This window comes from Carassius gibelio, chromosome B1 (genome assembly GCF_023724105.1).
Source record: "Carassius gibelio isolate Cgi1373 ecotype wild population from Czech Republic chromosome B1, carGib1.2-hapl.c, whole genome shotgun sequence".
NCBI lineage: Eukaryota > Metazoa > Chordata > Actinopteri > Cypriniformes > Cyprinidae > Carassius > Carassius gibelio.
In genome coordinates, this window is record NC_068396.1 from 13,578,771 (window position 1) to 13,641,164 (window position 62,394).

The following is a 62,394-nucleotide window of genomic DNA, read 5'->3' on the forward strand; positions in this document are numbered from 1 at the left end:
ATTTTCTAAATTAATTTTGTTATAATCTGTGAACAAGTAATCTGTGACTATGTTTCTTTTCTTTCTTTCTTTTTCTTTCCCTTTTTATTGAACCAGTAATGTTTAAATAAAATGTCATAATTGGACCGTCCGGTGAAAATGACAGACTTCTCTCAGGCATTGCATGCAGGACTTTATTCAGTCATTTGGTCCTTTTAAACCCCACCCCTTCAACCTTGTGTTCATCTGCCTGAGCAAAACCCACTTATTTAGGTGTCAGTGATAAATCCTCTGTCCCATAATAGTCAGTGCAACATTAAACAAATATTGACTGGTAGGCAGAGTTGATGCAAAGGCTGTTAAAATGTATTGGTACTCATGGAAGATAAGTGAAGTCTTATTAATAAAACATACATTCTCCAGTCATTTAGATGTCACTTTAATGGGGTGAATACTGCATTACAAAGCCATTTTTCATTACTATAACCATTCATTCTCTCGCTGGTCATTCTTTCAATCATGCATTCTTTTTTTTACATGCAGCCCACTATTTCCAAGGTATACAGTATGTCTATGGCTTATAGCATGCCTTATAGCAGGTGTGTCCAACCCTGTTCCTGGGGATCTACCTTCCTCCAGAGTTCAGTTCCAACCCTGACCAAACATGCCTGTCTGGAATTATCAAGTGTAGGTCCAGTTCCTTGGATCAGGGTTGGAGGCAAACTCTGCAGGAAGGTAGATCTCCAGGAACATGGATTGGGCACCCCTGCTTTATAGGAAGAGAGTGCATGGCAGCTTTTTGGTATTCAGACAGATGTACTGGTGGGTAAAGTACTTTGCATTTAATTTATCCATTTAATATTCTGTCACACTCAAATTTGTAATTTTCCACTTCTGTCAGTTTTCAAACATTTTCTAGAATAATTTGATCATTGTAAGGCCATGTACACACGTACACAGGTATTTTTACAAACTGAGTTTTTCCTTCTTCCATTTAAAAAAATCTCTGTCCATAAGAAAAACGGAAAATGCATGCTATGATGCACTGTCAAGAGCATTCCAAGCCAACATGTGGCAATATAATCGAAACCGTAAAGCAATGTTGGCCAATCAAAAGCCTGAAAAAGTTCCCAGTAGGCGGAGATAACAGCGCTGGCTCCGACGTCGCAAGCCAAAAAGGCTGGTTTGGGTGTCTACACAATAACAGTGCAACGGGAGTTTTTGAAAATCTTCACCCTGCAGGTGTTTTCAAAAATTTTCCATTTCAGTGAAGTGGTGCTCCGTTTGTGTGTGGACGAACACGTGGACAAAACACGTAAACAAAGCTACAGTTTTAAAAATAATTGTGTTCGTGTGGACAGGGCCTAAGATTATGTGAGTGCTGTTTTGGGAGAACTGGGGAGGGAGGAATGACTGAAAAGGAAAAACTTATCAGTGAGGAATAAAAAAAAAAAATGATTCTGTTTTTCCATAAAATAATCTAATGATCCAAATAAATCTCCCTTCTTGAAGTTATAACTGTAAAGCATGTGCAAAATTTAATATAAAGTATTGTGAATGAATCTACATTCACAGCAAAATCATTCATCTGTAGGCTTTGGTTTATTCTTCTAAAGGAACACATAGTAACATTACTGGCAACCCAAGTAAACTATTGCTTGTATTTAGTAAACATTATTAACTCAGGTGATTACTGCAGAAACTTTTATAACATTCTCTAATAGACACTAGGTATAGCAGAGAGAAGAGAATATACTGTACGTGCATAAAATTGGTGAGAACAGTAGTGAGAAAGCAAGCAAGAGGGAACGAATGAGAGCAGAGAATGTTGAAAAATACATTACGCAATATCCCTGTCTATGTTTTCCTCATGAAGCAGAATAAGTTACGGACAAACATAGTACAAAGTCAGTTATGGTTTAGATTTACATTCAATACTAAATACTTAAACCCAATAAGCAAATACTGTAAAACAAGCTGTTTAGTACCCTGTTTAGGAATTCTGTTCACAGTTCACTTGTCATCGTAGGTTAATCCATTCAAAACATTTAAATGGCAGGTTTTATGTTTCAGTGTCTGTATGTGTGTGAGTATGCCACTACCTTTGGACACTGCATCAGTGTTATTGTTATAGATCTCAACAGTTCTATTTGAAAAACATTTGAGTTAATTTGACTAGTTTCTTGCGGTTGGGAGGGAAAAAAAAACTACTCAGTGTAACTCTTCAAAGGTCAAAGGGCAGTGAGAGTGCGAAAGAGCTGGGTGAGGCAGAAGACTGAAGTTGTTAGTGCAGTGCATTGGTGAGCCAGGAGTTTAATACTGAGATCATGACAAGTTTTTCTTTCTGTAGCACTTCCCACTAGCTCTGCTGCCCGAGCAAAGTCCTGATAAGTTTTTGCAACACTTGCTAGTCCTGTAAGTGCTTGGGCATGGCGCTCCCTGCATCGCTGGCAGCTAGAGAAACATAAGCACACACTTGTCAGCTGAACCAGTGAGCGGAAGCTTTCAGACAATGACTTAAGTGTTTCCTCTGGCGTCTGCCCAACCCTGACCACGTGTTGGCATCCTGCTAAAAGCCCCCGAGCCTCTGCATGTAATCGCCTTTTGTTCTCTGAAAAGTGAGCCACACAGTTATCCCTGGGGTGCTCATGGATCCCATCTTGGTTCTTCATAGCACCAGCAAGAACACTTAAGAGGGTATCCACATCCCTTTGCAAAGAAAGGAATCCTGTTGGTGGAAGGGGATATCGACGAGTTAACAGTGAAGTGATAGTATCTTCATGAAGGTCTGAAAGGAAGCAGTCAGGGGCATCCAATGGAGACAGAAGGGGACTGAGCTCTGTAGATGAAGAAGCAGGCAGTATTAGATGAGGGAACAAGGGCAATGGAGAAGATGGAGAGAAAGATGCAGGGGATGCAGAGAGCGAGGAAGGAGGGACAGATATCAGAACAGCATCCCCTGTTTCACCCTGGCTCGTTCTGCGAGAAAACTCATACACGGTGAGTTCATCATCGAAACTGGCGCTGTCAAGAACTCCAGTGAAACAGTTGGTGTATACTGTATGGCAGGCCTCTAAAGGTGTTTGAGCACCCTCCATTACAGTGTCACACCCCATAGCCAGTACCGAGCTGCAGCTAAGGTCTGGTTTCTCATGTAGATTTGGGCTAGGCAAGGATTGCGGTTGGGTTATGGTAGGTTGGGACTTGCAGTTTGCAAAAACCCCACAACTAGAAGTGAAGTTATGGGCAGTTGTGCTTGAAGGAGGGTGGCTACATCCTTGTAACCCACTAGACGTTACCACCCCCCAGGGTCTGTTTAGGTTCTGTGTAGTAACCACTACAGATGATGGGCTGACTTGGAGAGAGTTGCCTGCTTTGGAGCACAAGGGGGATATGGCTTTTACAGAAAACTCTTTAGGGTCAGTTTTGGTTTTCTGCTGCCCACATGCTTTAGCACTAGAGTGGCTGACCTCTCTTAACTCCTCAATAACCTCAGTGACCTCTTCAGATACTATGGTAACCACTTTTACCTCTGTTACCTCAGGAGAACCTTCATTCAACGTTACATCCTCAGTTGCTTCTTCTGCTACTTCAACTTCATTTGTTTGTAGCTGTGTTTCTGAAAGTCTTCTAACAGGCTCATCACTGCCACTGCCGTTAGAATTGGGATTTAACATTTCCTGGGAACGTGATAAGTAGAGGGGAAGGTTCTGGATCTTTCCCCGCAATGTTGAGGCAGAGAGTCGCCCAAGGATGCCGGATGAACAGGGTGTCTGAAGGAATCTTTGGGCTGGTTCATAAGATGGTACACTAGAAGATTGGTGTGAAGGGTCACAAGTATCTTCAGTTTCATCAGATTCTGGCCCTTTGACTCGCTGGAAAAATAAGTGCCTTGATGGGCAATGCGGTGTGCCGTTACCAAAAGATGCAGACATACTTTGACTTCTGGTTCTCTCTATTGGCTCCACTGAGTGCTTTCCCATCCCAAATTGTAGATGCACAGTATTGTCATCTCTGGCTATATCAGGGCTTGTGGTGTAAGATATGCTTGGGACATGCAAGTAGGGTAAACTTGATGGGGATATCTGGCCTAGTCTTGGTAGAGAGCTGCTCTTTTGAGTCACTGAAGTGCCTTGGAAAAAATCTTCCATTTGTTTATTTACCTGATCATCTCTTTCATCAAATAAAACACTGCTATCACACTGTCCTCTAGACATATCAAAGAACAAGTGACCTCCAAACAGTCTCTCAACTAGACCTTCCACTGCACCTTCCTCTGGATCATCTCTATGGTTACTGGGGTTTTCTTCATCCTGTAAGTCTATTTGGGAGCGTACTGCTACTATAGTTGGTGATATAGTAGACATTAGTTCAGTGACTGATTTGAACTCCATGGAATCTGGTTCCATCTCTATAAGTTGCTGTTTCCGTTGATATGCTTTGTTTGAGTGTGTATCAGTAGGATTATGTAGTCCTGATCCATTGACTTTGGATGGGCTGATGGGTTTGGATTCCAGTGGCGCTGGCTCTCCTTCAGAATCAGTTAGGGATAAGACTGTAGGACATGGACCTTGATCTGAGCATCCACCATCAAAACATGCCATTCGGCCAGCACCTTGGTTCAATGACATAGATCCATATTTTGGGATGCTATTTCCATAGCTGTTACCTAAATTATCCTGTTCTGGGAATGATACCAGGGATGTGTAATTTGTTTCCATGAATGAGCGACGCTTTTTGGATCTTTTGTTGAAATATGATGATTCAACTTGAGTAACCATTTTTCCTTCTTCCTTTTCTTTCCTCTCTAGATCCACTGCCTCTTGTTCACTTGCAAAGATGCCAATCCCCCTCAGGTTTAGTGTCTGTAATATGGTGCTTGATTCTGCAGAATTTTCTATGAAGAGAAATATCAGCAAATACATATGGTAAGTATTTCTTAGCAAATCTACACAAAATTTTTTGTGATGGGAACAGAGAACAAAATTTCACCTACTTCTGTAACTTTTACAACATGTCATAGAAACATTTTGAGAACATTTGAAGAGTTTTGTTCCAAAACACAATAAAAAAATGGAGTTTCTGCCAAAATCAGTATTGTATCTGGTTGGTATTGAGAAATAAATGTTTAATTTCACGCAGTTATTAAGTCATCTTTTCTCCCTTTTTTTCCAAACTGCGGCAACGGCCAGTCTCCCTTTTTTTGCAGAATGCAATATATCCTCTCAACCAGTTACAGCGCACCATTCCATACACTGTAAACAGTAACAACCAATCACAGTGCACCATTCCACACAATCTAGACACTTTGAACACATTCTAGTCTTCCTCATATGTTTTGTACTTTGTGATCAACAAAAAAGGGCTGCACGATAAATCGTATGTGATTGCCATGTGCATCTCGTCAGTAAAGCCGATTCTGTGATCAATAGTACCAGTAAATCTCCATCACGTGCTTTCAGATGGAAATTATTCCGATGCATTTAATACACATTGCCATAGATCACTGACAAGCTACGTTATATCGTGTTCATTAGATGAATCGCATTTGATTATGAACGCGATATTGCGTAGCTTGTCAGTGTTAGTGTTTTTATTAATGTCATTTATGTTTTTGTTGATACAGCACATAGCACTAGTCAACTGAAAGAATGTAACATGGCAAAGATGAATGCACTTCTGGAAGTTGAATGTAAGGGAAATGTCATTTTGGGATTTCTGTGGTCTAATGTGATGTTGTTCGTGTTCTTGTTCATGATGAAATGTACTTTTATTGCTGTAATTAATTTATAGCATTAACAAGATGACCCGTTGAATTAAATTTGGAAGTGATGACTGATGAATGTATTTTTAGTCCAGTGCTTTTGTGTAAGATTAGTATTGACCAAGTTCAGAGCCTGTCATAAGTGGATCAACTTACTATGTTGTGTATTTTCATCTGTTTCAATATGAAAAATAACTTTCATAATGATTTAATTGATTATTGCATTTTGAGAAAACAAAGTGTCATGGATTTATTGCATTTAGATTTTTTTTTTATATAATAAATATAAAAAAAATCAAAACCTGGATTTGAAATTTTTATGTTATTATAACCTAAAGATGATATGTGAAAGATTGAAACAGAAAATAATGGTTGTCATCTTGACACATTCTAGGTAAAGAAAACACATTTTTACTCAAATTAATCAAAATGGATTTATTGCGTTTTGGAACCAAACTCTTAATTTCATGGTGAATCTCCCCAATGTCATACCTCTTGTCATGGCAGTTGAGGAGGGCTCTTCAGGAGACATGAATCTTTCCTGCGCATCAAAGAACTCATCCTCTGAACTGCTATCTCCAAACCCTGGTGGGGGTTGAAAGATTGGCACTGTTTCTGTCTGATTCACTTCCACTCTTTCCTGATCTGGTTGTGTTTCCACAGGACCTGGAGGAGAGAGAGGTCGTGGAAGGCTCCGGGCGCTGTCAGGGGTAACATTGGAGCAGATATTGTAATAATGTCTGGTGTCTCCTTGTTCAAATGTGAACACATAGTCTCCAGAAGGAGGTAGGCTGCTCCCAGGACATTTTGCAGGTGACCCCTTTTGATGTTTTTCATTCTCTGTTCCCAATTCCTCATAATCCTCCTCTTCACTGGCTGCAGGGGGACTAGGTAGACATTCAGCAATATTTGAGAGTGCAGGAAAGCAAAAGAATTGGTCAATATCAGGCTCACAATGGGAATCAGCAGAGCACATGTCACTTTGGGAATGAGAATCTTTGCTGTGTAGTTGCTGTGGTGATGGTGATGGTGAATAGCGATCTTCACAGCAGTAAGAGTCTTTCAGTGGTAAATGGCATGGGCGTCTGGTAGAAAAGTAGGTCATGAGGTCGTCATCCTCTAGGGCATCTATAGAGTCACTGGACATGCTGGTCATGAAATGTGACTCAGTTTGGTATAAATCAGATGATTCAGATGATGGGTCATCGACAATGATGACACACTGAGGTTGTTGAGGCTTTTTCTCTTGCTCTTTGTCTTCCTTCCTTTCTGTGCCCACTCTCTCCATGTCTCTTTCTACTGTTTTTCCATAATAACCATATATAGATTCATGGATGGTTTCTTTGTCCTCCTCCGTTTCCTTCTTCTCAACCACCTCCTCTTCTTTGCTTCCTTCCTTCTCTACCTCTTCATCTTTTTCCATGTAACTTTGCGCTTTTTCGGTTTCTCCTGGTAGCTTATCCCTGGGTTTAACCGCTGTGTTGTTGCTTTTGGCAGTGCTAGCAAAATGAGCAAGAAGAGCATCCACATCTGTGTCTGAGTCGTCAGAGTCACTGCCACAGTGTGACACATAACCTATACACAACGGCAGAAGCACAGATAAAATCACACTGTGAAAATTGTCACATTTTTCCACAAATCCTTAGATATAAAGTATATGGTGTATAGTATATAGTATAACTTTGCTAGACCAAAGAATTAAGCTAAACAGACAAATGGGTTGCATACCCTCCTCTGCTGATATGCGGTGGCTCTTTGTATTAGTTGACCAGGGGAACACACAGACCTGGGGGTCCACAAGCAGTTTGCAGTATCCAGCAACTAGACACGATAAATCTTTAGCTGCCACTGACTCCATAAGCAAGGTAATTGGCTGACAGGGAAAGTGTCAAAATAAAGACAGAGCATAGAGAACAATAAAAGTATTATACTGAGTGTACATATGTGACCCTGGAGCAAAAAAACAGTCTAATATCATCAAAAAGTTTATTTATTTCATTAATTCCATTCAAAAAGTCAAAATTGTATATTGTATCCATTCATTACACACAGACTGATATATTTCAAATGTTTATTTCTTTTAATTGTATGATTATAACTGACAACTAAGGAAAACCCCAAATTCATAAACTTTTGTGGTCCAGGATTACATATATGTAGATGAAAGTACAAGCGTGTATTGTATATTATATACCTTTATATCCTGCAGGTAGATCTTGACCAGACTAACTCTGTCAGACTCAGGTAATAGTTCCACTTTGGTAATGCAGCTGAATTCAGTTAGTGTGGTCATGATGCTCAGCTTGTGGTTGATCACCTGACTCACCCCATACTGAGCTCCCACCAACAAACTCACCGTTGACTCTCTGTCCTGCAGCTAGTAAATAGAGAGAGCGTGAGACAGAGAGTGAAAGAAGGGTGATACGCAAAGACTGTGATATGTGGAGTAATGGACAGCAGGGAAAAATGGATGGGTGGGGATAAACCAAAAGGATTTTCAGTACAGTACATCTTCAGTTCCTTGCTTTACCTAGACATGCAGTCTGTCTGAAGTACATAAAACAGAAAGGTATGACACATTTCTATGGAAAGCAAATGGCTCAATACAATGAAAAGTCTCACATTTACTGATCCTTAACTTGCATTGTTATGCCTTGCAAACATACATATTTGTGACCTTAGACCACAAAACCAGTCTTAAGTGTACATTTTTAGAAATGTATATTTATATATATTTATTTCAGAATAAATAAGCTTTCCATTGATGTATGGTTGGTTAGGATCGGACAATATTTAGCCGAGATACAACTATTTGAAAATCTGGAATTTGAGGGTGTAAAAATATCTAAATACTGAGAAAATCGCCCTTAAAATTGTCCAAATGAAGTTGTTAATGCATATTACTGATCAAAAATAAAATTTTTATATATTTATGCTAAGAAATTTACAAAATGTCTTCATGGAACGTCTTCATGGAACATGATCTTTACTCAATATTCTAATAATTTTTGGCATGAAAGAAACATTTATAATTTTGACCAATACAATGATTTTTTGGGGTATTGCTAAAATATACTGTACCCCAGTGACATAAGACTTTTGTGGTCCACGGTCACATTTTTTTAATGCTGGGCTTTAAATATTTTCTCACATGTACAGTCAGAAAAAAATACAAAGTATCCCATTCAAATAATTTGTTGTCAGTGAGTTATGTATGTATGCATGTATGTATTTTGTTCAAGTTAGGTTTGTCTTTTCTGACATTTTTAATGCCATTTTGTGAGTGTGTGATCTGGATGAAAGATGTAAAGCCATTACATGTGTAAATGCAGGTAGGGTACATTTACAGACAAAATGTTTACTGCAGTTCAATGGATTTCATTTCTGAAAGTGGCTATTAAGACTCAGAATGCAATTCTCACCATCATAGTGGCACTTAAAGCCTTTCCTCCATAGGACTTGACTTCAGACATCTCATTCAAGAAGTTCAGTCTAGCTTGATCCACTGAGATCACCTTTGAAAACATCCCACATATTGAAAATATTGTGAATGCACATCATACTGTAATTCACTAACAAAGAAAACCAAGAGAATCAATCTAAAACCTTTCACACAAAACATGATATTCTTTTAAAGTAAAAACCCAAGGTACTGTTCCCAAATTTAGTAGCATTCGGTAACATGGCATGTATCAACATACAGTTTAAAATCATTACTGGTACATATTGGAACTTTTTTATACATTTTTAATTTTAGAGTTTACTGTATATAATGTAAATGATTTAAATTCTTCCACACAATGCTCTGGGGAAAAGACACACATGTACACATGCACAAACCTTTTGTTTGGGCTCCTGTGACAAAATCTTTTTCATGTGGTAACTGATCGCTTTTTTCAAGTCCTTTTCTCTCATGTTTCGCAGTAAGGTGTGGGATACAAAGCTTTCAATACCCCACTCCTTCCTTCAGACAGAAATAGTACAGACAGTGTAGAATAGTATTACACACACATACATTTTCATCAAATATTAATATGTGACCCTGGACCACAAAACCAGTCTTAAGTTACATGGGTATATTTGTAGCAATAGCCAAAAATACTTGTATGGGTCAAAATGATCCATTTTACTTTTATGCCCAAAATCATTAGGATATTAAGAAAAGATCATGTTCCATGAAGATATTTTGTCAATTTCCTACTTGGAAATTAGTAATATGCATTGCTATGGACTTCATTTGGACAACTTTAAAGCAAATTTTTCCGTTATTTAGATGCTTTCTGCACCATCAGATTCCAGATTTTCAAATAGTTGTATCTTGGCTAAATATTTTCCTCTCCTAACAAAAAATGCATCAATGGAAAGCTTATTTAATTAAAAAAAATTACACTTGTGACTGATGACTGGTTTAGTGGTCCCAGGACACATATATACTTAAGTAAGTATTAATTAATAAGTATATATGAATAATAAGTATTCATTTATTTGAAAAAAGTCTTACTGACCTCTGATTTTTGAATAGTAGTGTATTAACTAAGGGGAACAACTAATGTAGCAGCAAGCTTTCTTATGGATATGTATGACAAAGTGTTAGTGTGTGTGTACTCACATGATGGCCTTCAGTGGTGTTTTAAGAGATTGTCCACTGCCGGCTAGTTTTTCCTGTACATGTAGAGCAGCTAGTCTGAGAGCTGTATTACATTTCATCTCCACTGCAAACCTTTCCTGCAATACATCATTCACACTCTATACAAACACACACACACATACACACACGCAAACACAAACACACACACACACACACGCACACACACACACACACACACACACACGCAAACACACACACACTTATTCAGATGTGTCTAAATAGGGACATACCACAGACTTCTACTGTTTTATAATAAAAGTAATTATTGGAGCAGAGATTAGAGACTTTTGTAGTTGACTAATAGTTGTTAATTTAAGCCATCAGTCGGCTAATCACACATTTATATTATTTTAATTACTTAAATATAAATAAAATGCATTCAAGCATCCACATAAAGCTTGCCGGAAAGCAAGGCAAGAGTGATGACTATGAATGTGTCTGGAAAAAAATAGCAAGATATTTTAATGATTTATCAATAAATTACTGTTTATGAGTAGTGTTGACTGCAAAAATGAGGTTGGCTTTTGATGAAACTGACTTTGCACCTTTAAAGAGAAATGCACCTTTCTTACGGATTACATAATCACAGAGTTTCTGTTTTAGATTTGAATTGTTTCATTTAAAGGTAGACATTTTAAGCTTCTAGATGTATTTATCACATCTGTGAGGCAAGCAGTCTAAACGCTAAGTTTTGGTAAATTTTTTGCTTTATTTTACAAAAGCACATTTTGTTGATATTGTGAGTGTACACAAAAAACAGACCATTTACAGTTTCAAATGATGTATTACTCTTATCTGTATGAGCAAAAACTATGGCATATATTGTTTCCACTGTTAACAAAAAAAAAAAAAAGTCAGTGATTGCTTGGTGCCGCAACGTCATGCAGTAGGCACACTGATAACTACCACATTCCACACAAAAATTTCGATATGTACCTAATTCTCCACATTTAGTCAATGTTGATAAATTGCTACTACCTACATGTTTTACTTTCAAATGATAATCCATATTTGAGGTCAATGAAAAAGTGATCCTTTGGATTTCATGCCTGATATACTGTAATGACTTCAAGGACAAGACGTTACCGATTCTCACGGACACAAACCATGTTTTTTGCTACTAACCAATTAATACAATTTTAGTCGACTATAAGCTTCTCGTTGTCAAATGTTTAGTGACTACGAGAGGGGCAGCCCTAGCAATATGATTACCGATTAAACCTAAAAACAATATTTGCTTTATGATTTTCAAATTCAGGCTTTGTTACAATTAGCTCACAGCTGAGGAGTATGCAAACAGAAAAATTTCTATTTTTTTTTTATTTTACAGGAACTGTTGTCCCAAAAATGACAATTTACTGAAAATGTAGCATTACATCACTTGCTCTCCCAATGAGAGTTGGGTAAAAAAGTAACACAACTTCAGTCCAACAATTACCGTTTTGTGATAAAAAATATATCTTTGCAATGAGCAAATCCATTATATTATGTTATTATCAAACCATTGTGTATATATATATTATATAAAATATTTTTTTCACTTGTAAAAGGTACATATTTCTTACCTGATTCAGACTAGATGACTTTTTCAAAGCACAAAGCAGTACTATTGACAGAGGACTTGACAAAAGCAATGGTTTGATTTTAAAAACATCTAAATGAAGGATTCTTTTTTAACAACATTCAGATTTTACCTGCACAAGACGTTCATTGATGGACTATTTGTTGGAGTTGTGTGGATTATTATGATCAGCTGTTTGAACTCTTTTACTCTAAATTTCACAGAATCTGTTCTGATGAAGAAACAGACTTATCAACATCGTGGATGTCCTGAGATGTCCTACATTTTTCGCAAATTAACTGTTCTTCATATACAACCAAATACAAACACGCACCTGTAAGTATAGATACTCAAAGGCCACAGGATCTTCTTTGAGCATGCTCTTAAAGTCTCGAGGTAGAAAGCAGACACGGAACAGACACCTGTAGTCCTGAGTCTCCTTCTTTGCAACCACCTGTCACACGCATACATAGTATTATTAGATATATGATACTCCCTATTAACTAACTATTAAATATGACTTTTACCTCTGTTAACTATTAATTTGCTGCTTATTAATAGTTAGTAAAGTAGTTAAGTTTAGGTAAGGGGTAGGATTAAGGGATATAAATATGATCATACAGTATAAGGCATCGACATGCTTTATAAGTAGTAATAAACAGCCAATATGCTAATAATATGCAAGCTAGTTAATAGTGAAAATTGGTCCTTAAAAATAAAATGTCGCCTAAAGAATATACTATTTTCTGTGTAAGAAAAGTCAGTGAGGAAATTAAATGTCAAAACAGCACCATAAAATTAGAAAGAAGGATTTCTGGTTAAAATTCACACTCACTAAAAGATTTTTGGACTATTTTCATCAATTTAGTTCTTGACAGCCCACATACTTATTACATTTATAATTAAAAGTGGTGGTTAGTGGCCAGGATATTCTTTGTTTTTTGTTGTTATTGTTCCATAGAACAGAGGAAGTCCCACATGTTTGGAACAAGATAAGTATTAATAATGAATTACTTGTGTGCATTTTCGTGTGTACCTTTACTATGTTTGTGTGTGTACCTTTTGAATAATCTCTTCTTCATGCAGTAGATACAGTTTGCTGATACTGTACTGTTGTTCCAGCACCAGAGAGAAGTGTTCGATACGGGTGATTGAGAGTTTCTCCTTCAGAGTCATTACTATGTCCTGGTGATAACATGTGAAATTATATAGAGGAAATTAATGCGCAACACATAAGACCATAATGTTATGGTACCATGGTACAGTCATGGTATAAAATGGTAATGACACTAAATAATTACCATGATCAAGTACTTTTTGCTTATTTTATTATTTGGATTACAATATAAATGGATGACAAAATATGTGATATAATTAATGCTGACTGAAAAATAAACACATCAGACTTTAGTAAATATATCTACGGTACCTTAACAGTGGTTTTAGATTCAAACTTGAACGCCTTTGTTTGGCCATTTTCCAGATAGACTTTCAGAACATTGGGCAGGAACAGCAGAGAGTTACCCTGGAGGTCAGAGGTCAATATACAGTCAAACCAATATTTACTCAGACACCTTCAACATTTCTCACATTATCACCGTTTATTAGCTATAGTTTAGAAAACGGTAATAAAATGTGACAAGAACACAGACGAACTGTGTCAGAACAAATTAATCTTGATAATGCCATCCTTCTGTTAGACTGTTTCACAAATGAATTAGGTTGAATAGCTGTCAGCTGTTAAATTTAAGTGCACAATTAGATTATACCAATTTAGGTCAACCAATTACCAAGCAATGCTAAAAATTGTTCAGTCTGTGGTGTAAAAAATTGCATTAGCAATTAAAGAAAAACACTTAAGCAAAACATGGTCAGGTGAAAGTGTCTGAATCATTTTTGGTCCAAATTGTTTATCAGTTGTATTTGGGTATTATATATGAAGGTATTTTTGATGCAAAGCAACTGAGCCTCTATGACAGCAGAATATGTATTTGTAGAGAATAGCCACGTATCAGTAAATTTGAAGTCAAAGACTTTTTGTTGCAAACTTTTAACTTATTTTCTCTCCCACAAACACAATAGTTACACCTTCTCAATGGACAAATTTTGTACATCCACAAATCAGTATGTGAATCCTTGCAATGAGATTTGCACACTTTTGGAATGTTTTCTTAGACACACACAAATATATTTATATATTTGGATGCTTTTCTAGCACAAACACAAGTACATAATGACAGCGGATTGAATCTGCTGCTACGAGTCTTAAACCTGTGTTTGGCTAGCGAATGACAAGTTTTGCACAATTTCCCTTTCGCACCACATATCAAACTCGCCTACCTGTTGCTATCTCGTAATCCTAATTAAGTTAATTGGTAGAGGTGTGTTTGATTAGGGTTAAAGCTAATCTGCAGGACAGTGGCCCTCCAGTACCAAGTTTGCCCATCCCTGCTTCAACCTACAGAGGCTTTATAAAAGATTGATTAACTTGTTCATTAAATAGATTATTATGAGAGTGTCATAAGATGGTTTAAAATATTTGTTAATATAAATTATTAACAAATGTACATTATAACTGAGTCTTTTCAGGAAAAGACAGAAAATGTACCTTTATTGGTATTTGCTGCTGTCAGCTCTGGAAGATGCCCGCAGCTAATGGACATTTGTTTTATTATTTAATTTTTCCTCCTGCTCATTAAACTGCCTAAACTACACCGTAAAGAGATTGCTGTAAATTTTACAGTAGTTAGATGTATTATTACTGTATTGTCAGTATTAGAACTGTTCAGTTTGTTTTCATTTTTTACCTGTATACAACAATCCAGTTGTGGTTCATCACTGTGCACCATATTTTTTTTTACAACCCTAACCCCATAAAAATCACAATAACTCGTTAGCATTTGTTTTATAATATTCTTTTTAATTGTTGAACAATTTCAAATAACAAAACTTCATCTCTAGCATGCACTAGCTGAAAAAAGGCATCACCACAGTCCCCTGGAGACTTTGTATCTGTAGCATGGCAAAACAAGCTTTACATAAAATACAGTAAAAATGTGTTTGTATTGTTGTGTTCAATTTCTGTAATTATGGCAAAGCTGACAAGCTCTCTGATGAGAAACACAACAGGGGGTTCAGGCTGATGCTTTTTCTTTGCACCCTCTTTCCTGAATTCCATCTGATCTGTCACTCTGTATGGCATTTGGTGGGTGGATTCTCAGAATGAACCTGCAAGCACACACACACAGAAAAATATTTAAAATAAGTGTTTTTAATAAGAATTTACCCCAAATTTCAGACTAATATAGACTTATATAGCACTTTTTACAATGCAGTGTTCAAATGTCAAAGCAGCTTTACAGTATTAAACAAGAAAATAGAGTGCCGTTCTCAAAACCAGCAGTTTAATTTTAGGTTGCAACAAAGTTAGATTGTGCAGAGGACTTGACTGGTTCCCATGGGCTCATCTAGTTGTCCCTGATATTCAGGGCTGTCGAGGTCCTCTCTAGGTGCTGATCCACCATCTGGGCTGGTATATACTGGATCCGGGTGACTTCAGTAACCATCTGATCTGGATACTGACTGGATCTGGTGGCTACGGTGACCTCAGAATAATAAAAAAACAAACTAATATGAGCGTAGATGCCATTCTTCTAATGATGTAACAAGTACATTGGGTGTTATGGGAAATGTGCCTGGTTCTGGTTGACCTAATTAATGCAGCCTTACAATCTTTAACAGATTTGAATTATAGATATGTGTTAGTGTGTTATGTGAAAACCAGGTTAAAGAGATGGGTTTTTAATCTAAATTTAAACTGACAAAGTATGTCTGCCTATCGAACACTGTTAGGTAGATTATTCCATAGTTTGGGATACTAGGTATATTATATAGCCAGAGTTTTGAGATTGTAGCAGACGTGGAGGACTATAATGCGATACGATCTCACCCAAATACTGAGGTTCTAAACCATTCAGGGCATAATAGGCGATTTGCAAGATTTTAAAATCTATACAATGTTTGACACGGAACCAGTGCAGTGTTGACAGAACTGGGCTAATATGGTCATACTCCTTTTTTCTAGTAAGAACTCTAGCTGTTGCATTTTGGACCAGCTGGAGTTTGTTTATTAAGCGTGCAGAACAACCACCCAATAAAGCATTACAATAATCTAACCTTGAGGTCATGAACACATGCATTTGATTCCACGGAGGGCTACTGATTCTCCGACGAGCCCAGGGAGGCTTCCTGAACCCCAGCTCGCTCCAGTGTCGGCTCCAGCCCAAGAGCTCGCTCCAGTGTCCGCTCACTCCAGTGTCTGCTCCTGGCCCTGAGTCCAACCCCATAAGTTTTCCCAAGTATTATTTTTTTGGGGGGGTTCAATAGAGATCCAGCCATAAAGTGCGAGGCTAGGGTTGGAGCCACGGCCTCGGAGCCAGTTCCGCCATGGCCTCCCGCGTCTCCAGTTCCATCATGGCCTCCCCAGTCTCCAGATCCACCCTGTGGATGAGCCTTCCTGGAGGGGGGAGTAGTGTCACGGATTTGCCAGGTCCTCCTGCTTTCACAACCAATTATCCCCGATCACAATCACCTGTCTTTTAATTTGCAGCACCTGTCACTCAACACGCACTCCCTACAAAAGCCAGCCACAAACCCCAAGACACTGTCCGGTCTCATCTGTGTTACCTAGAATAACTGTGTGGACTAAACCTGATTTCTCTTACCTCTTGGAGGATTCTCTCAATGTCGTCAAGTGGATACTTTGGATAACCAACTCTCTTTCTTCATTAGGTGGCTCTTGAGTGTGCCTGTGGCTTTTCCCTGGACAGCCATTCATCTCTCATTTGCCAGATATTCCCATCCTTCCAATAAACTGTCCTAGCTTTGATCTAACGTCTGTCTCCTTTGTCTTTAGAGAGTGACGACATTGATATATTGTTCGTTCCATTCTATTGGTTAGTGAAGAGCAGTAACCAGTGGTTAACTTGGCTAATAAAGTAGCTGGTGGCACCTTACTCATATTTTGTTAGTACCACTACGATGCAATCACAAGAAAAGACTCCTATCCACCTCTGTTGAAGATGAAATGACCAATAGACTAAAACCTGAAAATAAAATACAAAAGATGTACACAACAGCAGCGTTTCTAAACTCATTTTTCTTTACTATTTTCACGTTAGCTCGCTGTTATGTTACGTATGTCTGACATAACCTGCGGGATATGTCAATTAAAAGGCAGTGTAGAATTATTATGCATCCCTGATTAATTGCCTTATTGATTCGGATAACTACTGTATATAACTTAACTTACCAGCTGATGTAATCACCGTCACGTTGGCTCCAAAATACACCCGACTTTGCAGATGATAAGATCCACAAACTTGAACATAAAAAAACAAAGAACTATAAAGAATATTGTTGCACAATAGAGATGCACAAAACACTTTTGCACCATATTTCACACAGATATGTGGTGAAAAAGGGAGAGTGCGCGAAAACTTGGTTTGAGACTCAAGCCATTGTCGCTATGTGTATGTGATTTTTTTAAATATATAAATATATATTATATTTACATTCTACAAGTGTATAAATCTCATTGCAAGAATTCACATACTGTTTTGCGGATGTACAAAATTCACCTGTGACTAACATTTTTGATCCAGGTGTGTGATTGTGTTTTGCACCATATTTACTGCAGTGATAGTAGTAAAACGTGTGAGCATTATGAGTTTCTTGATTTGTGATTCATAGAACAGTATTTGTGCACCTGCATTGAAGGATTTGAGAAGAAGTAACTGTTGTGTCCTGTTTGTGGGAGAGAACAAAAAAATACAAGTTTGCAACATTTGCTTGTGACTTTTTTAGCACCAAAAATACCTTCATATGATATGTCACAGTTTATTTTATTTTGCTATCCTCAATTACATAAATTAACTATACAGTCATGGCTTTTGTAAAGTTTGCTGCTTAAGCTGTTGTGGTGTTCATTCACATTCTTTCTAGATTTGTGTAGAGTGATCAGATGCATATTAATAATTGCTAAAAGCATTATTGGCAAAAAAAAAAAAAAAAACCTTTGGTAACACTTTAGAATAAGGTTCCATTAGTTAATGTTAGTTAACTACTTTGGTTAACATGAACTAAGCAAGAACAATCCTTCTACAGCATTTATAAGTCTTAGTTCATGTTAATTTCAACATTTACTAATGCATTATTTAAATCAAAAGTTGTGCTTGTTAACATTAGTTAATGCACTGTGAATTACCATGAACTAACAATGAATAACTGTATTTTCATTAACTAACATTAACGAAGATGAATAAATACAGTAATAAATGTATTATTCATTGTTTGTTCATGTTAATTAATACATTAACTAACATTAACTAATGGAACCTTATTCTAAAGTGTTACCAAACCTTTTCACACAGTTTTTGGATCCTGACACAAAATGACCAGCTAACATTAATTGACTAATCGTATCAGCAGCACATGTGAAAGTGTGAATGAGTACTAGTCAGGTGAAGTCACTATCATAATAAACAGATTGTAATAGCAAATTCCAATAATTGTGTTCTTGTTATCAATGGTTGCCTCCAAAAAAATGCCTGCAGCCTTTGCATCAAAATGGCCTCACATGCAAGGAAATTGCCACAAAGAATATTGCAACTGGAAGAACTATTTACCGGATCATCGAGAACTTCAAGGAGAGAGGTTCAACTGCAGTGAAGAAGTTTTGGGACATCCCAGAGTGTCCAGCAAGCACTAGTACGTCTCCTCCTGAAGAGTCAGCTACAGAATCGTGTCACCAGCAGTGCAGAGCTTGCTCGGGAATGGCAGCAGGTTGGTGTGAGAGCATCTGCATGCACAGTGATGCCAAGACTTTTGGACAATGGCCTGGTGTCAAGAAATTGCAGCAAAGAAGCCATTTCTCTCCAAGAAAGTACTTCTGCTGGAAGTATAAGAATTGGACAGCAGAAGATTGGTGCACAGTTATTTTCTCTGTTGAAGCTACTTCTGACAGTTTGGGAAATCTGGAAAATTGATTGTTCGGAGGAGAAAAGGTGAACGCTATGAGTCCTGTGTTGTGCCAACAGTGTAGCATCCTGAGATCATCCATGTGTGGGGTTGCTTTTCAACCAAGGGAGTGGGCTCTCTCATAATTCTGCCCAAAAATACTGTCTTGACTAAAGAATGGTATCAAAACATTCTGCAAGAGCGACTTCTTCCAACGATCCATGAGCAGTTTGGTGATGATCTGTGCATTTTCCAACATGATGGAGCACCATGTCACAAAGCAAGAGTGATAAAAAAAGTGGCTCGGGGATCATTACACTGAAATTTTGGAATCATGGCCAGACAACTCCCTGGATCTCAATCCCATAGAGAACCTGTGGTCAGTCCTCAAAAGGCGAGTGGACAAGCAGAAGCCCACAAACTGTGATCAACTCTGAGAACTAATAAGACAAGAATGGAACGCCATCCAGCATGCCAGAGCGAATTGCAGAGGTTATGAAGAACAAATGTCTACAGTGTAAATATTAACTCATTATTTATTTTTTGCCCATTGCCATATTTTTTTACCATGGCCTTTAAAACGTATGATATGCTTATCATTGTTTTCCAGTATACCATAGAAATACGTGTAAAAATAATCTAAAAATACTGAAGCAGCAAACTTTGCAAAACTTTGCAAAAATGTATGTCACTGCCAAAACTTTTGGCCATGACTGTAGTGTCCTGCATCCACTAGTAAACAAATATAAAAAAATATATCTGGAGTCTGAATCATTTTTGGTTTGTATATAGCATCCAAAGTCAATATTTTTAAAGACATTTTTTTTACAAATATAATAATATATGTAAAATACTGAATAGTAATGGTAGCAAATATGCTGTATTATAAAACACCTGCCAGTGTTAAAACATTTCTAGTCAAGCCAAACTCTAAAAGCTGCATACATAAAAGATAAACAGTTTTATCACTGCCTTAGTCATGGGGTGTGCTTGATAATGGGCTTGTTTAATTAGATGTTAATTAAAAATATCTTGGGTTGAGGAAAATGAACATCCTCATGTCAATCCACCTGAAGAAACATTCAAAGATAGTTTTAGGTGGACTATTTCTTTATGGTACTATTTCATAAATATTAATTATGATAAATCCCACCACCTATATAAACTGCAACTATACTATAAACCATGTCAGCTCAGCTATACAAAGATAATAATTAATGGTTAGTTGAATAATTCATAAATTACTGATAAATAATTTACTGAGGTTTTGACTGGGTAGACTGCCAAATGCTCTTCCTCTCAATGCCTGTCTATTGTCCTGCATCTTTTGTTCTTATTTTCGCTTTCATTTTCTTTATCACTCTCTCTTTATCTTGTTTTTGTTAATAAGCACATGTGAATATTCCATTATAAACAGCATGAATGAACAGAATGTGTCAAACCTGTGAGTGACCATTGAACACCACCTCCTCTGCAAACCTCACTTTAACTGGGTTTGACCTTAGCTTGGCTCTCTTCTCTGGAGTTATAAAGGATGATTTTGGCCCCTATAGCACATCCATAATGACAAATGGCATAATTATGGAGATGTCTGATTTGTCAATGACATATTATTTAAGCATTCATTGCAGAATTGCATTGGCATGGAAAAAATGTCTCTGCATTGACTGTGACATTCCTGTCACTGAGAAATAAAGTAAACAGGGAAATGTCAAAAAATGCCCAAACTGACCAAACTGTCTGTTTATCCTATTTACGACCCTTACAAAAAAGGTACTTTGGTAGTACCACGCTGCAGGAATAATATCAGATAATTTCTTGGGATGTTTTTTCATGTTCCTGAATGATTACCATATCCAAACTACCATGGTAATATATATATATATATATATATATATATATATATATATATATATATTGTTGCAAGGATGTGGGAATGTATTTTTCTTCCACTAAACATTATATACATTTTTTATTTTTCACTGTTAAAATACATTTTATGTGTTTTTTCTCCTACCCCCACCCTCTGTAGGTCCCCATCTCCCAGATTGAGATTGATCTTGCACATGCATCTTTTTAACAGGGAAGTTCTGCTGAATATATGTATATAATAGATGTGTATATCTACAGAATTCTGCCGAATAGATGCATATATGATAAAAATGTGTTTAATAGGGTTACTGAAAGCTGGAAAGATAATAATGTTAAACAAAATAAATGAACAAATAAGAGATGAGAGATGTGCACTTCCAGGCACTTTAAATTCTGCAGAAATTTTGTGAGCTTTCTGCTGAGCTCTGTGGACACAGATTTCCTTTGGGCCTGATTATTATAAAAACACTTTTGGTCATCATTTCTGCCTGCTGCTATAATGCAGCACAACACCACATCCTGTTGCCATGCCTCATTCAGACATAACAGTGTGTGTGTGTGTGTGTGTTTGTGAGAGAGAGAGAGAGAGAGAGAGAGAGAGAGAGAGAGAGAGAGGGAGTGAGTGAGTGAGTGAGTGAGACTCTAACTGTGAGCACGTACACTTACCGCAGTATTTCTTAGGACAGTCAGTACTATGGTGTTCTGGCATTCTCTGTAAATAAATTGAAAAGAGTATGGCAGAATTAGTGGTACAGATGCAGCTCGGGTCACTTGATCACCATGTTTCACCATGTTCTGAAGATACCAATTTATTATAAATTTGGCCACATGAAAAGTTACTTAAATATTAGGGAAAACTGGACAACTGGGCAGCCGGATATAGCTAATCTTTTAGTTTCACGTAAACACTTACACCTGCAACATACCTGATGATTTCAGCAGCCTGCTCTGTAGATAGATCATCAACGGCAACATTGTTTATTTTAAAAAGTTGGTCACCAGGGACAAGCTTTCCATCAGCAGGCCCACCTACAGTATAAAAACAGACAAACATAGTATGATACTGTAGCTGCCAATCAATGTAAAAAAATATTTAGAATTCAATTACCAGTGTCATTTGACAGGGCTATAGGAATGTTTGAGAACGAGTATTAATGTTGTCCTCATTACTGGCTGTGTTACTAGTTATTTGGCCGTGGGATAACCAGATGGCTCCGGCCATTCCAATAGTAGGGTTTCCTGTAGACACAACTCCATGTGCCAAGCAAGTTAGCCAACATTTTGCTGTACATGCCGGCTATGCTTGCAAATAGCTGATGGGTCACCTCTCAATGATCAAACTTATGTTCGAGGAACATTTAAAACTCTGTATAACTGAATCAGATTTCTTCCCTATTAAAAATAAAAGATTTAACACTTTACAGTAAGGTCTCATTTCTTAAAGGGAATTTCACACAAAAATGAAAATTCTGTCATTAATTACTCACCCTCATATTGTTCCAAACCCATTAAGACCTTCGTTCATCATCAAAACACAAATTAAGATATTTTTGTGTTTAATAAGTAGTGTGTACGCTCTTTAAATAACAAAGAAAAAACTTTAAACCAGGTTTTAATTGGTCTATGGCGCAGCTCCTTAGCATTGATCATGGTAATATCGTTGCTGTCTATGGAGGGTCAGAGAGCTCACAGATTCCATCAAATTATCTTAATTTGTGTTCCAAAGATTAACAAAGGTCTTATGGGTTTGGAACAACATGAGAGTGAGTAATTAAAGACAGAATTTTTCTTTTTGGGTGAACCGTCCCATTAATAAAAATGTATGTTTGTTTACAGTGCATTAACTACCCTTGAAAGATACAACTTTTGCTCTTAAAAATATATTAGTAAAAGTTGACATTAATGTTGAAATATTGAACATTATTTTAAGATTAATATACTAACATGAACTAACAATGAGGTATTATTCAACTGTCTAAGTTTATGTTAACCAATATTTTTAAATGACGTTAACAAATTAAACATTATTTCCAAGTGTTACAAACTATATAATGGATATATCATATAAATATACACTAATAGATTCATCTGCAAAAAAAGCACTTCAAAATATTTTTATAGTGAAAATACTTTTTTTTTTTTTTACTTTTCCTTTGATATGATACTTTTTGCTAATTTAATTGATTTGACTCAACTGTATTTGAAAAATAAATATATTACTGCAGTATCCTTTTTGCAGTAATGGACGCTTGTTTTGTAGCTAATGTAGCTGTTCTATTGATTTTCACGAAGGGCTTGTATGCTGTATAATCAAAATGTAACAATCTCAGCAAGGCTTTAACTCCACTGTTTCAGACTGTTTAGAGTGCTGCCTAAGACCTGTGCCACAGAATGCCTCAACAGACCTTGTCATTCCCTTCATATTATGATGACATATTTGTGAAGTTAATAGGATGAGCAATTTCCCACTGTGGGGTTATTCCAAAATAAAGTCTGATATATAGATAATCTCCAGAACTGTATGGCTAATGGTACCCTGCCTGTTACTACTGTAACTGCTGGAAGCTAATTTGGAAGTGTGTCAGATAAACTCTGAAGGCAATCAAGGCCACCTGGCTAAGATTTAGTACTTAACTTCAGTGCTTACATTCCATGAAAAGAAAAGGATGCCAAAATAAATAATATAATTCTTATAACACTTAATTAACAACTGACTGTGAAAAAACCTTATCAAACTGTAAAAAATATTTTTCAAAGTTGAAAATAGAACAAAGATTTTTGGAGTAGGTTTTACAAGAAAACACAATTTCATTTTAATTCAAATGTATGTGATTTTGTGTAATTAATTCTACAATTTTGGAATGAAAATAGTTCCTACACTATATATATTTTTTTATTGTCAGTGTAGAACCCTGATTTGAGCTGATAAATGTTTTTGTGTGTGTAATGTACCTTCTGTCACCTCCAGCACCTGGGGTGGAGTGTGTGTTGAGATGGTAAAGCCATGGGAGTTAAGGGTGGGGTCAAGTGGGATCTTAAAAGTGACTCTAATTGGACAGCTCCTCTGCTCATGGGAGTCATTGTCGGCAACCTGCCCATCTTCTAGCACACGCTCTCTATGTACAGACAGAGAGAGGGTGATGCTTTTCAAACACACACAAAAAAATACGTTCACACAATCATTCTCAGATTAAAAAATAGTACCGGCTGATGGACTCTCTGGAGCGGCGAAGCCAGCGTCCCACCACCTGCTCTACTCTGCTGGTCCTGCGAGACGGTGAGCGACTGCGATCCCGCTCCTCCATTTAGCTACACACAGGGTGAAAGGTCACCATTGGGCCACTATAAATTGCAAAGAAAAAAATTCATAATTATTACTTTTCAATGATAATTAAACAAATCTCTAATATCGGACTATGAATATGCCAATAGTTACACAGTTTTGCATGTTTTAAAACTTTTCAGTTTCACATATATATTTTTAGTATATCCTCTTCAGCCAATCAAACATATATTCAATCTAGCCAATCAAAGTCTGACCTCTTTACATTCCACTTTCATTCAATCTGCAAATAAATGTCTAGTGTCTAAATACACTTAACTTAAATTACCTTATACATGTGTATAATACATATTTTTTATTACATTACATTGTTTTTATAGTGAAACATTTAAAATTAAACTATTCAAAATAAAACACGTATGAAAGATTAAATATTCATTTACCTGCATGTCATATTTTAAGGTCCAATTTTCACTATTAACAAGCCATTAACAATGACATTTGCCTCAATGAACTTCTAATTTGCTGTTTTAATAGTTAGTAAAGTAGTTGATGAGTTTAGTTATTGGGTAGGATTAAGGACGTAGAATATGTTCATGCAGAATATGTGCTTTATAATAATAATAATAAACATAATTTAACAATAATTTAATAATAATCAGCCAATATGTTAATAATGGGCAACAAGTAGATAGTGAGAATTAGTCCCTATAGTAAAGTGTTGCCAAATGTCTGAACCAAATACTGTGTAAATGGTGCAAAATTTCTCTGTCTACTTCCGGTGATATAATGCTCTACACAAATTCATACTGATGAGCATGTACAATCCTAATGGTCATAGCTGTGGCAAGCAAAATGGTGTGTACAGCAACAAACTGATAATGTTCTGATAATGTGTGGTCACCCTCTCTGAAACATGGCCTGCCTTTATATCGTAGGTTCTGCATATTGTGGTGTTGTTGCAGAATTGCTTGTTATGAAGGGTTGAAGTTTATTGTGCTTCTATATCAAGTATGTCCCACTAGAGAATATGAGAGACAATCTGGAGCCTCATGGTCAAAAGGGAGAGGGACCAACAAAGACAAAGAGATAAATAAAATACTGCGACAAAAAAGAGACAGAGATCCCAGGAGATCATGACTCATAGTCACATTATGTTCTCAGATTTCACAGGATTTGGATCTCACTTTCCATTTATTTTACTGCTGTCGACACTGTTATCAATACTGCATAAACCACATCAAAGTCATTAGACTGTGCAACACTAGTCCAGCAATTTTGACTTGCACAATAGTGACATACTTTTTCACTAGCCCTGGCTACAAATATTTTTCTGATCTTTTTCAAAAATAAAAATAAAAAATAAAAATAAGGATAAAACGACTTCAATAAAGGGTTGGAGATAAAACAACCAGCATTGCAACCATAATTTGCAGTAAAAATATACTGTAAAATGTTAGAAAAATAGAAATTTACAAGACTATATACTATCCCAATAATTATACCTAAAATTACAGCATACTGTAGATCAATTTTATCATACTTATTGATAATTAGTTGTAAAATACTTTAAGTTTATAGCTAAATGTATACATAGTAGTTTAAGAGGCTCAAGCACTTGATTACATAATTCGGAGGTAGTTTTCATTAGTGTCAAGTGCCAATTTTCACTTCTTTACATAAATAAGGTTACACTTTTTTTTTTTTTTATTCAACTGTACATTGAAATTAGATTAAAATTAAATTCAACTGGATTTTTTCGCATCATGGTGGAGCATCACAATTCCTAAAAATACACGTTGCAGCTTTAACATTCACTGTCAGAAATGAACATGGCTGATTAGATGGCAATAATAGTAATGATTAATTCTGAGTAATGATATTTCTGTTCCCCCCCAATCCCATTTCACTTTTTTTAAATAAAAAAACTACAATATTCTAACCTTTACAGTTCCTTTATCTTTATATTTTATTCATGATATATGCTTCAATGCTTTCTTGATCAATAGGGATCCTAATGTACATATGGCCACCTTTCACAGCAAAGAAAAAGGGGCCAGCGGACTGCCAAGTAAATTACACTGTCAAAGTCATACTTTTCTGGACCTTGACAGTGTAACTTGGCAGTCAATGGGACAGTCACAAGCCTCCCGGTTTTCATCCAAAATATGTGATCCGAAGACAAAATAAAGCTTTTACATGTTTGTACATGGCAACTACATGGGGGTAAGTGATTAATGAAAAAAAAATTCATTTTGGGGTGGTGTATCACATTATTTCATATACTTAAGATACAGAGATTCAAAAACAGTTAGTCTGTGAACTGCAAGATGACTAAAATGTATCCAGAAATTAAATCTGTGTTTTAGCATTGGAATAGGGGCCCATATTCAATGAATTTCACAATGAAGCATTTCAGTTTATGCTCTCTCTCTCTCTGACTTTCTCTTTCTCTCTCTCTTTCGCTCTACAGTATATTAGATTAGTGGCCTGGAGAGTGGGGTTTAATTCCCCCTCACGCCCATGTTCCCTCATAAAAAAGGTCTGCTCATGGTCTCTATCTGAAAGATAATGGCTGTATTCTATCATTAGCATGGCCAGCTAACGCTAATGGCTAGGTTGAACTACTTAATGCAAGAATTGTCTGCAATTCATTCACATTCATGGGAGGAATACAGGTAGTGGGCCAGTCAGGAAAGACTGTGCTTACTATGTTACATTAGCACTGAGTAATAATAAATAGCTTAAAAACGTACACTTAGTCTATCTGTCATAGGATCCCAATGTGATCCTGATCTAAACAACGCACCTCTGTATGCAAAGGTCCTTGATGTGTAAGTCAAGTAATCATAATAAATACATTTTACATCTTTTTTTCTAGCAGTATTTATGACTTTATTAGTTTAAAGTTTAGTTAGTTTAAATTGGTGTATTTAAATATAATTATGTTACCTATTATGAATAACATATTACCAATTATGTTGTTCATAATTAAATACTATCATAATTCAATAGTTACATATTTTCTACCATTAGGTACATCAGGCAAAATAATTTTAAGATAAAGGTTAGATAAACCAAAATTCATTCTTTTGGATCATTGAGGGTAAATGTTATGTGACTATGCATAACTTAAATGTAAAGCTTACAACCTACTAGCTACATTCTGCCTTAAGAACAAATGGTGCAACCGAATAAATTACAGAGTTAGTTACAAACTAGCTAGTAGTTAGTAAGCCTGTAGTGTACCCCTTATGAAACAAAAATATATTGCAGTAAATTGGAAAATATCATGTAATATATTAGGCATGTATTCTTATATATATTTATTTTTTTCCAATATATTGCAATATATTGAAATCATTTGTATATTTTGCAATATATTATATAATATATGTATCATCAATATATTATTAAATGTATTCAAATATATAAAATATTAGAAAATAAAAAGGGAAAATAATATAATACAATATATCACAATATATTTTAAGAAATATATTGTTAAATATATTTTCCTTTCGTAAGGGCATGCACAGAATGTTACAGACAGATGACCCTAAGGTTACTGACAAGTATTCTAATTGGATTAGATTTGTAAAGTCTGGGACAGTTATTGCGTCACACCCTGAGCCGATCACTGAGCCATTAACACACATGTAAACACACAACGCTACGGGCAGACCAGTACACACAAACACGCATACACACTCCACACTTACCTTAAAGTCAGATTATATATATCCCCATTGAGGAGGAATTTATCCTTGGACTGCATCACCAATTCTTTCCAGCTTTGCTGTGATCATTTCAGTCTACTCATCATTCCGATGCCTCAGTCAGTTAGTTCAACAGTTAACATTAAATTGATTTCATTGGCCAGCTCAAAAAAAAACTTTATGCAGTGTAAAGGATTTTGAAGTTTTTGTCCTATCCATTTACACTGCAGTGGCACTGCATTTGCAGGGTACTATAAACAAAGAGAAAGATTCAGAAGTCTTGTTTCATCAATAATGAATTCCAGAGTGTGCAGGTGCTTTGTTTTCTTCATAATCCAGTGGTCCTCCTCATCAGACATGGACATGTGCTTGCTGACATGATGGGAGCTCCACGGTGTCCTCAGCTCTGTCAAAGTAACATATAATGGTGTCTGATGTGTTTTTTTAATATATATACATTCATTCCTTATCTCACTATGAGAAGTGAATCTCACGTGACTGACCACAGAAGTTGAGTCACAGCAGTACAGCCATGCTGCATCATTCTCATTGCCTTTTTAACTTGAAGATAATTAACAATTTATAGATGAGCTGTCGTTGTAACACCTCTACACATACATTTATCTGTGTGTTGAGTGCTTTTTTCTGTGTATTTCATTGCTCAGAGCAGGTTTTCTCTCATCCCTGAATGAGGAGTAGGGCTGGGAGGTAAATCAAGTTTGTACAATATATTCTATATAAGTGATATGGTATGAGGCAATACAGTTTATATCGATATACAGTAAATATTGTCAACAAGTGTAGCTTAAAGCCATTGCCTGACAGATGCTGTGACAGATAGGCTACTTGTGCTTTTTAATGCATTTGAGATGTGAGTTTTCCTCAGTGTATTTCACAAGTATATTCTCCATCTGTAAATGTTAGAAAGTCAAGAAAATGATTTTTATGATAGCACTAACTATAAGGTGACTGTAATGGGAGTAATTCAAATAGCCAATTACAATTAATCTCTACTTTTTAAAAAATATATTCATTTTAGGTTTCATGAATTTAACTTCTGCTTTAAAAATCCATTATTTTAGTTTTTAGATTTTAACCATTTTTTGCACATAATAGCATATTGCCCAGCCCTAATGAGGAGTGGAAAGTTGAAAACCTGGATTGGAATTTGAGTGGAGTGACAAAAATGCCTTGAGTTTGGAGGTAAAATATTTTTCTGTGGTCAGTTGCACATGAGATATTCCCCATAGTACCTTACTCACAAATTACGGTTAGATCAGATAGAAATAGATCCTTGCAGATTAGCACTTAAAATTGCTAAAAAGGAATTAGAGATGACCAGATAGGCCTTATTCAAAATCTGGTGAAGAGGTACCAATAAAATGAATAGTCGCATTATGTTGCAACGTTTGATGTTCAAAGCTGTTATACCACAAAGGATCCATCTATTTCAGTTTCAGCTCTCTCTAAGAAAAGCATTTTTCATGTTTAAATGCGAACGATATACTGCAGAAACAACAGCATTTGGGGGGAAATAGTCTAAGAGAGACTAGTTTGTATTGTGTATTGTACCATTCTATTTATTAACTACAACTGCAGTATTATGAATGCATGACTGTTTTTTTCAGTACTGTAATCGTCTAATGTGCTAATCCAAAGCAAAGCTAGTTTTCTCTTCTTGTTTAAAAGGAAAATAAGGGCTTTTCCTAATCACTGCTCATCCAGGTTCTAGCTGTTTAATGGCCAAATGGTTAACTCCATCTATGTGTAGGCTATATGCCAAACAGCCGTATTCTTTGAATGCACAAAAAAATACTGGTGCTCGCTCAGCTTGTTTTTAACCACTGAAAACACAGCCTCATGCCTCTTCCCAGGTCAGAAATATCTTGACTACCTTCATCAAACCATAAAACTCAGTGTGGCCGTTATGTAACACAGACTTCACGTCTCATTTTAGCTAATTTACATTACATTCGAGGTACATATTTATTTTAGTTCATGTACTCTCTGGGAATCATTCCCATGACCTTGACATTGCTCTGTTTGAGCTACAATAACGTTTTAAAATGATGACGTTTGAATTACATGAACTAGCTCACCCCTGTAGCTCAAACATTATGGCATGGTAAAAATCAAATGATTGCAAAGTAAACAATTCGAAGGCAATGTAAGTCACTCTGGATAAAAGTGTCTGCCAAATACATGAATGTAAATCTAACCAACCGAACAAACTGATTCACTAAAACAAATCTTAATTTAAATCCGTGCATTTACAATTCATTTGCAGCATTTTATGTATATCATGTAGCTGCATATTCAGTTAAAACACTTTATTTATCGCTGTTTTTACATGAGTAAAATGATTTAACAATATTTCTGTTTATGAATATTTCGATTTCTACTCAATGTAAAAAAGATTTATTCTGCTTGTAGAATTAATTACATAATCTTATTTCTTTTCCACTCTTGAATAGCTTGTAGTGTTATACTTTTTTTTAAAGGATGTAATAGTTTGAGTTATGGGAAGCTTATAAAGAAGGCAGTTACAAAGTAGCTTCCTCAACACTGATAAAGTGACAATGGAAGTCTGAGGCGGATATTAAGAGAAAGAAAGACAGAACCATCAGGCTTGTCAGAGTCCCCTCTGAACATTTTCAGCGCCTAGCTATTGCATAATTAATGTATCCAGTGCAAAAACAGAGAACACAGCTCTCTTTTCCCTCTCACTCACTTGTTCTCTGCTTTCCATAGTTTATCCTTTCCTCAGTGCTATTTTCCCTCATAACAACAACCTGTCTCTTTAGAATCTTTAAGTGCCATTATTTCAGTTATGTTACTTATGTGTCTTTCTCATTTAGTCAAATGAAAGATTTTAAAATTGTAAATGGTAGTTTTTGATTGGTTTGTTCGCTATACGTGTTGTTTGAACAGATGTACATTTATGAAGTTCCCAGCACTGTATGGAACCTTCAAGCTCTCCTTAAACGCTCTGGTAATCCTATCATTGCCCTTAAACTCTTCTTTCAGACTTACTGAGTGCAAGAGAGAGAGAGAACCACAGAGTGCACAGGCTTTAATAATGCATCTAGATAATGCTGCCTCACCACTCACACACATAAGCACAACAAAACAGACACAAGACAGAGAAAGAGTGGCAGAGCAGCATGATCTGAGCGTTGCATATCTTCAGAGGGAGCTGAATGGCGATTGGGAGGTTGTAGATAAAGGGTGAATGAAAGAGGGGTTGAGAAAATGAGAAAAATATGTATAGAAGGAAGGGAAAAGAATGAGATAGCTGGGAAGACGGTGAGGTTCCAGAAACAGTTGCTAAATAAAGACATAAGAAAAAGACCTGGAGACGTTATGATTGTGTGTGTGCAGGCTAGATGATTTGTTCTGGGAGTCATGGCATGAGGAGAGAGGTGTGGCATAAAACAGGAAACGCATCATCATTTCTTCTTCTTCCTATAAATAGCTTGAGTTATGAGTTATGTGTCGTCTTGATGTTAAAAATTGGCTAGGCATATCATTAAGAAATAAAAAATTAAAATGTTCTGTTCATCAAGGAAATCTGATATCATGGTTTTCACAAATTATATCAATAATAATAACCATTGTTAATGACAAAGTCAGTATATTAAAATGATTTCTGAAGGATCATATGACACTAAAGACTGGAGTAATGGCTGCTGAAAATCCAGCTTTGGTATCACAGAAATAAATTGTAAAATATATTACAGAAAATGTTTTTTATTTGAATCAAATAAATGCAGGCATTTGCAGAGATTTACTGTGATTAAAAAGTGACATAAATTTGGTTAATGAGATTAGACCAATAAATAATATGCACTGATAACGATCTGATAAATGTAGTGATATGCAATCCAGTTATTATTTCAGGGTCAATTATTTTGTGGTTAAGAGTGTTAACAATAAATCCAGTTTAAAACATGTACCTTCTTTGTATTCGTGCTGGTTCCATATGGTTTTTAAAAACTTGTATACCAGTTTCAAGAAAAGCTTCAGTTTAATGACAAAAATGGCATGTAGTCAAACTGTCAAACAAAACAAGTTTTTATACAACTTATTTAAAAAAATACCATGACTTATTAATTCATAAATGTCATTACATTTTGAGTAGTCTCATCACAGATTTTACAACCTGAACTAATATTGCCTTGACATAAGTAGTCAAATTATTTGATATTCTAAGAGACTTATTGACTTTGACAGATAATCAAATCACTATACTGACATCAGCATAACCCTCTGTCAAGGTCAAGGGTCTACAACCTTTTTGCAGGTCAAGGACCCCTTGGTGGATGGAAAGACAGGGCATACATAATGTATAAAATGTTACAGTAAAGTGTTGCATTTTAAGCCTGGCCTATAATAAAATGTATTTACATACTTTGATAGCAAGTCCATTAGAGTCATATAAAGGTATATAAACACTCAGATGGTAACATTACTATCCTAATGGTCACTTCCAGAATGACATTGCCCTCATCCAAAGGTCACGAGAAGTCACTGAATGGTTTGATGATTTGTAGCTGCCCATCTTCAGTGTCACATGATGCTTCAGGAATTATTGTATGCTGATTTGATGCTGAAGAAACATTTTATATTATCAATGTTAAATATAAAATATAAAAATATAAAATAAAAATAATGGTTGTGCTGCTTAATATCTAAGTGGAAACCATGATTATTTTCAGAATTCCTTGATGATCTGACATTTTTAACTAACGTATTTTCAATATGGGTTGGAAGAATGAAAGTTTTAGCTGAACTTTAGCTTCTTAACTTTATTTTTGATTGTTTTGCTCCATGCATAGGCCTATTTGTGCATACATCTTTCCTATTCTAGTGATTGCTAGAGTGTATTCGGATGAAATCAGTATCGATACAATGAGTACTAAAAGTCTCTACCTCAGTTATTTGAGGAGATATTACTCTTTGGATAAATGCATACATTTCTTTTCATGTACAAATGTACGTGCTGAATTTTCCTGTTCTAGATATCCCTCTCCAAAAGCCACTTAAATGAATAAGTGTCACAAATGGCCCACTTTCAGCTGTTAGCAGCTTGTAAAATGCTGCTCCATGCCTGAAAGATAGATGTGCTATGATAAAAGTCTGTGTTGTCATGTAGGGCATGTAAGATCACAGTCACATACAGTAAGACGTTTAAAGCATTAGTTTATGTGCTTATGCCTATTATTTAGTCTTACTGAGCATATCATCACTGGATTATTAGGTTTTAAACATGCAGCAGAGATCTAAGCAACCGTCTGTTTTGGTAAGTTTACGTTTACAAGGCATCAAGAATTCACAGTATTCAGCTGCTCCTAAAAATAACAGCATAAATGAATTATGGTCCTTTCTGAAGCCTGCCGGAATTCCTTCCTGATTTCTGCCTCCTCGTTTTTTTTCTACACTAATTATTATTATTACAGCCATGTTTTGCAATGTTCACAGTTTGCACCTAAATTGTAAAAATAAATCAAGAATAGCCTACATCAATCAAATGAATGAAGTTTTGGAAAATGTGCAGTAAAATAATTTGCACAATAGACGTATTGTAATGAATGTCTATCCCAACTTCCCTTATGAATCATGCAGGATACACTAAATGAAACATGTGAACCTTTTGAGCTTGCTGTAAATAATGACACAAAATCTAAATATATATAGGCTATATATTAATATGACTTTTTTTGTGCAAGTTCCATCTCTTGAAGGAAAACTTGAATCCATCTCTCACTCAACTAAACAAGGTTATCCGGCATTCCCTGAAATGCTGTAAGAAGATAATATAATAATATTGCATGCAGGGCAGAGTTAGAGCATAAGTATCAGACAACTAGCAAAGTCCAACAGTAATCATCATTACTGTTTTTTTTTTTTTTTCATTGTTGTTTTTCAGACAGAGCAATGAAATACAAAACGGCTTCTGTAAAAAAATAAATTATATATATATATATATATATATATATATATATATATATATATATATATATATATATATATATATATGTATGTGTTTGTGTGTGTGTAATGAATTCTTTCTCTCTATTACCTGATCGCAAAATTAAAAGACATCTCTAAAAAAGCCGATAGAGCTGATAAATGTGAAAGTGCCATTCACTTGATTCCCTTTAATCTGTCAAATTCACCTAGTTCTGTCAGTGACGCGCCTTTATCTTCACATCACAACGCTTATGAACAACATTTATATGCTATATATCACTCACCTTACACGAAGAATAACATTTTCGTGAACAATCCATCGCCTTGCGCCGACGGAACAATCATTGGGATGGTAAATAAAGGAAGCGAAGGCGGGTTAGTCCGATGGGAGTTTAACCGAGACGCACTTCAGTTTAACCGTTTAATCTGCTTTCAGCGATTGATAAATCCGACTCCGTCTCTCTCTGTCTCCCGCCCTCTCCTCCTCCTCCTCCTCTTCTTAAGGTTGAGATTCCTGGAGCTTTATTGTCCCGTTAAACCCTTTACATTGCCAGTGAGTCAATATACACAGATACACGCACATAACATTACGAACCTTATGAAGGTTATTAGGTGGTAGGCTAAAACAAAGGGCGCGCGGTCTCGAGCTCTCAAATTTCAAAGTAAACTGTCCACTTACTGGCGTCTTACGTCAAAAATTCACATAATAATATAAAAGTAATTGTATAGGGTACAATTCAATATATTTAATTTTTTTAAATAATGCACTATTATTATTATTAGCCTATTATTATTATTATTATCATCATCATCATCATCATTATTATTATTAGACATTAAAGAAACACACACAGCATTTGGAATAATGTTGCTGACATACACAATCCAATCTTGCATATTAGACTATTATTATGATACACGGTAATGATTCCACTCCTGGAGTAGGCAAATACATGCATTTTTATATATTTTTTCTCATAAAAAATAAATAAATAAATAAAAATATCCAACTTCTTTTTGGCATGTTTGCAAAACCAAAAAGCTAAAGCATAAAGCTTGCAACAGTGTTTTCACTTGTCAGTATTTATACTACTCGAGAAATATGATGAGAAATAATATCTATAGCCGTCAATCATGTGACCGGCTCCAAAATATCAACTGCAGGACAAGCCTGTCAATTTTCCATCTGTTTCACAGCCGCAAAAATTTAGATCACCTCTTAAAAGAATAAATTATTTTCTGTGTCTGTTGTGAGACAGAGTTCAAAACAAAGGAGTTTGTCATATCCGGTTCGCGAACGAATCATTCGATGTAACCGGATCTTTTTGAACCAGTTCACCAAATCGAACTGAATCGTTTGAAACGGTTCGCGTCTCCAATACGCATTAATCCACAAATGACTTAAGCTGTTAACTTATGTAATGTGGCTGACACTCCCTCTGAGTTCAAACAAACCAATATCCCGGAGTAATTCATTTACTCAAACAGTACACAGACTGAACTGATGTGAAGAGAAAACTGAAGATGAACACCGAGCCGAGCCAATGAACAAAACATTGGCTGGTTCAAGAAGATCCGGTTACATCGAATGATTAGTTCGTGATATCACTAAACTGCAATGTTTTGAACTCGCTCACAACAGACCCGGAAGAGAAGACAATGCTGAATAAAGTCATAGTTTTTGCTATTTTTGGACCAAAACGTATTTTCGATGCTTCAAAAAATTCTAACTGACCCTCTGATGTCACATGGACTACTTTGATTATGTTTTTATTACCTTTCTGGTCATGCACAGTATACCGTACACACAATGGAGGGACTGAGAGCTCTCGGACTAAATCTAAAATATCTTAAACTGTGTTCCGAAGATGAATGGAGGTCTCACAGGTTTGGAATGACATGAGGGCAGTCATTAATGACATCATTTTAATTGTTTGGGTAAACTAACCCTTTAAGGCTGTGACGTCACGTGAGAAATATCACCAGTTAATGGAAATAATGGCCTAATGGAAACAATCTATTTAATATGTGAATAATGTTTTTATTAAATTAACAAAAAAAATATTTAGACAAGCCATACCCTTAAAACGTTCATTTTTAATTTATTCGATAAAAAATTATTCTTAACTATTTTATTTAAGACAACGCACATTTTTAAGGCAAACAATCTTGACTATACATGTGCTGCATCTGATTTCAACATTTTTTTATGCCAAAAACTAAACTCCCCCTCAAAGATTAATAAAGTTGTTTTGTAATGTATTTATATAACATACAGTCCACCAGATGGTGCTGCGCTCTCTTAAACCCAGAGCGAGATGAAGAGAAGCAGAAACGAAATCGTGTGAGATCAGAGCACTGTCATGAAGATCAGCTGGGGTGTTTAAAGGGACTGGACTGCGTGCCCACAAACACTACACTGAGGTATTTCTAATCACGTTTACACATGACAGAGAACGGATGTGTTATGCCCACAGGAACAGGTTCATTTTGCTATTATGCGCTCAGAGAATAACTTTGACAACGAGACTAGAAAAAGTGGACATTTAATGTGGACACTATAGCAGCTAATGGGCTAACTGTAAACAAATCTATCTGAGTACAGTAAACGGTGTAGTTTAAACGATAAAAATCATACCGCAGGCAGTTTACACTCATGCGATAAGCTTTTATATAGGTATTTCGACTATATCTAGTCTGCCTTTTATGTCATTGTTATCAGCAGATTATGGGAGTGGGCCTGCATTAATAACTCATGCACATAACGTTAGACGCTTGTAAATGACACTTTTGGGCTTGCTGCATTAAGCTTTAATAGTGAATTATGATGCATAGGGCTGACTTCATTTATAAATATGGATTTATGGCAAATTCCTTTAGAACTGAAAATGATGTAAGTAAACACACTGTTGGATTATATCTGTAGGTTTGATTGCCAGTGATCGCAGTGATGAAATCATAGTCGGTGTTAGTCCGTACAGGACCCACATCATTATGTTACTATGGCTAGACGGTCAGTCAAATGCATGCAAGAAGAAGCTGTGGGACTTTTGTAACTCTTACTGTGTTAATCACAGCATGTTTTGTTGTATAATCATGATTGTGAAGGGGGAAGTATAATTGCAGACGGTGTGCCCTGCAGGTAGAGCCTCTGGGAGGCAGCAGGGAGAGGTCAGGATGGCAGGTGTTGGGGCAAGTGCCCCGGCTAACCCTGCGTGTAAGATCATGACCTTCAGACCTACCATGGAGGAGTTTAAGGACTTTAACCAGTACCTGGTTTACATGGAGTCTCAGGGAGCTCATCGTGCTGGACTGGCCAAGGTTGGTATGTTTATGCATGTGATGGACAGTAAAATGTGTATTGTACATATAATAATAATAACAACAGTCCAAAATATAAAATCTAAATGCACAATATAGGTCCATTGTATGTTAGTTTTACTTTCAATCAGTGAGGACAGCACAAAAGAGTGATGGGCTTTTTATTTTTAATTATTATTATTATTTATTTATATTTAAAAAAAGATCACAACTCAATTATAAAATATATATAAAATATAATAATAATTGTAGTAATAGTAAGATAGTAATCAAATAATATTGTGTAATCCTTTAATATTTTAGTAACTTTAATAGAAATAATAGAAGGTAATATATAAAATATAATATACCATGATCATTTTTATTTTGTTATTGTCTTAATATATATATGTGTGTATATATATATATATATATATATATATATATATATATATATATATATATATATATATATATATATATATATATATATATATATATATATATATATATATATATATATAATATACACACACACACACACACAGTGTATATACACACACTCTCTCTTGGACCAAAAACAGTGGCTTCATATTTCTTAAATCTTCATTACTTCCACAGATTATTCCACCCAAGGGCTGGAAGCCACGTCGCAATTACGATGATATTGATGATTTGGTCATTCAAGCACCTATTCAGCAGATGGTGGCTGGCCAATCAGGACTCTTCACCCAGTACAACATCCAGAAGAAACCGCTCACTGTGCAAGAATTCCGCAGACTGGCCAACAGTGACATGTAAGTGACAACTGTTATTCTACTCTAACTACATTTAAACGAAGTATGTGCATGCAGTAATATTCTGTGGATTGCATTCACATTCTTTCCATTTCTTTATACCGTATTCAGCCATAACCTACAGTCTAGGTTATTCTTCCATATTTCCAAAAAAGCAAAGCAGTGCATAAACGATAGCAGATGTGTTTACTAAATAGAAATCAATAAATAAATAAACACTCCATATATTAAACTCTAATCTAAACTAAAATATTTTTGGAAAGTATTATTGGAATATGTATGTTTAAAATACAGTTTCATATAATGCCATGCAGTTTACAAACACCTCTGGTTTGGTTCCTTTATGCATTGATATATGCTGGACTTCTATTGCACTCAGTAATAAGATTCCTTTAAATGATGGATTGACCTATATTCGTTAAGGCCATCTGGAGATGTGTGATTTACCTACTCAGGTACTGCACACCTCGCTACCTGAACTATGAAGACCTGGAGAGGAAGTACTGGAAGAATCTGACATTCGTCTCGCCCATCTATGGTGCTGATGTGAGCGGCACACTCTATGATGAGGTGAGGATGCAGGTGGACCACAGCCCTTGTGCTCTGAATGTCCAGCACAACATTTCTCAAATGGAATGTGAATGCCATGTGTGTTAAGGATGAATGAATATGGTCATAAATTACCATAATTATGATAAAAATAAAAACACAAAAAATATTCATTAATCATTTGGGAAATGTATAAGAATCGAAAACATCTTGGTAGTGCCATGGTACTTTCTTTATTGTGCTGTGAAGTGGTAAGCAGGTGATAGTTGAGCTAATGTTTGCTGCTCTTATCTCAGGACATTAAGGAGTGGAACATCGGGCACCTGAACTCAATCTTGGATGTGATTGAAGAGGATTGTGGAGTGTCCATTCAGGGTGTAAACACACCCTATCTGTACTTTGGAATGTGGAAAACCAGCTTCTCCTGGCACACGGAGGACATGGACCTCTACAGCATCAACTACCTGCACTTTGGGGAGCCCAAATCCTGGTAGGACTCACTGTGGTTTTCTGTGTTTCTTGAGAAAGCATGGATCTATTTGAACTTCTTTCTTCATCTACCTCAGAGGACCTGAAATTCTGCCATTTAAAAAAAATAAATAAATGCCATTTTCACAGGTATGCCATCCCTCCAGAGCATGGGAAGAGATTGGAACGTCTTGCCATAGGTAATTTCTTTTTTTAATGTAAAACTAAAAGAGTGTGCCATTTATTCAAATCTAATATGAAATAAATCTCTTCATACATATATATATATATATATATATATATATATATATATATATATATATATATATATATATATATATATATATATATATATGAAGAGTTTAGATGCAAAAGCCTCTAAGTATCATCTAAAATTATTATCTAAAATTAGCATTTTTATCAGGCTACTTTGTTTAAATTCAGTGAATTTACTTTAATTGTCATTTTCTAAGCAATGAAAGTGAAATAACTGAACATAAATATAGGAGCCTGATAAAGAAAAAGCTAATTTTAGAAGAAGATTTCAGACTGCACTAAGAGGCTTTTGCAACTGATCTCCTCATTTTTTGCATACTTTCTAAAGATAGATATACTTGCATACAGTAAAATGTCCAGGTTTTGACTTTGTTTTCTTATTGTTTTCATACTTCCTGAAAGTAACAACTCAAAATTAGTTTGACCAAAAGTGCGCAGGAATTGTATATGATCAACCAATCATGCTGTGCAAGAAGGTGGTGGCTACAGAAAACGGTCAAAGCAATTCAAATAAGCACGCATATAATGTATGAGAACGGTAGAGAGCACATCAATAGCAAAACAAGTCATAAACCTAGACATTTTAGGCAATTTAGATATCCTGGACAGGACATGTCCACAAAAAAAGGTGTATGGATGTATCTAGATAACCTAGATATAACAATTCACTTTGTGTTGTGCTGGGCGTGATACATGTGTCTTTGTCTTTAGGTTTCTTTCCTAACAGTTTTAAAAGCTGTGAGGCGTTCCTGAGACACAAGATGACACTGATATCCCCCTCTGTACTAAAGAAATACAGCATACCATTTGATAAGGCAATCCACAGTCTTTTAAAACTATTTTAGTTTTAAGAATAATGTTGTGGTGTCTCATTTCGCCAAGTATGTGTTCACAATACACTGATATATTATTATAGATAACACAGGAAGCGGGGGAGTTTATGATCACGTTTCCCTATGGTTACCACGCTGGCTTCAACCACGGCTTCAACTGTGCTGAATCCACCAATTTCGCTAGTATCCGGTGGATCAATTATGGAAAAGTTGCTACGCAGGTACTAAGAAGCACTTAATAACAGCTGTTGCTGATGGAAATCCGGCACCTTCATGTTACCTTCGTCTGCAACTGGTGAACATTGGATGCTCTTTTATTTTATTTTATTGTTTTGTGTAAAAACCTGTCCTCTTGCAGTGTACATGCAGTAAGGACATGGTGAAGATCTCCATGGATCCATTTGTTAGACGATTCCAGCCAGATCGCTATCAGGCTTGGACACAAGGCAAAGACTCATGTCCATTGGATCACAGCTTGGCCACACCTAGCACCACACCGGAGCTGCAGAGCTGGCTTCAGAGGCGTCGCAGGAAAGCACCTTCCACCTCAAGGTATAAGCAGGGTTTCAACAAGGTAAACCTTCTATAGTCAGCTTCCTTTTTCAGGTCAACTGCTTTCAGAACAATAGTTTGAAGAGGCATTGGCTGAGCAATTTGGGTTATAAGTCTGCTTCCACTCTTCCCTCTGCTTTAGTATACGGTAGTTATTGTTAACTAAAATATTATAATTCATTTTTGTTCATTAAAAGAAAGTTGAAATTAAATAAAAAAGAAATAACATGAACTTAAAATGTAAAAAAATATATAATGTTGTAGTATTTAAGTATGAGTTTGAGTACTTGAGCACACTATTTAAAGTACTTTACAAAAAAATGATCAGACCTTAACATTTGATACTGTAGGTAGAAACAATTTCTTTGCAGAGGTCAATCAGTATAGATATTGTTTGAAACAAAAATGCTGTTTGCTAGCAGGTTCAGTTCACAGTCTCGGATAGTGGATGATTCATCTTTTTGTATCAACAGTCTCCATTATCCACATGCATGCTCCAAACGACTGAAGACTGTGGACTCTGCACCAGAGAAAGGGGGTGGACGCAGAAGTAGAGAAGCAGCTTTAACATCGAAAAGCGAGGATAATGAAGACTCAATAAAACACCAGAATCAATCACAGTACTCAGGTGAATTAAAAGGCTGTCAATCACAATACATGTCCTCCTTTAACACATTCCCATGCTACTGCTGAGTCATTTGCAGTTGTTCTCTAATTCAGAAATAAATGTAAATGCATTTCCATATTTATTTTGTGTTATTAATTTTCAAATATAATTTGATGTGATCTGATAACACACTCAAATTTAGTACAGTTCTAGTCCTAGTTCATCACAACATAGCATTTTTTGTCAAATCCAAATGAAAACGTGTGGTCTATGGTATAATGTTTTGACTGGCCCGTCAGAAAAATTCCAAAATAAATAAAATACATTATCTGAATAAATGAAAATTAAATGCACACTAATGTTGGGATCAGTATGTTTTAAATTCTTTATTTAGCAGTGTCTAAATAGTTTAATAAATAGATTAAATGCAGAAAATAATAGAAACATTTCAAATAAATAGATGCAATTGTCCGGTAACATTTTGCATTTCTTTTTACATTTCATGCATTATTAAAATAACACGTTTTTTAACATAAGTTAATGCACTATGAACTAACATGAACAAACAATGAATGTACGACTGTATTTTTATTAACTCGCGTTAACAAAGATTAATAAAGAGTGTATTAAATGTAGTTCATTGTTGGTTCATGTTAATTAACGAATGACACCTTAATGTAAAGTGTTTCCAATTTATCAAAAGTGACATGTTTAATTTGACAAGATTTATATTTCAAATACATGCTGCTCTTTTAACTTTTATATTCAACAGAGAATCCTGAAAAATGGATCAACAAAATATTAATCCACTGATTCCACACAAATATTAAGCAGCAGCTCAAATGTTTTCAACTGACAATAACAAGAAATGTTTTGACATTTCAGAATGATTTAAGGCTGTTAATAATTCAGCTTTGCCATCACTGGAATGAATATCATTGAAAAGTATATTAAATAGGGAAACCGTTATAAAAAAGATTACTGTTTTGTATACTTGTTAAACACAATCATTGAAATCCCCAAACTTTGGAGTTCAGCTATAACTACATGTCTGTTTATGTCTCGGTTTTATTGTTTTGTCTTTTTTTAGGGCTCACTGGTCCATGCCGACAAATGTGTGTTGTGAAAGTAACAAGAGTGGAGAATGACTTGCTGGCCCACTCCACCAGACAAGTCAAAGATGATTCCCCTCTACTCATCCCCACATCCAGGCAGAGTGATCTCGATCTAGGTCATACAAGCTCCCAGACATCTTTAATTTTCAATGAAGGTCGAGTATCCACAAACTCAAACTCCACTGCACACCCTGGACCTGAATTAACCTCAGACAGCAGCGTCACTGTAGATGTGACTCTGGACTCAGAAAGAACTGCTGAAAGTCCTTATCGAAGGACTAAACTAAACTGTGAACCTGTTTCAATAAAGAGTGCTCTTTCTATTCCTGTGACCCATTCAGCGAGACTTAATTCCACTGGTACTGCCATTTTATTTTCAGAAACTGATTCCCAACAATCTAAAATTGAAACTGAAGAGCAGGTTGCCGATCTCTTGACTGAGAACAGCATTGATTGCTGCACATCAGCACTTTACAAAGAGCAAAGCTCGATCCGTCTAGACTCTGCTCTTCAGGGTTTGGAAACCTCAGAAAACAGAACAAACGCTGAAATCCACAATGCTTCATTTAGTGAAATGCCTCTTCTAATGCCCGAGCTCATAGAAGAGAGAGTCAATCCTCAATCTCTCGCACCTGAAATGCCCTCGCTGACTCTCGCTGTCCGACCAGACACCACAAATCACAGACCTCACAGTCCCAACATTAATGCACCTGTTCTCTATCTGGAAAAATCACACTCTCCTCCTGTTACAACCGATGATGTGGGGACTTGTTCTGAAAGACATTTTCCCGATTGGCTCTTTGTTGCACTCCAAGAAGGTGCAAGCCAAACACAAAACTCAATCTCAGACACCTTTAGAGCAAAACCAGCATCTCCTTCCTTAGTTTCAAAATGGGGGCCACCAGAGGAATCCAAACAGGAAGGATATGAACACATCCCATCCGCAGACAGGAACACTCAAAATGAGTCCATTTCTAAAATCACTAGTCAGAGTATTTTACAATGTTCTACCGTAGCAGATGTGGATTCAATGGACACCTGTGACTCTGAAATGGCCAGTGGAGACAAACAAAGTTCTCTCAGTCTCCAAGAGCAGCTCACATGCTCCCAGGGCCCCTACATGGAGTCCAAACCCTTCACCATTTGGAAAAACCTCAGCTCCCAGAATCCTGCAGTGCTCATCGAGAGCTTGCAGCCTGAGCTGGTAGTTGGTCTTACCACAGGTGTGAGCAGTCTTACAGATTATGCCCATGACTCGCTGCCCTACACCATGTGGTCCGAATCAGGGTGCCAAAAAGAAAAGTTCCCTGATTCTCCAAACTCTTCACCATGCACTCAGACTTGGACCAACCTGGAGCCCATTCCTATGCAGTGCCATATTGGAGACATGGCTCCAAACGCACCTCCTGATCTGAAGGAGCAGTACCTGGAGTTGGAACCAGCTGAAGCTTGTGTGCTCCGTGAGCAGACAGACTCTCAGGAACCTCAGGAGGAAGAGTTTAAAGGTCAGGAGTATTATGAAGGTCCAAAGTCAGAGGACGATGGGTCTGTGAGCGACTCTGATTCGTGTGAATCAGGGAATAAAGGTGCTGACAGCAGCAGTGAATCCAGTGAGGAGAACGCCATGAGTGACCCTGAGTATGTGGAAACGAGTTTGGAGCCAGGGGAAGTCTGTACAGTGAGTTCTGGTGCTATACAATGAAAAGAAATGCGTCCTCTCCTCAACATAGTTCTTAGATTCTGACCTGACCAAACAGTGACTGTGGTGACAAGACATTTTGCTGATTGCCTGGTTTCAACTTTAATCATAACCTACAGGATGAACCTGCTCACAGTAAAATCTCAACGGTCAAAAGTTTTACCTGCATGTTTAATAAAAGATGTGCTCTGATTGTTAAACTAAAATTTGCATACAAATGAAAAGCACGGACACTAGTGGGGTTTTTAATTTAATTATTTTTTTTTTAAGTAATTTATTTTGTATATATTTTAGATTTTAGGTATTTTTTATGTCTATTTTATTATTTGTTTTGTATATATATGTGCTCTGATTGGATTTTGTTTTTGCCGTGTCATTTTTATCTTTTAGATTATCTAAACTTAACCTAAACTCAATTTTGCATACAGATGAGAAGCACATACACTGGTGGGGCTTTTAATTTAATGTTTTTTTTAATTCACTATTATTTTTTATATATATTTAGAGATTGAGATATTTTTATGTATGTTTTATTATTTGTTTTATATACAGTATATATCTTTACTGTGAGTCTTTACTGTGACTTTAATGCATCCTTGCTCAATAAAAATGTTCATTAAAAGTATCAAAACCTTACTGACCATAAACTTTCATATTAATTTACACTTGCTGTGAATCCAGTGAATTATGTCTGCACACATAAATCAGAACACTTACTCACTTAGTTGCTTTTTATACCTTAACACCTTGCAAACCGTGTCAAAGCATTGATAAATGTGCACATACTATATGCACACATGCACAATAAAGGTAGCACAGTATTTTATATTTTTTGGAAAGTGTCTCTCTCTCACTGAATGTCCTCTTTGCCTCTTTCTTTTTCTTTTTTGTTGTTCTCACAGTATCACATGCAAACTGTTAAGAAGATAGCCAAGAGTTGGCGTCACCCCCTCAGAAAACCCACTGCAAGAGCAGTGCCAAGTGCTGTGAAACAGCAGGCTGCCAGCGATGATGGTGATTGTTTAACCACTTTCAATTTTATCATGAGCGATAAACAATAGAAATTTGAACAATTGTTGTATTAGTACTTTTATTAATAACATACTATGTTTTATTATATTCCAAATATTTCCTGGCTCCTGAATATTTATCTTTACCACATGCTGTCATTAGACAAAATTGCACTAATATTACATTGTTGCATTCCGTCTATAGTATTTTTCATTATTTATCCATGTATATGTGCAGACTGACATTTTTGCTCCACATCATGCACACGTATAATTTTAAGAAGCAGTGTGAAGTTACATAATTAATTATACTAAATTAACATGTTAAACTGACAGCCTTGGAGTCGATATTTATTTGTATGTCTGTCTCAGAGACTTTAGAGGACTGTGCAACTAAAGAAGAGGAACCAGAAGCTGAGGAATGGGCAAAGCCTTTAGCACATCTGTGGCAACACAGAAAAGCTCATTTTCAATATGAACGAGAATACAACACAACTGCAGCTAAAACCTCTCCACACTGTGCTGTCTGCACCCTTTTCATGCCATACTATCAGGTAACTTTTGTATAGAGATGCTATGTATTGATTTGTGTATTTGTGCTTTGTGTCATACAGATATTTCAATCTCTTGTTTTTGCTCTCACAGCCTGATCATTTTGAGGAGAGAAGGCATGATGTCTTGATGAATGCTGCCACAGAGTCTCTGGGATCATCTTCACAGGAGGCGGGCTTGAGATCACAACCTCTGATTCCTGAAATTTGCTTTGCTTACCAGGAGGGTCCATGTCCCTTGAACACACTTCTAGAGGAGGATGGATCCAGTCCTCTTGTGGCCTGTAATAGTTGCTGTGTTCAAGTTCATGCCAGTACGTCCCTGAGAGCATTCAACAACAAACCTAACACATAAAAAAATTCCTAGATAGGATTTTTATTTAATCTGTTATTGTGATATTGTGAATTTTCAGCATCAATCACGTCAGTTTTCAGTGTCAGATGATACTTCAGAAATCATTCTAATATAATGGTTTGGTGCTAAAGAAACATTTTATTATTATAAATGTTGAAAACTTTTTGTGGTGATCATTTGTTTTAGGATTCTTTGATGAATAGAAAGTTTAAAAGAACAGCATTTATTTAAAATAGAAATGCTCTGTAACTATGTAAAAGTCTTAACTGTCACTTTTGATCAGTGAAATATATGCTTGCTGAATAAAGGTAATAATTTATTAAAAAAAAATATTTAATGCTAGTGCATAAAATTTATTAAATACATAAGTTTAATATCTGTACTTACTGTATAAAGTATTATTTTCATGTATGAAGACCCATTTATAATAAACAATAAAAATATTAATCATTCATTTACTTTTTTTTTTTTTTTTTAACTTTTTTATTATTAAAAGGATAGTTCACCCAAAAATGTTTGATTACCAGCAATCTTCAAAATTTCTTCTTTTCTGCTTGCTTAAGAATGCAACTCATACAGGTTTGGAACGACATGAGGGTGAGTAAATGATGACATCATTTTCAGATTTGGGTGAACTATCCCTTTAAGGTACCATGCTATTGCTAAATTAATTGGCTTTTATATTGCCATTGTACTAAAGCAGGTCATTATAATATTATCTTAAAATTATCTTTTTCAACTCAATTTTAGACTCTTGTTAGATGTATAGTGTGGAAGAAAAACATTTTTATTGTCATGCATTTCCCACTGCATTTTGTTCCAAAAGGGTGTGAAATTGGGCTTTTATTAGAATAAAATGATTGCAAATAATTTCATGCTTTTTCCACCTATTATAAAGCATTCTTTGGTATATGTGTTCAAGAAGTGGTGTACACATTTAATACTTATCTTAAGTAAGCATACACACAAACACATAACTTGGCATAGTACAGAATGTAAGTTTGTTTTAATTGGTCCACAGGTTGCTACGGTGTTGCTACTCATGATGTCAGTCCAGTGTGGACATGCGACAGATGTGTGAGCGGAGACCTGGCAGCTGTATGTAATAATTCAGTCATTCTGTATCAGTATGATTTATGGTCTAATTACAATTTTGCTTGCCTTTTATATATATATATATACACACACACACACACACACACACACACACACATACACACACAGTATATATGTGTGACTTTTTGTTTCTGTTTGTGTGTGTGTCTGTTCTATACTAGGGATGCTGTTTGTGTAACCTGAGGGGAGGTGCATTAAAAAGAACCTCAGATGACAGGTAATCTCCATTATTCAGATCCATTAATACTAATATAGTATTTTATTAAATACAAAACAGAGAAGAAGATTGAGTATGTTTTTTCACATTCTCTGGTATTTTAAATAATAAGCAAATAAGAGTTTGGTCAGGATCGTGTTCTTAGATGCTAGTGAATGCATCAAGCATCTCATTCATTATACATCCTATAGATGGGTCCATGTGATGTGTGCTGTGGGTCTCCCTGAGGTGAAGTTCATTGATGTGGTGAAGAGAGCTCCTATTGACATCAGTGCCATACCTGTACAGAGATATAAACTGGTGAGTTATAAACACATTTATAGACCATAGAAATTGCAAAACAAGTGTAAAAGTCTTAACAGCCCATCAAAGATGTTTTTTGATGGACCAGTGAAGTACTAAAACTAAAATGAATGTTTCCTACACTGCTGTTTCCTTGTTTAGACAAAGTATTGCCATTTTTGTTGTCATCTGTGCACTCTCTGTCTCTCTCTCTCTCTCTCTCTGTAGAAGTGTATATATTGCCGTAACAGGATAAAGAAGCTGTCCGGAGCATGTATTCAGTGCTTGTGTGGTCGTTGCCCAACCTCTTTCCATGTCACTTGTGCACACGCAGCAGGAGTGCTCATGGAGCCTGATGATTGGCCGTATGTGGTTTTCATCACCTGTCACAGGCACCAGTCACGGAGCTCCAGTTCTGTGAGTATATTTTAATAGGTTGTGTTTAACCAGCACACTTAAAACAAGAACAGCATACCATATACATTGAATATATATATATATATATATATATATATATATATATATATAATTATAATTTTTTTTTTTAAAGGATTTATTTTTGGCATTTTTGCTTTTATTACAATTGGACAGATCGGAACTGACAGGAAGTGAACTGGGAGAGAGATAGGGGGTGGGATCGGGAAAGGTCCTTGAGTCAGGATTAGAACTGGGATGCCTGTAGCGCAGCAGTGCTGGCTATTGGTGCCAACTGAATAGATTTTTTAAATACCCGTGTCATAAATTCACTTACTGACCTTGACATACACTACATTCATGGGATTCTTTAGGGTCCTGACTTTGATATCCATTTCTGTTTAATGGTGGTCTTGTCATGCATCATACTGACTTACATTATAGTTAGCCATATCATTTTAAAGGTGCCATAGAATGTAAAACTGTATTGACCTTGGCATAGCTGAATAACAACAGTTCTATACATGGAAATGACATACTGTGAACCTCAAACACCATTGTTTTTTCTACGTCCCCCAACAATTGCATATACCCGCCCATGTTTTATTCCAGCCGAACCTGCACAGCCGTATCATCAAAAGTTCTGCAGGTACTGTGAAGAAACAAGCGAGGATAATATCGAAAATGGCAGATCATGGAAATAAATGTTATGCTCCAGGCTGTGCAGGGGATGTGATGTTCAGGGGTGGATTGGTGTCTGTATTCAGAAAGGCATGGAAAACAAATAACGTGCATTCTAATAAAATAATGCAAGCCACTGAAGGGACATGGTTAGCTGCTTGCTAGCGGTAGCCTGTTGCATTACCTAACAGAGTAAGGAGAGATGCCTGAGGATGATGGCGAATGATTTACAGATCCTGAGCACCACTGACAAGCATCTGATCTTGTAAAATCAGATTATGTAAAATCATCAAGATGATCTTGCAACCCCCCCCCCCCCCACATCAACTCTTATAGCTGACGACTTTGCCATGTTTTTCATTAATAAAATTAAAAACATCAGTGCACAATTTTCCACACCACAATCTGTCAAGCACATTTTACCAGCAAATACACACTTGTTCTCATCTTTCTCTTCACTCTCTGAGGCAAGAAGTCTCATCCTTTCTAATCATCCTACTACAACCAAAGGGGCAGCTGTGGCCTAATGGTTAAAGACTTGGACTAGTTACCAGAAGGTCGCCGGTTCGAGTCTTGAGTGCTGGCAGGAGTTGTAGGTGGGAGGGAGTGAATGAACAGTGCTGAAGTGCCCTTGAGGCACTGAACCCCTAGTTGCTCCTCGCGCGCTAGATATATAGCTGCCCACTGCTCCGGGTGTGTGTTCAAGGTGTGTTCACTTCTCACTGCTGTGTGTGTCCACTTGGATGGGTTAAATGCAGAGCATCAATTCCGAGTATGGGTTACCGTACTTGGCAAATGTCACGACATTCACTTGTCCGCTTTATCCTATTCAATCTCATCTCCTTCAAGCCATTTCTCCTGCAGTTTTACCTGCACTCACTTACATCAACATATCCCTTCCACACTAGTGTTTTCATTTAGACAGGATCATATAATCCCACTACTTAAGGAACCCACCCTTAACCCATCTCGAGAACTACAGACAAGTTTCCCTTCTTCCTTTCATTGCAAAAACACTTCAACAAGCTGTGTTCTACCAAGTCTCTGCCTTTCTCACACAGAACAACCTCCTTGACGGCAACTAGTCTGGTTTCAGAAGTGGACATTAAACCGAGACTGCCTTGCTCTTAGTTGTTGAAGCCCTAAGACTGGCAAGAGCGGATTCCAATACTTCTTCAGTACTTCAATACTTATGTTGCTGGATCTGTCTGCTGCTTTTGACACCGTTAAACAACAGATCCCCGTGTCAACCCTATTGGCATCTCAGGAACCGGACTCAAGTGGTTTGAGTCTTACCTAGCAGGTAGGTCCTTCAAAGTATCTTGGAGAGGTGAGGTGTCCAAGTCAACTACTGGGGTGCCTCATGGCTCAGTTCTTGGACCATTTCTCTTCTCTGTCTACATGGAATCACTAGGTTCTGTTATTCAGAAACATGGCTTTTCTTATCACTGTATTACAGATGACACTCAACTCAACTCAACCTCTCATTTCATCCTGATGATCAGACGATAGCTGCTCGCATCTCAGCTTGTCTAACAGGAATTTCTTTCTGGATGAAGGACCATCACCTTCAACTCAACATTGCCAAGACAGAACTGCTTGTGGTTCCAGCAAACACATCATTTCATCACAATTTCACCATCCAGTTAGGCACATCAACCATAACTCCTTCAATAACAGCCAGAAACCTTTGAGTTATGATTGATGATCAGCTGACTTTCTCAGACCACAATGCTAAAACTGTCCGATCCTGCAGATTTGCTTTATTCAACATCAAGAAGATCAGGCCCTTTCTTTCGTAACATGCTTCACTACTCCTTGTTCAAGCTCTTGTTCTGTCCAGGCTGGACTATTGCAATGCTCTCGTCTCGGCATCCCAAAGAAGCCCAAAATCACTTTTACGGACTTTTAAATGTTCTGTCTTGTGGAATGACCTGGCCAACTCAATCCTAGCAGCTGAGTTCTTAGCCATCTTCAAGAATCCGCTAAAAACACATCTCTTCCATCTTTATTTGACCATCTATCTCTAGCACTCTCTGTTCTAATACTATTCTTAAAAAATCTATTCTTAAAAAAAAAAACTAGCTTTCTAATATTTTTGTATTCTATCTGTTTTCTTTTCATTTATTGTACAATTAACAAAAGCAAAAAGACATCTAACACTAGCTTGCTCTATTCCTTTTCTATTCTGTCGGTTTTCTTTTTATTTATTATATTATTTAAAAAAACTTTGCTTCGTGAACTGCGTTAAGCTAACTGAGACTTGTTAAAGCACTTGAATATCATTGCTTTTTTTTAATTTTGATTGCTTCCATACCATTGTCCTCATTTGAAAGTCACTTTGGATTAAAGCATCTGCTAAATGTAATGTAAAGTAAAATGTGTTAAGTTCTGCCACTGTAGTTTAGACAGAGAATGTGTGATTGCAAATCTTGAAAGTGAAAGTAAAATGATCGTGCGTTCGAAACCAGTTTAAATGCCTCATATATTAATAGCGGCTACCTGATGCACACGTTATATGCAGTATAATTACCAAATGATATAACTGCGAGAGACAGTATTGAAATATATATTTTCCCTGTGTTTTATTCCTACTGTGTGAGCAACTGAAATGAACCGCACTGTGAAACAGCCAGTCAGAGCAGAGCACAACATTATTATTCATGACCCTTCCAAATAAGGTAAAAACAGACTATTTAATTTAAGGGACAATCCCTAGGGTTGTAAATGGACATGTATGACCATTTCTGGAGATTTTTTGCCCTTACTTGAGCCTTCTATGTAGATATCAGATAACAATTTAAAATATTGCATCAATGCATTCTATGGCACCTGTAAAGAAAAAAAAAAATTGTCAAACTCTAATTATACTACTTTTCACAACTGCTTTGACATTCAAAAAAAATTTTTTTTTTTTGAAAAGGCATATTCATGCCATTGTCTATATGAATTGCCATTTTTTTAACCTATTAAAAAACAGACTGAGAAAATATCACATAATCGGCCCATCATCAAGAATTTTTTTCTTCTCCCCCAGAAAGTGAAAGTTAGCAAAAGTGAATTAGAACTTGGCCAGACGGTGATCTCCAAACACAAAAATCTTCGTTACTACAGCTCCTGTGTTACCCAGGTCATGGCCCAGACATTCTATGAGGTTATGTTTGATGATGGCTCATTCAGCAATGATACATTCCCTGAAGACATTGTGGTGAGTGTTTCTTATGCTGCTAGCCATTAGTTGTTCCAGTGAATATCTTGAGGCATGTTTTCAGCGAGCTAAAGCATGAAAACAAACTTAAGCATAAAAAATATAGAATATGCTTCAGGCCCATCGTTAGGGGGGGATGGGGGGCTAAGCCCTACCATGACGTTCTGAAGCCCCCCTGCAATAAACTGAAGGACCCACCCCTCCACACCTGGAATATGATTTTAAACTCGGAATGCAATCTAAACGAACATGATTTTAAACGAGGGGTAACCTTCTGATCCGATTTGTGCCACCTCAAATTCAATTTGACACCCTCCACCCCCTCGAACTACTTTAATTTTAACCATTACATGTGGATGGTCACCAGTGTATTTAGAGCATTCACTGCTAAATTAAAACATTTTTTCACGCTTTGTCTGGAGCTGATTCAGTGACACGTTCAGAGCTTCTCATAGCTTATATCACTATAATCCAGTGTTTTAAACCACATACAATTTATTTTAGGTTTCAGACATTTAAATGAACTGCTAGCAAAAAAACAAAAAAACTAATATTTGTTAAATACTCACTGATGTTTATGAGTTTGTTAAATCAATGCACTGGTGTCTGAAGCAGGGAGCACACTACACGAATAAAACATAACTGCTCCATTTATTCAGAAACAAAAGTCATTTAAAAATGCTATTTGTGTATTTAAATGTTTATTTTATTAGTACAGCAAACGTTAATGTTCTCAATGTTCAAATCCAGATTTCGATTTTCAAAGATTTATTATAAAATTGTATAATTAAACTTCCAAAAGTACAATCATCTTTGCTACACTTTTAAAAATAAAGGTGCTTCAAAAGGTTCTTTAAAGAACCATATCTTTCTTACCTATTTATAATTGGAAAAACCTTCTTTCGCCAACAAAAAAACCTTTTGTGAAACAGCAAAGTTCTTCAGATGTTAAAAGTTCTTTATGGAACCATTTAGACAAAAATGTTCTTCTATGTCATTGTGAAGCACCTTTATTCTTAAGCATGTATGTTACAGTAATTTAGTTGACTAGTGCTATGTGCTGTATTAACAAAAACATAAATGGCATTAATATAAACATTAACACTTACAAGCTACACAATATCGTGTTCATAATCAAATGCGATTCATCTAATGAAAGAAATAGCTTGTCAGTGATCTATGGCTCTGTGTATTAAATGTGTGTGAATAATTTCCATCTGAAAGCACGTGATGGAGTTTTACTGGTACTATTAATCACAGAACCGGCTTTACTGATGACATGACAGTTACATGCGATTTATCGTGCAGCCTTGTTTGTTGATCACAAAGTCGATAAGGAAAAATAGGATGCCGTGTGTATTCAGGGCACCTCCATTACTGTCTAGATTGCGTTGAATGGTGTGGTGTGATTGGTTGAGCGTATATAGTGTGTCCTGTAAAAAAGGGAGATTGGCCTTTGTTGCGGTTTGGAAAAAAAGGGAGAAAACTTGACCTAACAACTCTGTGAATATCGCATTTTGCGTAAATTTCTAAATTTACTTTTAAATACCGACCAGATAAAATACTGATTTTTGGGGAAACTCGATTAAAAAAAAAATGTAAATGGTGTTTATCACGTTTTGGAACCAAACGCTTGAGGTTTTGAGGTTTTTCTGGAAGTAAAATATGTAATATCAAAAATATAAAACATGTTTCAGAAAATCTTTGTGCAAATGACTGGTTCTTGAATTCTAAGATTATAATCTTTAGATACCACACTGTGACTTTTTCTGTCGACTGCCGACTGCCAACAGTGACGTAGCCCAACTGGAACAGACCCAGTCCGACTAGGCATTCATTATCGGCATGACATGTGGTCATGTGGTGTGTTCTTGGCTTAAGAAAAGCGGCAATAATAATCCTTTCAATTAAAATCTGACAATGTGTTTTATTCACATAAACGTTGTGTAGTTTACTAAAAATTTAATTTTAAGCTTTTCATAGTTCAACAGTGAACGTGGAGAAGAGTGAGAGTTTTAGGTATTTCGGGAGAAATGGGTGAATTTTCATGATGTTAATCCAACGATCTATTCCCTTAATGAGCATTATAAAGTTTTTTTAAATGACAAACAAATTAACTTATACATATTTGAAAGCTGGAATAATCACACACACACCATCCCCCCACTTCTCAAGATTTATTTATGCCTCCCCTGGCCGTGTGTCCTGGTGCCGGGACTGAAATGCTTACAAAGTTGACAGCCTCTTATATTTCACAAAAAAAGTGCAGGCCTACATATTTATGTCATGCATTTGTACAGTACATACAATATAAGTATAATGTTTTTAGTTTGGTATCCTGACATCAGAGTGAAATCTGTTCTCTTTTTGCCCTGCAGAGCAGAGATTGTGCCCAGCTTGGGCCTCCTGAAGTGGGGGAGGCTGTTCAGGTGAAGTGGCCTGATGGACTTTTTTATGGAGCCAAGTACCTTGGCTCTAATACTTCATATATGTATCAGGTACACACACTCTATAGTCATATTCTCTAGTACTGCTGCTCTACTGCTTCCATAATAACTGTTCATGGTTTGTCCTGTGTTCTTGTTTGTAGGTTGAATTTGAAGATGGATCCCAGGTATTGGCGAAGAGAGAGGACATTTACACGCTGGATGAAGACCTGCCCAAAAATGTCAAAGGTCGTTTGGTGAGTTCTCACTTGTTGAACTTTCTTTAAAAGGCTAACTCACCCAAAAATTAAAACTCTGTCCTCATTTGCCCACTCTTGCATCATTTCAAACCATTAAGACTGTCTGTGGAACATAAAAGAAGATATTTTTAAACTTCTCCGGAATAAATATCTCATAACAAATGTCAGTAGACCAGGAAGATTTTAAAACGAGAGATTCATTCTTAATCCACACAATGTTAATCAGTGCTAAAGGAATATTTGACCTTCTATGTTTTTCTTTTGAATGTATTGTATATGTGTGTAATTGTATATATGTGCTTTGCAGTCCACGGCATCCAGCATGCGTTTCCAGGATGCGTTCTTCACCACACAAGGTGAAAGGAAACGGCAACGCACACCAAATTCACGGTTTCAGACGGATTTTATTGCCCACATTAGCCCTCGAACCTTCACCAGGAACTCAGAAACATGCAGTAAAGCCAACAAATGGAAGAATGGAGAGGGGCTGTTTTAAATGGGTTTGAAGATTGTACATCAGTGAGATCATGATTTTTAAAAGTCTAAAGAACAGAAAAACCGTGGTCTCATATGTCAGGGACAAAAATGTTTTTCTAAATTAGAAGTTTCTCCTGTTATATTTCAGAGGTTTTTGTAGCCTCAAATTGTTTTCTGTAGCATTGTAATATTGCAAATTCCTCCCCAACACTGCTGAGACTAAATTCACCTGCATGCTTGTTCTGTATATGATTTGTCTTGTTTCATGCACCATTCCTAGTCACTGACACTATTAGCATTGACATTAAAATGGTATAAATGCTAAATGAATAAAAAAGGTTCCTACTGATGTCACATGTCACATTTTACTTAAAATCTCAATCTCTTTATTTATTTGGCCTTTTATTCTTTCTTTTCTATGTGGTGCTTACAACTGTTGAAAAAATAAATATATGTTGTTTTGTGATCTGTGCCTTGACCTCTATTGATGAATACTTTATACACACACACACACACACACACACACACACATATATATGTATAATTTATTTTGGCTAATCACTGCCTGTATGATCAGGGAATCTTTTGAGTCGGATCATAGAAAAATGAACATTGAGCTAATAAGAGAGTGGACCAAGTACTTTATGATATAATAAAAAGTTACTTTAATATCCAAAAGGCAGAAATGTTACAAATATAATCTTTACGACTTGATTCTAGTCAATATTACAATATAACAGCTGCTGAAGCATGGTTACTATACAAACTGATATGCGACCACTGATCTATAAACAATTATAGACCAGTGTCTGCGATACATCAAATTACAGCAAACACGAATATTTACAGTCAGAAAAAAATACAAGCCGCAGTCTGCAGATAGTTTTATTTGAAAGTGTGAGTCTGTGTATTAAAGTTCTAATGTATAAGAATCACTGAGTCGGCTCTTTGAAATAATTCTAAAGAACCGGTTTGCAGTAACGAGTTCGGATTCCCTTCTGGCTTGCTGTCATCTGAAGCGGAAGTGGTGAAAAGTACACTTCGTTGCTAAGTAACGACAAACAGCTCAGTAGAAGAGCTTGACTGCTAACTGTTGTGACCAGTTTAAAAGACATAAAAATCATAAACATGTCGTCGCTTCTCATGAAGTTAAGTTAGTTTGCTCCTGACTAGCATGTCATACTCTGGGACTTGTAAACACATGTTGTAAGTATTGCTGCTGTCTGCTGCAGGACAGTCAGTGCGCCTTTTATTTTACTACAACGAATGGACTATTACACTTTTAATAAAACACTTAAAGATATGCCTGTAATATATAACGATCTAAAGTACAATATTTTGGTCGATGTTGCGGTATTATTTGGCACAAGTTTAATAAGCAAAACAACTTCTTGCGGGTTGCTTAGCAACACTAACGTTAATCCTTTTGTATTGTTACAGATGTAATATGGCAGTTCACTACGATTGTCACTAACATGCTGTTTTCTTGACTGTATTTAAAGAGTTTACCGTCCAGACATAACTCAGAGGAGAAGGAATTGCATTTTTTGGGGGGGAAGGACACAAATAGGAGGACAGTTTGGTCATGTACTCTTTTCAGAAAGAGTCAACCAGGAGCCAGGCTGGGCCAGAGCAGGGCCCTGGCAAACAGAAGTTATTTGGGACAGCTGTGTCTTTACCTGTATCCACCAGTGTACCTGGTTCCCTGGCACCTGTTGATGTGGAGCAGCTGAGGGCTAGACTTGTCTCAGCAGTGCCCAGACGTCCACAGCTGAACGCTGATGCTCTGGTGTTTCCTCACAGAACCAAAGCTCAGGAAAGACAATGGGCCACACAGAGACCAGCACAAGTTGAGATGTTGGTAAGCGCAATACCAGCTGAGAACTCAGTGTATAAATTGTGTGTTTGTTAATTTGTTCATTCATTTAATTTATTTTGGCTGTCAGAATTGGTGACATGGTGACATTTTTTTTGTTCTAAAATGTATAGTAAGTGTGGATACATACTTGAATATACCTGCTAAAATGGACATGTTTTAATCATAGACTGTAGGTTTTAATTTATTATTATTATTATTATTATTATTTTTATATTATTTTGGGGAGTATAAAGTTAGAAACATCAGTGTAAAGCAGCTGTTCTGAAATTATAATGAAGAAGAACACATCTCATCAAAATAATATATATATATTTTGACAAGTTTTTAAAGTTGTCATTATAATTTCTAATAAAAATATTTTATAAAATCTTTATTACTTTAATGTTTGTTTGCAAAACGTTTGTAAGATTAGTTCAAGTTGTAAAATGCCACATGGTGCTCCTCAAAATACAAATATTTATTAATAAAAAAATCATGATTTTTGTAAAAATACCTTAGAAAGTATATGTTTAAAAACTAGATATTCAAAAGATTTTATTTTCTTTAACAGTGTTGTATGTCATTATGAGTTGAATATTAATCAACATTTTGTAAATGTACAGTGGTAAACAAAAATAACTGTCATACTCATTGCTGTTAACCATTTAAGGACACTATCTATATTTTACTCTAGCCAGTTTTGAAGAGACGCAGTGAACATATGAAATCGGAGAACACCCAGAGGGTCAACTTGAGCCCTAAGATGTCTTTTCCCTCTAATGAGGTCCAGTCCATTGACCCCTTCTCAGAGAGAGGACCCTCTCCGCTCCAGCTTCCCAGAATTCCTGACCATGTCAGGGATAGACAGGTCTAGACACTCTCATCATAGACAACTATGGCAGATGTGTCTTGTAACATTAGTAATAATTTTGTGCATTTTATGTGATGATTTCAGGTGCAGTTGACTCAGGGCTCGCTCAGGATCCCATCACCCCCTAAAAGAGCCAAGAGCTCATCTAGAAGCCATGCCATTGCGGTTTCACCTCTGAGCTACAACCCCTCTCCACTACTGTCTAGTTCACTGCTGTTCAACTCAGTAGAGGAAGTAATTCGTGCCAAAATTCACTCCCCACCTGACATTGTCCAAACCATCCGGAATAACCCTCACTTGGGATTCCTTTATGTGACGTCTGCAGAACCTAAATCATCCATCAAATTTGATTCATACAATCTCAAGTAAGAAATTATTTTTTTTCCATCAAAATTTGTTTTGGAAACACTTTAGTATAGGGTCCAATTCACACTAATAAGTAGTTGCTTATTAGCATGTCTATTATTAACATATTGGCCGTTTATTAGTGCTTATAACGTACATATAATGCATGACATCTGTAATCCTACCCAATACCCTAAACTTAACAACTACCTTATAAACTATTAATAAGCAGCAAATAAGGAGTTAATTGAGGCAAAAGTCATAGTTAATGGTTAGTTAATAGTGAGAATTGGACCCTAAAATAAAGTGTGACCCAAATAAATGTTGTCCTTCTGAACTTTCTATTTATCAAACATTCCTGGAAAAAAGTATCACAGTTTTCACAAAAATATTAAAGGGGTCATATGATGTTGCTGAAAAGAACATTATTTTGTGCATTTGGTGTAATGAAATGTGTTTATGTGGTTTAAGATTAAAAAAACGTCATTCTGAAAAGCGAGGTATGCACTGATTGGCCAGCTATCCAGTGCGTTGTGATTAGCTGAATACCTCAACCGCGTGACAGAAATGTTATGCCCCTCACCATACTGTCATGCGGTCTCCCAGTAAACCTTAGGGATCTTATCTATTCACAAACAGCTTGTAACACTCCAGAGAAGAAGGAAAACTTGAAATCAGATATGACCCCTTTAAGCTTTTTTTCAGCATTGACAATAATAAGAAATGTTATCAAGTTAGCATCCGAGATGGTCTCTTAGATGAGAGGGTCTGTATTATCATTGGATAAAGAGGAACGGCTAACTTGTGTGCTAACCACTGATCTATATGTAACATGTAACTAACATGTGACATAATTTCAGAGTTGTGCAACACTCAATCACTGTTTATGGATACCATAGGAATGAATAGGAAGTTCTGTAACCTGAATCCCATCTGTTGAAAAAAAAAGGCATTTTTTCAGTGTAAACTCTAAAAATAGTTCAATCCAAAAGTATTGCTTAGGGTAAAATGTTGATGATTAGCAGATAGGCTGTTGATCCATCAAATGATGAGTTGTTTCCTCTAAAAAGCTGTTTATTCAGCATAGTGAAGCCTCTCTTCCATTGACATCCATTCAAATATTAAAATAAAATAGGCTCTGGTCTCCTTTTTGTTTAGCATTAGCATTACGCTTTTTTGGCTAATGGTTGCAGGCTTGCCTTCTAGTGGCATTGTCAGCATGTTAGAATGATTTCTGAAGGATCATGTGACACTGAGTTATGGCTACTGGAAATTTAGTTTAGCCACCGAAGGCATAATTTACATTACAAAATATATAAAATATTGTATTATTTTCTGTTTAAACCTTTTCACATATTTCATCAAATAAAGGTTAATATTCAGGAATTTTTTGTTTGCACATTCTTAATGATGTTAGGCATCACATATTTATGAGGACTTTTGATGAAAGAATTGAAAAGTGATATATGCAAATACATATGAACTGTAAACTGTGTTAAACCAGACCTTTATTTCTGAATTCTTCACTTATTCTTTTAACAGAATTGCAACTTTTGACAAAATCAACAAGTCAGACTACTATACAGTCAGCACTCATGCAGTAATGCACTACTATGGGACTGAGGTGGACTGTTTGCCCTTAGAACGCTGGGAGCAGGAATACCAATATCACCGGAAGCTTTTGGGCATCCCCGTGTTTGCCCTCTTCCGCAAGTGGAAGGCTTTCCGTGTATGGCGCACAAATGTGTGCTATAAGAAAATCAGCAAATGCAGACGGTCATTGCAAGAGCATCTCTTCATTCTCAATGAGGTTTGCCAGTGGTTATTGTTTTTATTTCATATACTATATGGCTTTTAAAAAAAGCTGATTTATTTCAATAAAAAAAATATGATCTATCAAAGAGAGCCACTTGAATTTTAAATACTGTAAATACCTAAAGAAAAGAAAAGACAGCAGATGATTGATGAAAAGTATCATGTCTGTATTTCAGTCTCTGCGACCAGCACTGATTGACATCAAGGAGATGTGTTACCACATAAGTGATATGCCTTTGTGTCGAATAGAGAAAGACCATACATATACACTAAAAGAGTTTCAGAGCACACAATACAAACAGCTGGAGGAGGTGAGAGAGATCTGTGTTTGTGTGTTCCTTTATGCAAAGAAAATATATTAACTTATGGATTAACTTTCAGTAAATTTTTTTTAATGGATTACAATATATTGAATAATATATACGGAATTACAGTTTCTTATATATAGAAAAATATGTGACAATATATTTACTTATACATCAAAATGTATGTAACAATATGTTAAAGTAATTTAACATTCAATAATACAAATAAACAATAATAGAAATATACAGATGTACATATATTTTTGAATACACACACTTGCATATGTATGTATGCATGTATATACATATACATATATATTTTCTATATTATGTAATATGTATATATTTTCTATCTATATTTTTTCTGTCATTGTTATTTATAATTGTTTCTTTTGTTCTAGGTGTCTTCTCGTCTTGAGAAGTTCAGGGAGCTAGTAATGGAAGTGGCAAGAAGTGCCTGTCGAAATGCTTTGAAAGAGTCTGGACACACACCTGACTATGCCGACTTGGAGACTGGTGACACCTTTATTCAGATACAAAAGCAATTATATGAGCTGGCATATTCTGAATTTAATATTATAATTTTTTTCCCCTTTCTTAAATGTATGCATCAGATGCTAATGAAGAGTTAGCATCACCTGCTTTTGGATTGCTCTTTGAGGATTTACCTCAGAAGATGAGTTACACGCAGCAAGCAAACAAAAGCTACCACTGCAGGCGTCTTACTTGGTTAGTCAACATTACTAACAATACTAACTCACAACACACCCAGACTGATTAATTAGCAAACACGTCATCAGTTGTTGATTATTGACGATGTAACATGCTATCTAGGCTCATTAATTATTCTGTGTAATGAATTTATACATGATAGAATACATTTATTTTAACTTCAGGCAGCTGAAAGCATGATCACATCGGCCCATTATAATTAATAATCAACATATGATATCTAATAATTAACTTTAAATAAATAACACATACTTTTATTTAGAAGCATAAACGCTCATTTTTTTTCTTAGGTGCTTAAATGTGTAACACTCTCAAAAAAAAAAGTTTTTATTTTTGTTGTGGAGCACAAAAGGTGATATTAAAGGTGCAGTGTGTAATATTTACAACGATCTATTCACAGAAATGCAATATAATATATATAACTATGTTTTCAGAGGTGTATAAAGACCTTCTTTAATAAACCGTTATGTTTTCATTACCTTAGATTGAGCTATTTCTATCTACATACACCGCAGGTCCCCTTACATGGAAGTCGCCACCATTTAGACACTTTGTTGTTTTTGGAAAAAAAAAATGACACAATGATGAACAAGTACATTAACATTTGCAATAACATTTATTTATTGAATAATTAAGTAAATAATATTCCCTGATTTACCTTTGTAAGGAAATCTCATTGCTCTGTGCTGTCTTTACCGATGTCATGTTTACCTGTGTCGGTCACCATAACTTCTCTAAAAGGAGGGGTGAGCGGGGAACTGAGCAATTGATTGCAATAAAAATTACACAGTGCACCTTATATATTTAAAAATATATATTTATTTAATTATTTTGCAGTGACAGTTGGACTTCTGTCAAATTGTTTTTATTTTTTTATTTTTATGATCTGTTTCTTTGGTCTCCATAGTTTCATCAGACTGGCTGATTATCTTATTGTGAACACCACACACATGCTTGTAGTGAACTCGATCAGTAAGCTACTAAGTGTGTTTCAAGAGCACATCACACACACCCCTTCACTCACCCTCATCCAGAGCTGGGCAGGTGGTGAGACCAGCCTTGATCCTGATGTAAAGGTTAGTAAGCTTGTTTGGGTATGTGATGCAGGGTAATATTATAACTGTGTTTTTTTCTTTTCTTTTCTTTTTTTTCCTGTTCGTTTCAGTCTGTATGTCTGTGATTTTTTTTTTAACTACAGTCACCTTTATTATATTTTTTTAATTAAAACTAAGAAATCAAACAGATAATAAAAATGTCTGCAACCTTTTTTTTAATCATATGTTCAATTCATTTTTGCCACTTTTCAAATCACCGATTTTTAGTCATTTTCAGATTTATCATACAAATGATAATTATATTGTAATAATAATTATTATAATGTTAAGAAATAGTGAAATAAATAATAACCTTTTCAGTATTTGGTGACATTTATCACTTTTTAAAGTGAAAGTGACATTCA

General features: G+C 36.0%; 3 protein-coding genes and 1 long non-coding RNA gene across 6 annotated transcripts in view; 2 read left to right on the top strand and 2 right to left on the bottom strand.

Annotated features, from left to right (window-relative positions):
* Positions 1-402: 402 nt before the first annotated feature.
* Positions 403-34,458, bottom strand: LOC127948315 (FERM and PDZ domain-containing protein 1-like). Its single transcript, XM_052544734.1, has 17 exons — positions 34,101-34,458; positions 27,847-28,249; positions 24,046-24,183; positions 23,794-23,957; positions 21,768-21,870; positions 21,508-21,553; positions 20,412-20,516; positions 13,382-13,477; positions 13,012-13,137; positions 12,287-12,406; positions 10,353-10,489; positions 9,584-9,707; positions 9,166-9,258; positions 7,938-8,120; positions 7,472-7,616; positions 6,236-7,318; positions 403-4,876 (listed from the first exon to the last, which is right to left on the bottom strand). The coding sequence occupies exons 3-17, from the start codon at positions 24,144-24,146 to the stop codon at positions 2,211-2,213; spliced, it is 5,292 nt and encodes a 1,763-aa protein (XP_052400694.1). The 5' UTR covers positions 24,147-24,183; positions 27,847-28,249; positions 34,101-34,458; the 3' UTR covers positions 403-2,210.
* Positions 14,852-20,409, bottom strand: LOC127948316 (uncharacterized). Its single transcript, XR_008152052.1, has 3 exons — positions 17,720-20,409; positions 17,264-17,332; positions 14,852-17,057 (listed from the first exon to the last, which is right to left on the bottom strand). It is a non-coding gene; the product is annotated as an uncharacterized LOC127948316 (long non-coding RNA).
* Positions 34,459-36,117: 1,659 nt separating the features above from the next.
* Positions 36,118-55,475, top strand: kdm4c (lysine (K)-specific demethylase 4C). 3 transcript variants are annotated; one of them, XM_052545263.1, is made up of 22 exons: positions 36,118-36,240; positions 36,959-37,137; positions 37,738-37,913; positions 38,369-38,483; positions 38,759-38,952; positions 39,081-39,130; positions 39,918-40,021; positions 40,123-40,260; positions 40,398-40,591; positions 41,065-41,219; positions 42,289-43,991; positions 44,915-45,026; positions 45,395-45,576; positions 45,668-45,887; positions 46,950-47,026; positions 47,206-47,261; positions 47,453-47,561; positions 47,772-47,960; positions 51,676-51,846; positions 54,225-54,344; positions 54,437-54,529; positions 54,840-55,475. In XM_052545263.1, exons 2-22 carry the CDS (start codon positions 36,994-36,996, stop codon positions 55,026-55,028), a joined length of 4,491 nt encoding a protein of 1,496 aa, XP_052401223.1. In that variant the 5' UTR covers positions 36,118-36,240; positions 36,959-36,993; the 3' UTR covers positions 55,029-55,475. The 3 variants fall into 3 exon arrangements, with proteins under 3 accessions (XP_052401223.1, XP_052401224.1, XP_052401225.1); XM_052545264.1 differs by lacking the exon at positions 51,676-51,846; XM_052545265.1 differs by lacking the exons at positions 36,118-36,240; positions 36,959-37,137 and having other exon boundaries at positions 37,768-37,913; positions 38,337-38,483.
* A 1,076-nt stretch (positions 55,476-56,551) lies between these two features.
* Positions 56,552-62,394, top strand: part of dnah6 (dynein, axonemal, heavy chain 6) — a 77,107-nt gene continuing 71,264 nt past the window's right edge. Inside the window, exons 1-8 of the mRNA XM_052545269.1 lie at positions 56,552-56,870; positions 57,562-57,735; positions 57,823-58,103; positions 59,626-59,893; positions 60,075-60,209; positions 60,605-60,719; positions 60,818-60,932; positions 61,843-62,011. Coding sequence (XP_052401229.1) covers positions 56,595-56,870; positions 57,562-57,735; positions 57,823-58,103; positions 59,626-59,893; positions 60,075-60,209; positions 60,605-60,719; positions 60,818-60,932; positions 61,843-62,011 — 1,533 coding nt within the window. The 5' untranslated portion in view covers positions 56,552-56,594. The remainder of the gene's footprint in view (positions 56,871-57,561; positions 57,736-57,822; positions 58,104-59,625; positions 59,894-60,074; positions 60,210-60,604; positions 60,720-60,817; positions 60,933-61,842; positions 62,012-62,394) is intronic.

Excerpts from the sequence above, each read along its gene's own strand:
- LOC127948315 (XM_052544734.1), bottom strand. The coding sequence starts at position 24,146 with ATGGAGGAGCGGGATCGCAGTCGCTCACCGTCTCGCAGGACCAGCAGA. Across the intron at positions 21,871-23,793 it reads GGTGCTGGAGGTGACAGAAG|GTGGGCCTGCTGATGGAAAG; the intron begins GTACATTACACA and ends TTTATACTGTAG. Across the intron at positions 9,708-10,352 it reads ACACCACTGAAGGCCATCAT|GAAGGAGTGGGGTATTGAAA; the intron begins GTGAGTACACAC and ends TTCTGTCTGAAG.
- kdm4c (XM_052545263.1), top strand. The coding sequence starts at position 36,994 with ATGGCAGGTGTTGGGGCAAGTGCCCCGGCTAACCCTGCGTGTAAGATC. Across the intron at positions 38,484-38,758 it reads GCGGCACACTCTATGATGAG|GACATTAAGGAGTGGAACAT; the intron begins GTGAGGATGCAG and ends CTCTTATCTCAG. Across the intron at positions 45,577-45,667 it reads TTTTCATGCCATACTATCAG|CCTGATCATTTTGAGGAGAG; the intron begins GTAACTTTTGTA and ends TTGCTCTCACAG.